General features: G+C 41.8%; 2 protein-coding genes across 3 annotated transcripts; both read right to left on the bottom strand.

The window, feature by feature from the left end:
* Window positions 1-48,135: 48,135 nt before the first annotated feature.
* On the bottom strand, window positions 48,136-52,621 carry gpr85 (G protein-coupled receptor 85). Of its 2 annotated transcripts, none has more exons than XM_050036705.1 (2): window positions 52,439-52,621; window positions 48,136-51,168 (listed from the first exon to the last, which is right to left on the bottom strand). In XM_050036705.1, the coding sequence occupies exon 2, from the start codon at window positions 51,015-51,017 to the stop codon at window positions 49,884-49,886; it is 1,134 nt and encodes a 377-aa protein (XP_049892662.1). In that variant the 5' UTR covers window positions 51,018-51,168; window positions 52,439-52,621; the 3' UTR covers window positions 48,136-49,883. The 2 variants fall into 2 exon arrangements, with proteins under 2 accessions (XP_049892662.1, XP_049892661.1); XM_050036704.1 differs by lacking the exon at window positions 52,439-52,621 and adding an exon at window positions 52,120-52,407.
* Window positions 52,622-56,588: 3,967 nt separating this feature from the next.
* On the bottom strand, window positions 56,589-57,369 carry LOC126384946 (small integral membrane protein 30-like). The gene has a single exon (XM_050036399.1). The coding sequence runs from the start codon at window positions 57,303-57,305 to the stop codon at window positions 57,117-57,119; it is 189 nt and encodes a 62-aa protein (XP_049892356.1). The 5' UTR covers window positions 57,306-57,369; the 3' UTR covers window positions 56,589-57,116.
* Window positions 57,370-72,089: the final 14,720 nt, after the last annotated feature.

Genomic DNA, 72,089 nt, shown 5'->3' with positions numbered 1-72,089 from the left:
CAAAAAATTGAGGGCTGGATTCAAAACCACATTGAAAATAAAACAAAACAAAAAAATTGAAATCACAGGCTGATCCAACTTGTGTGAATTTTATCATGGCAACTCATAATGTGACTCAGTAGTGTGTATGGTCCCCGCGTGCCTGTATTCACTCCTGACTACATCTTGGCATGCTCCTGATGAGTCGGTGGATGGTGTCCCTGGGGGACCTGGATCAGGGCATCAGTAAGCTCCTGGACAGTCTGTGGCGGTACTTGGCTGTGTCGGATGCGGTGATGCATGTTGTCCCATAGGAACTCAATTGGATTTAGGTCAGGGGAATGAGTGGGTTAGTCAATGGCATCAATGCCTTCATCATCCAGAAACTGCCTACACACTCTGGCCACATGAGGCCAGGCACTGTCCAGGAGCAACCCAGGGCCCACTGCACCGGTGTAAGGTCTGACAATCGCTTTGAGGATTTCATCCTGGCACCTAACAGCAGAGTACTGTTGGCTGTGACATGGAGGTCTGTACGACCCACCACCAAACCATGCTGGATGATGTTACAGGCAGCATAACGTTCACCACAGCGTCTCCAGACTCTTCCACGTCTGCCACACGTGCTCAGTGTGAATATGCTCTCATCTGTGAAGAGAACAGGGCGCCAGTGGTGGACCTGCTAATTCTGGTGTTCTCTGGTGAATGCCAATCGAGCTGCAAGGTGCTGGGCTGTGAGCACAGGTCCCACTAGAACGTCAGGCCCTCATGCCCTCATGGAGTCTGTTTCTGACAATTTGGTCAGAAACATGCACAGCAGCAGCCTGCTGGAGGCCATTTTGTGGGGCTCTGGCAGTGCTCCTCTTGTTCTTCCTCACACAAAGGAGCACATACCGGTCCTGCTGCTGGGTTAATGCCCTTCTACAGCCCTGTCCAGCTCTCTTTGTGTAACGGCTGGTCTCCTGGTATCTCCTCAATGCTCTTGAGACTGTGCTGGGAGACACAGCAAACCTTGTTGTGACTGCACGTATGGATGTGCCATCCTGGAGGATCTGGACTACCTATGCAACCTGATTGGGCTGCAGGTACAGCCTCATGCTACCAGTAGTGACAAGGACAATAGCAGAACATAAAGCAGAGAAGAATCAGTCAGGAAGGATAAGGAGAGAGCTACTGTCTGTGGCCACACATGTAAAACCATTCCCTTTTTTGGAGGTTGTCTTGCCTCTCCATTGCACCTGTCTTCACTTTTATTTGCACCAAAGCAGGTGAAACTGATTCACAATCACTTGTGCTTCCTAAATAAACAGATTGATATCCCTGAAGTTTAACTGACTTGCTAGTGTATATTTTTGCACTTTCTTAACATTCAGAATCTTGTTTTAATATTCACAGAAAAAGTGCAAAAGGTTACTGGATACTGACTGATAGCTAGATGTCAAGCATTTCAGCAATCTAATAAAAGTCAGTCCTAAAAACACCACATTTTATGTCGGGTAGAATCACTCCTGGTAAATGTATTGCTTTATGTACTGAATGTCAGCCGTACTGACAGCAGAGGCTGACAACCAAATATGCACCTCACTTGCTCACTCGGCTACAACACACTGGCAGGAAACTAATATCAAGATATATCAAGCAATTTGAAAAAAAAAAGAAACAGCAAATAATAGTCATTTGCTCAAAAGCTATGTGGGATTAATATGTTCCATCAGCTTTTCCATCAACGTTCCTCTGATCCTAAAGTGCTACAGAAAATGAGCTTTTTATTGGCTCTGAAATTCAGACATGTGCTTTGCTTGAACCTTGTAGCTGACATGCCAGCAAGCAGTTACTTTTAAAAACAAGATTAATGTTAGTTGACTTATATCAAGGGAGTTCAGGCCCCTTTGCTGAGTCTAAATATTCCAACACGTGCGTATAGTGCATAATTTTCCACTTTTTGTGGAAACTCATTATAAACATCAAGACCAAAATGCTTACTGCTCTATGTAGGCTGCCCTTACATCATGAAGATTCAGAGGGAATGCTAAATAAGATAATTAGGCTTGGCAACGGGCTAGAGAGTGTAATTATTTCATAAGAGGACTCACATTTTAAAGTCGTCAAATTACTAGATGTGAGCCGTCTGACACAGTATGGAGCTATCATTTGCGGATAGACAATGCCAGGTTGTAAACAAACGCAAGATATTTTTATGCTCTTTCACTTCCCTACGCCTTTTTAGGACTGAATCATTGCCACGTAAATTTAAAAAGCGCCCTTTCATTGAGCCATCAGTGTCACTGTCATCATCATTTTAGCTTAAAGTAATATTTGTCGATTGTATGCATTCATGCAGGTACTGTATGCATAATTTAAGGGCCTACACGGGACCGTTGTGCGACCTCCTTTTCTCTGAGTCAACAGCACATCATAAAATGCTCAGATGTGCTGTCAGAGCCATTTGCAGTGACACATGAAATTGTCCTGAGTCATTCTCTTTTCCAAGCTTCGAGTGGCATTAGAAAAGGAACGCCAATCATCGCAGAGAGACAGAGAGAGAGAGAGAGCAAGTGACATGTCGAGCCGTCGCCACGGCAACCTTCTATCACGAAAAAAAAAAAGCCTTCCTGAAACAGCTGTTGTGATCTTGTTTGATTAAGCATGTGTTTTAGTCATCGTGAGCTCTCAGCCTAATAACAAGAGGTGGATCAGGGAATAAAAAAAGCTGGAGGAGGAGGAGAGAAGGGTGAGGAGGAGGATGGAGAGAAAAGAAGAAACGTTTTTTTGTGTCAACCTGAGAGATCACTTCTTTTAGACTAGATTAGGAGAACACTTGAAAGAGAGCAGGGATTTTGCCAGAGTGTGAGAGAAAGAGAGGGATGGGGGCGTCTGGAAGAAATGAAAAGCAAAGAAATGAAAGAAAAATATATGACAAGCCCCGAAGCTATATGAGGATTTATTACAAAGTCCAACCCCAGTGAGCAAATAAGAAACTGCAGTTAAAATAGAACGCTTGGTGTATTACCTCACGTACTGAAGGTACTTTGAATATTACATTCTACTCTATTGCTGAGTCGGAGCATTCAGAAAAAAAGCACAAACCAAATATGTGTCTGCACAGAAATTGCTTGGGAGGGCTTCGAGAGAGAGGGAGAGGTGGCATTAACAGCCCATTGTGAAAAGTCTTTTCTGGAGGGGTTAGAGGGTGAAACACAGTAAAATCAAGCCTTGCTATTATTCAGTACTGTTTTGTTTCCCTTTTCTCTCTGTATCTCCATTTCCCGGCAGAACTATCACTGGCACGGTTCATCTGCTGCAGAGTTTCAGTCGTAAAACAGCACAGTGTTTATTCAGACCCTGGCTTTCTCCCTTTTTATGAGGAGCTTCCATTCTGTATAATGAACCAGTAACGGCGAGATTCACAAGTTTGCCCCATGAAAAAAGGAACATAAGCATTATACTGTGCTGCTTCATTGGCAAATTGTTGACTAATGAATTAGGAGCAAGTGTATGAACAAAACATCATTTAATTTTTTTTAATTGGAAACAAATGGCCAAGGACCCTGCAGCTGCCTCAAGGTGTTGGGTTTCAACCGTCAACATGTTTTTGCGCACCGACTAAAATGGGCATATCAAAAACTGTAAAAGTTCAGAAAAAAATTTGGTCTTGGGGCCATTTCACATCTCACTCATTTGGTCTGGACCTTTGGACGTTTTAGTTTGAGCCAAATCAATATTCCAGGTGAAACCTCACGCAGACCACAATCTGAACCAAACAGCTAAACCTTGGTCCAGTGAAGAGGTGGACTTGGCCTGGATCCAACTGAATCATGTTTTGGTTCATTTCTGGGGTGAGAACATTTTTGGATGGTTTGGACTTTCTGACCTATTACAGGAAGTTTTGGGAGGCTATCGTCAAGTGATAAGAGTAGTGCGTAGTGTGTGGTCTAACGACAGAGAGAATGATTGTGGCTACACTCAGAGCAGACAGCAATTGGAGCAGTATAGTTATTAAGTGGTAGTAAATGTAGGCTACTGTACAGGTTTCAGTTTGTCCATGAACAACGCAACATAACAAAGTGGAGTCAGTTAAAAAAAAACTCACAAAAACTCTGACACTTGTCAATTAATTTCAGAAAGGATGAGAGAGAGAGAGAGAGAGAGAGAGAGAGAGAGAGAATATGAGAGGATGGGGTAATCCATCTACAAACCAGTCAATGTTGAGTATAGAGATGCAAGGTGATAAGGACAGGACCTATATCATGTATAGTTCTTTAGTGCGCTCACATAACTGCAATGTGAAACCAAAGCTAACTGGATAAACTGTACACAATGTAACTGCAAGGCACACTAAGCACTGTTGGGCGTCACTTCTGTTTACGTTCAACAATGTTATAAAACACAACGGAGCTAGCTCGCGCCCCCCCCCCTCCTCTGTGACTCTATCATGAACGAGTGATAGGTGCTAGTTACCCTGGATTTACACACCTGTTCAAGGGATAGTGCACCCAGCATGAAAATTCACCCATTATCTACTCACCCTCATGCCGATGGAGGATAAGGTGAAGTTTTAGAGTCCTCACAACACTTAAAGGGGAGAGGGGGTAGCGACACAACTCCACCTAATGGAGGCTTACGGCGCCCCAGATTCAAACGTCCAAAAACACATAACTGAAATCACAAAATATCTCCATACTGCTCGTCTGTAGTGATCCAAGTGTCCTGAAGCCCCGACATAAAAAGTTGTTTGGAAAAACGTCATTGTAGCCTGTAGCTCTAACTGCCTCTCTGGGCACCGCGTTCACGTGTGCGCGCTTGCGCGAGACCGTGAGACATGGGCACTGCATTCATGTGTGTGTGCTTGCTTTTCGCTGCGGAGACCGGACTTTTTCACAGCATATTCAGAGGACCTGTAGCTAGCGGATCGTGAGGAGATGTTAGCTGTATGTGACAAAAACTTCTCAAGCTTATGAAGACTTAGAGAGCCTTGATATGCAAACCTTGGTTCAGACTTTCAGGTGTGAAAATGTTCTTGTTTACTTAATGTTTTTTGACTTAATTAAGCTGTTGTGTGTTGTGACAAAACTAAATACTAAACTATTTTCTAGTTGGGCATTACTTTGCAACCTTTCATGTGACAATGGTGTCATTCATTGGCGTAAGGGGATTACAGTATAAAATACAGTGGTTACATTACAGTTTCTACTCCTATGATGCTTCATTACTTTGACATTTGGGGGTTTTCTACCAAGAGTTTGACGAAGAGTTCATATCTCCATGCAGTAAGTGCAGGAACTTGTACGGTATGCGTTAGCTTGCTGATGTTTAGCATCAAAAGAGGAAAAATGCACCTCCCTGTTGCTCCAAAAGGTCTAACTGACATGTTGTGTCTTTTAACCGGCTTTCTATTGTTAGAGTTTGAGAGTGTATGAACCATGCAGCTTCTATGACAACAGGACTTCTGGACGTGCTGCATGCAGTCACCGTGGCTAAGCTAACGCAAGTTTTTAAAACTGTGGGCTAACTGCTTGTTTAAGTGCAATGTGTCGTTTTATTATTACTGCATGTGTAAAATACAGAATTTAAGGCTTAGGGCTCATTTATGCTCAATGCTTGATACAAAGACAAAGACAGACGTAGCCCTCTGTTCATGCTCTACTTACCTTTTGTCCGTATTTTCTGAAAGCTTACAGATATGGACAAAAGCAGTACCACTGGAGATAGTGGAGGCAGTGTAGTTCAAGTGGAATACAACTGTAGGAGACAACAAAGAAATTTAAATAACAGTTGAACGGAACAAATCAGTGAGATAGTAAAAAGAATCCTCTTACCATTTGTCGGGATGCATGTAAATAATGGCCCCACAGACCACCGCTGAGCACCGCTACAACACTGCCTCCATTAAAAGGTAAAATATTCCGACCTCCCACACCATCACCTACTGTAGTTTATTGTTGTCAGAACCTTTTGACTTTGCCCTCTAGTGTCAAGTATAGTATCTATGCCATTATAAAGAACCAATGGAAGTATGAGGACAGTGACGTTTACAGTGTTTGAAATAGACATCTATTTTGTATGCAAAGGGAGCAAAATAAAGCTTTAGGAGTAGGCCGGTTTCACTGAATACATTTTGACATGGCAAGGCAGGGAAAAGCACAATTGTAAATTATTAAATTAATGATGGCTCAGTTCCATTTAAGTATTGCTTTGGTTTCAGGGGCTACTTTAATCAAACTGAGTCATCATTAATGTTATTAGTAACACCTGTGCTTTTGCTACGAAGGCAAGTAAAAATGTCCTCTGTGGAAAAGGCATGGGCATTGGGTCCTTTGATAGAGCTGTGCTGAGTTAAAAAATTAATGTGATAAGTCATGTTGTGTTAACTAATTACCTTTGCTGCTGAGTTATAATTAATTGCTTTTCCAATTAGTAATTTATAATGAGTAGGGCAATCATATTTTTCAAGGAATGTTTTGAATACTTGCTTTGTTAAAAAAAAAAAAAAAAAAAAAAAAAACATTTCAGAAAAGCTATTGAGAAAAGTTATTTAGTATTAGCACAGATATAAAAAAAAATTCTAACGATACCTTGTTGCCAACATTCGGGTCCTGATACCAAACTCTGGCAACTTTATATCTTTCTACCGAGACTCATCTTTTCCTTTTTCCCCTCTGTGCTTTCTCATCTATCCCACTGCCCTCTTCTCCTCCGTCATCCTTCATCCCAGTTTCTACTCTCCATCCCTGGCACCCATCCGTCCATCCCTCTCTTCTTCACAGCCAGAAGGCCAGTGTTTGATAATGACATATCAATCTGTAATGTACTCTGGTCATGACTCACCCACAGATGGCTGGGAGAAATGCACTTTTTCTCCCCCTGCAGTGCCCCAGTTACCAATAAAGAACTGTCCGAGACTGTCAAGCTGTGCTCTTTCTTGTGGTGGGATATTGAAATTAGGTGATTTAGTTGCTGTGGAGCGAGGGGGCCAGGGCGCTGGCACTCTCACTCATAATTTGGAATGTGGGGCTTCTGATAAGTCATGATTATATGCAGTGCCCAGGAAAAACACACAGAGACATGGAGGGAGCCGGATGTTTTGCTGGTGTGCTTTTGCAACTGGCATACGTGAGAACAAAAAAGACCTTCCATGTGTTGCTAGGACCTTAAGAATGAATTTTTCTTAAAGTATGTTTTGAGTCTACCATACAGGTATTTGGGAAAATATCTGAAGGAGTAAACAGCTCAAAAATGTGTGCCCTTTATGCAGGTATCCAAGAGGCTCTTAGGCTGTGTAATGTACTGTTTGTATATTTTCCCACAAAAAGTAATGCACCAAAATTTGTACATAACCTACGCAATCATGAGCCGGTGATTGGTGTGTAATCCATGTATTTGGGAAGGCTGTGATTACATGACCAATGCGCTGATGGGAGTAAGGATGGAAGCGGTCCTTATAAAAAGTCAGGTTGGGGTAGTAGATGGGTCACAAATCAAAGGACTTTCCCCAAGACACCGGAGTTAGGAACTGTGTAAACTTTGAATGAACTCTTGAGTTATTTTAAGGTACATTGTCACTATGTTTCTATTCCTAAACCTAACCTACGTAAGTTTACATTAAGTACATTAAGTAATTCATGGGCATTAATTAATAGGATACCATTCGAACCGCTGAGTGTGCATTTTCAGAGGATATCATATTAACGATTGTATGAGGATACATTTAGGGTCTTGGATGAAGTAACAAATTACCCCAACATCAACAGAGACCATGGCTATATTCTAAACAGCCTACTATACTGGCAGTAGGAGTGGTTTTGGCAAAATGTAGCATGTAGTATGCAGTACGGAACCAAAAGCAAAATCTGCAGTATGCCAAAAATACCCACATGCCATACTGATTCGACCACTCTACCTTGCCTACTGTGTCCCACAATACAAAATGCTGGAATGATCGCAACAGCTAACATTTTATTCTTACTTAATTTTGTGTAAGGAGAACAGTTCACAACTGTGACGAAGCTACAGCCTGTCTGTAACAAACGTATAACTGCTTTGTCCTACTACATATAACAAAGCTGTAATTTTTAAGCTATTTTGATATCCCAAAGACAGCAATGTTAACCTGGGCAAGCTGTAAATAAAAAAACAGCATGACGTACATAATTCAAATCTAACATAATGTTATTAGGGCCAGAGCAGCACACAAAAGCCCTTATCCATTAGTGAACCACCACTATACAGTAGCAGTGGTTTGCTATTAGCCATGCAATTTTTTTCCACAGCCTGGCCTAGCATGCTGCAAAATAAATTGATTTTACAGTTTCATACTGCATACCACTCATAATGCGTTTATCAGAAGTATAAAGTAGGCGTTTTCTAATACAGCCAATGACTTCGACAGTGGATTACTTAGATGCAGAGGAGTGTGTGTAGGGGCTATCAAGAGGGAAATGAAGCGTGATGGGAGGTGACAAAGGACTGAAGAGGAGATATAGCAGGGAAGCAGTAAAGCCCAGCTCTGACAGCGATAAAGATGAGACTAAGATGAAGAGGAGGCTGAGAGGAAAAAACATGGATTACTACCAGTTCAGCACATTTGACTACTGGTATGGCCATTTTAAACAAAAACAGTTACAGTTACACAATTTTTTTGGTTATTGCATAAACAGTGACTACTTCAAAGCTGCTGTTCTCTTTTTCATTTATAAGGTGCTAGAGAAGCAGGACGAAAATGAGGACAGGATGCCACATGGCACTGTTGAGACATTGTTCTGATCTCCACTGCATTAGAACTGACAACTGCTAATGGTCATCTGCTCTCTGTCACTTCTGATGTAGCTGCTGCACAGATTCACACCAGATTGTTATGGTACTAATAGTATTATAATTACCTCAAAATGCCCGAAGATTGTTTACTCGCCTGTGGGTGGGCTGACACTGTGGGACTTTGACAAAATACAGCAAAAAATTTATGCCATCCCCTGGAACCCCCCGAGCCAACCGACTATCACCGCTACCCTGCTGCTGCTGCTGCTGCTGCTGCTGCTGCCACCACCACCACATTCAACAGTTTTATATAGTTTCTGCATGTTTTTCCACAATAAATTTGCAGTCTCTTACTTTATGTCTACACACTTTATTATGATTAACCACTTCCTTTCTGTTGTGTGAATTCAGATTGTGATAAATAGACCAACTGTCCCAGTGCAGATATACCAGCTGGTAGTCATAAACAACTCAAACTACTACTGTATGTAAGGCAATGCTGCAAGTCAGCTACAATGCAGGTTTATGTTCAGGAGTCATCAATCAACATGTTGGAGGCTATTATAAAAACCTCAGCATGGTTAGATGTGTACATTCAGTGTACATGTTCCAGTCCAAAACAGGAAAATCTGAAAAGATAAAGTCACATTTGCTTTTAGAAACTGATAGAAAGCATCAAAATAATTCAAATTATCTAATTTTTTGCATAATGTTGCAAAATTAACTGCTCTTTTTTTAGCAGTTCATCTCCAAAACATTTGCTTTCCTTTCCAGATTGTGGGAAGACAGCACTGTGGCATGCCTGATAAGTGTGTTAGAGGAAAGCAGTCAGATAAGGGTTTGAACCTGCGTTTCACTTCCATATGTCATGATACATCTTCATTTAGGGGGAGGACAGGAAGTCTTGACTTGTTCATTAGGTGGCACGCCAAGACTTTGTTAATGATGACAACGCACAGTGAGCCATACATTTAACAAATGTATGGAAATCAGCATAAGCTCATTAATCATATTTGCAGAGAGAGATACGGGCCTCACTTGACACCCAGCTTTACTCTTTCTGTCTGTACATGCAGGAAAAGTTGGATAAATCCCCTTCTTGTGCATTCCCAGGTTCTTGGATTTACACAACTCAGTTTGTGGATGATTTACATTAAATCTTTATAACTCTAAAAGCTGTGTGTGTGTGCAATGGACTGAGAGAGGCAGAAGGGAGGAAAGGATGATGCTAGAGAGGATGTACTGCATGCTTCAGACTGCAGAAGGCTGCATTAAGTTGGTCTCGGGGCAAGCACTCTGCAGTGATGTAGCCGGACCAGACTGTAGCAGGCAAACTAACAAACAACTACCCGAGTGCGCAAGCCAGACTGCTTAGCTCTGACTGCCTGAAAGCCTCCCATCATGGCTGCGAAGCTCTCGTTTAGCTTCAGTAACGACGTGGGCCGTACCATTGGAAGCTTTCCCAGGCTATGTTATAACGCTGATGTTCTGAACTGGGGCATTTGCAGTGGATGTGGCTCCAGTATGGCAGCCCTTTCTTGTCTCGTCGTTAAAGCAGATATATCTTCCAGCAAACAGAAAGGTTCACAGAGGGTGCGGGATGACAGCACTAATTGGTGGATACCCGTTTGTTTGTTCTGGAAGCATCCGTGATAATAGAAGAGAATTCAAAAGGGGGGCGTAGGGGGGATTGGAAGGAAAGAGAGGTGGGAGTGGTGGACGTGGGTTGAGACAAAAGCATGTGTCACAGTCTTTTCTGTCTGTTGACTGCGATAAGCATGTTTAGGTCGTAGACCTTAGAGCCAGCTGAAGGCAGCCCGGACATAAAGGATGCGGCAGTTTTGCTCTCTGTGTTTTTTCCCCTCTGCCATAATGTTGTCATGCCAAATCTTGCTTCCCATAGTTGCAGTGAAAAAGAAAACATCATTTGTTTTTACACTATGTACAAAATCCACCACCACACCACAATGAGCAACAAACCCAAAGGTGAGACCTTGGTTGTAAATCAAGGACTGTTTTCAAAGGCTTGTGACCCAGTTTAAGTAGCTGTATTGTATTCAAAGTATAAATTAGCATTTTGGGAAATTCCTGAGAATTAGACCCAAGCAGTAACCAACAGAGCTGAAAAATGAAGCCAATGCCAAAGTGCTAAAAACTGCAGTTCCTTAAATGGCCACTTCAAGGCTAGCTCCAAACGCGAGTCAGTAACCATAGACACCCTATTAAAATGCTCAGTGTTACAGCAGAAATGGGCATGTTTACAGCCTGGTACAAAAAAACAAAATGGTTTTGGTCTCTATAGGTAATTTACCAATTAATGACAACTGTACAGGGGGTAAATATTTATATATAAGGCTTAAAGTTTCACATAATTATGTGCATGGACGCTTTGAGTGACAGGTGGGTGCCATCTGTTGACAAGTCGCTACCACTGTGAGAATATAGGTCAGCTAATTTAACCATGGTGTAACCCCAGATTCACAGACTATAGGCGTTGTCATAGCTGTCACTATTTCAGTGTGTTTTCAGTTCATAAAGTTGTTTGTTATATTTTGGTAGCCTAAAAGTGTTTGTTTGTGGCAAAAGTACCCTTAAGGAGTCAGATGTTCAGTTTTTCCGGCAAGTACATTTAGTTTGATGGTTTAAAGCCTGTTTTTGCTAGTAAAAATTAGCATTAGTATTGTCACAGCTAACGAATGCTGTAAATGTACTGTGCTAACCCATGGATGTATTAAGATACCTGGATACAGCATTGGTGGCGGGGCTCCATTCATTCCCATGAGTTGCTCAGTGGCGCATGAAGCCAAAATGGTTCAGTTGCTGCATACAAAATTACCCGGATGATCCAGGAATGATCGGCACTACTTTCGCACTGTGTGGCCCATAGATTAGGCGTACTAGAGACTTACAGGTACCGAGAATGACTGGGTGTGGCCGAGCATGTTACTTCCGCCGCCCAAACAGCTAACTTTCAGTTTAATGCTCTGCTTAATTCAGTGGGGATAAAATGATTTCTAGACTTCTGAAATGCTATCGGACCGAATGAGTCAAATCCTGATAGTGATACGAGTCATTTTGCGGGGGGTTGTGATGTTAAAAAAAATGTGTCCACTCATTTGCAGATATCTCTTTCACCATCAAAGTCAATGGGAAAAAGTATTTTTGGGCCACAGGGCACAGACCCTAGAAACTACAGTACCACTGTTTGACCACTACGAAAATTGGCTTCAAAGTCTGGTGCACTTCCTGGAGGGGCTGTGCTAACCAAGCTAGCAGCTAGTGATTGAGTTATTTCCACCCTCTTGTCAAAATATGGTCAATTCTGGCTCCGCAAATTCAGGATGACGATGGCCAAAATGGCAAACTCAAGGCTTCAGAGCAGGCATCCACAAAATAATGGGTGATGTCACATTGGCTACGTCCATTATTTCATACCGTCTATAGTTAGACCCCATTTACATGTAGTCACTTTATGCATCGTGATAGCTGCTTCCAGTTTTTATGCTAAGCTAAGCTAACCAGCTGGCTTTAGCCTGATATTTTAAGTATAGACATGAGAGTGGTATTGATCATCTCATTTTAGTCTCTGCAAGAAAACAATGACACATATTACTCAAAATGTAGAACTATCCCTTTAAATGAAAGTGATCAGTGAGGTGAAAATGTATATGGTAGTGTATGACTGTTTAGATGTTAAACAAGGAAGGAGAGTTGCCGATAATTATAAAAGATTAGGGACATTCATTGCTTCTACAATGGTCTCAAGGTAAGAAAAATGAATTTTAACCTGTGTGTGTATTCATCTTCTGCCACGCCTGCAGTGCTCTGCCATCTCAGTCACATCTAGTTTTCGACTTTCTATTTGCTTTAGTGCCGGCCAGTGCCCCGGGGTTGAGAGAGAGGAAATAACTCAGCACGCCCAGGCAGAGTTCAGCAGAACAAAAAACATTTGGGTTAAAGTGACACTGTGAAATTCTGTTGGCTCTGCAGCATTATACCACCACCAAACTACAAAGCTTGCAGCTCGTAGGTCGAGGCCAGCCCCTTTTTTCTCTGAAAAGAAACCAAAAGAGGAAGAGAGAGGAAGGAGAGGGAGGGAGGAATTTCCTTAAAAGCTTTGATTTTTTTTTTTTTTTCATCCCTCGGCAATGTAGTTCATAGATGGTTCATTTCCAGAAAATCTGAATAATGGTTTTGGACAGCATCTATTGAGAGCACACTGGAGGCCATGAGTCCACCAAACTCAATTACCAACTGTTCAGAAAATGTTCAGTAATAGTGATAGTAGGGAACAGGATGGAAATGGTGACAAATCTTTTTGCTGGCTCCCTTTCCAACGATTTTGTGTGACTAACATGTGGGACTGACACTGTGTTATGTGTGCTGTTAAAAAACACACAAGATCCTGCCAGAGATTGGAAGTGAAATCAAATTCTCATCACTCAGTTTAACAAAAAGAATATTCAGTTTGTGTGTGGACAGCAAATAGTCTGACGTGCTTGCTACAGAGAAATGTGTCCATTTCTCCCACAGTACCTTTCTCCTGACGACTGTTTTATTTGTTCACCAAGCAGCAGCATCATTGACTCTCCCACTGAGGGGACTGCATCTGATGTGATTTGACCGATTCCAGACCAGTCACTGTTTTGCTGATGTGTGTGTTGCATGTTTGAGCATGTGTGGGTGCCTTTATGTCCATGTAATTTGGGCATTATCAACCTTGTGTGCTCAAACAGTGTCTTGCTGTTGCAAACATTTATTCCCAATTGTGCTTGGGTGTCATTAGGGAACAGCGGTGGCAGATTGCTCTGATGAGCCCGAGGATACAGTGCTGTCTGCTGATGTGCAGCATCGAATGCAAATTAGGTTCCAATGCAAGGAGCTGCATGTCCTTTTTGAGAAAATATTTATGAAGAGTCATCATTTGACATTTCTGGAATGTGAAGGATCCTGTTTGACAGGGCTTTAACATTAACCCCAGTGTGGGTTCAGGATGAGAGAGCCATAATGCATCTACTGTATATGACCTTGTCACACACTTTGGCACTCACAAGACAGTCCAGGTATGTTCTGCTGTCAAGTATAATTACACGTCACATGACTGGAAATACTTAGCTGAAAATATTTTAGATGACCTTTTTCGGTAGTGTATGTTGATTACTATAGGTAGGCAAAGGGTGCGGGGTTCATCATAGACACACCTGCACTTGATGCAGGATCATGCTCAACTGTTTTTCATTGCTGTGACTTGAAATGTTGCTGTTTGGGGCGACCGCTAGCTAACCTGGTAGAATGTGCGCCTAGGCTGTGTTGTTTGCACCAGGTTTGATTCCGACCTTCCAAAATGTAACTGTTCAGCTGAGCTACATTACGTCAGCTTTTCTAGCTTTTTCCGAATTTCTTGAGGGGGATGTGTACTATTTGCATCTCAAGGCAGTATAGCCAGCAGCAAATAATCAGAGTCAAAATACCCATGCTAAGTCCATAGAGTTTATATAAAGATGGATGACATGACTGCTCCCCAAAAGGGAAGCAAAGACATCTTGATTGCCCCCTGGTGCAGAATAAAGGTCATAAACCCCTCCCAGTCCATGTGAACAGATAGGACATTGGCTAATCTAAAAAAAAATCAAAGTACATGCCATAAGTTTGGTTATAATTTGTTGAAAAAAAGGGATGTGACATCATGATTGAAAGCTGGGATTAACTTGCAGTTAAGTCAGGCGGATGTATGGTCAAGATCCCCATAGCACAGCTCCATTCCCACAACTGTGCAGAATCTGGCTCCAAATGACATCACCAGCACGAGATGGCGGTGCCCGTTTGGGGCAGCTGTTGCTCAGGAGGTAGAGCCCAGCATCCACCAATTGGAAGATCAGCAGTTGGATCCCTGGCTGCTCTAGTCTGCAAGGTGGCACCTTAAGTGGTAGCTTTGGCCACCAGTGTGTTAATGGGTGAATATGACTCACGATGTAAAATTGCTTTGAGTAGTTTGGAGTAGAAGACTAGAAAGGCACCATACAAGTGCAAGTCCATTAGCTGTATCCGGGTTTTATGTTTATACAGTGGGAGAAAGTGGAGACATGTCATCCATCTTTTATATGGTCCATGATTAAAAGAGTTCTATGTGACATATCTATGATTCAGAGTCTGGGGTGCGGGTATGCGGGTATAGCCTGCACATGGAGTTGGCTGAGCTGGTGGCTAGCAGCTAACAATACCTACTCAATGAACAGCACTTAAGTGTCCGCCCTATGTAGGCTAAGTCCTTTGTTCGATTCCAACCTGTGGCCCCTTGCTGCGTGCCGTCCCAATTCTCTCTGCCCCTTTCCTGTCACTCTTCAGCTGTTCTAAAGGTGATAAAAGCCCCCCAAAAAACTTAAGTAACAAATGAAAAAACAGCGCTAACACTGGCAACATTGTTGTCAAGCTAACATTGTTAACCTGGGGCAAAACTGAAGAGTAGCTGGGATTAGCTGGCCAGTGGGCACACACATATAGCATGGCTGAAACATCTACCACAACAAATAACAGAGAAGTTAGGATTACAACAGACACAGAGGTAGCATGGCTTCATTCTCTGCTCAGGATGCTATTACTCCAACTCTATGTTTACATAGCAGATGGTGGTTTGCCTTTAGATTAATGCTCTGAATGTCGCACACAGCTCCTTAAAGTCCTACACATTGGCATGCAGCGACGTCTTGTAACCTGTTTACTCTTCAGAAAGCAGTGGTTTCGTCACATTTGCTCTTCGGATCAGCAAGTCTTGGCTTCAGGTCATCAGACCGATGGATGATGAGTTCCAAGATTAGGTCTACTCCTATTCCTATAGTGCTAAAATTCCAAACGTGAACATCTACTTTCTGTTTCAAAGTCTTTAAAGTAGTTAGGTTGAAGTACAGTGATTTCATGCTATGCTTTTTAAATCTGTACTGTAGAATGTAAACTCTTCCAGTCCACCAAAGTCTACCAAAATACAGATGATCTCAGGAGAGGAGATGACCTCAGTGCCCTCAGTGGTAGTCAGAGATCTGCCCCATACCATATCAACAAGGTCTTAAATACACTAAAATGTTCAAAGTAGCCAAGCTAAGCAACTGAAAGTTATTTTTGCTGGATAGATACCTGCAACTCATGGCTACTATGAAAACGATGTCAAATTGAAAGAGTGTAGTGAAATTAAATAGCAATTTAGTCCTATTATCAGAATTAGGCCTACTATCCTCTAATTCAACAATGGCTACTGTGGGATCATTATTTTGTACTTCAACTACTTTATGAAACAAGATGTCACTGCCTTTAGATGTCAGAAATCTGATGATGTGCACTTCGGTGTATTTTAGATTTACCATGACATATTTTTTAGCTGCATCCAGTTTGTTTAGGATGAGTAATGTGGAACACTGCAGTGAAAACAGTTCCCTAAAAGCTTAAGTAGGCTACATCTCTAAGTTGAAAAAGAAAATAAAAAATGTAATGGTCAAATAAATCCAATATAGTATCATTTCATGCCTCCACTGTTCATATTTACCTCTCCTGGTTTGGGGAATTCTGCTGGATGAAAAGAGCAATGTGTTTTGAAAAAAACAAACATTGCCTTGAGGTATTCCAACGAATCTTTGAGGTTATGAAGTTGAACATTTGAAGTTACTTCCGACCTACTTTGATGTTTCTTTACCTGGCTTTTGGTGTGACTGTTTGTAGATTGCACCTAGATCTCGCGGTGAATCACAAGGGTTACAGTAATTGGGGCTGACATTGTTCAAAACCGTTGCTCTGAATGTAATTATGTTGATGATTTATCCGTCAGACAAATCCCCACACACATATGAATATCACACAGACTCATACACATACAAACATATACGTATACATGATACAGTACCTGGGGGAGATGTTCGTAGGCACAAAGAATCACTTTGCGACAATTTATCCATGAATCAAGTTACAGTCGGCTCCACCTGTCACAGCATAGAAACAGCACGGTGTTACCTCCCACCAGGCTCTGGGGAGAAGGACTTACAGCAGATGGATGGGCTGATACAGGAGGGATCTGGTTCATAGGATGGGTTTCTATATGCGGGCTGAGAATATAGGTCAGTAACACATTTACACTCTTTTATAATGTTGAGCTTTTATACCAAGCGCTCCAAATTACGACACCCACTCTCCCATCACGATCACTTTGTTGCCAAGGTGATGAATCAGAAAAACATTTAAAAAAAAACAAACAAAAAAAAAAAACGGGGAAAACAAGAACAGCAAAACATTTTCAGCTCAGCAGAAAAAGAAAACTGGTTTTGATTGCCTTCTGTATTGAAGCTTTTCGAGACACGGGCAAGTGTGGAATAGACACATCATGTAGATTATTGATTGTAGAACCAAAACAACAACCCTGTTTAGTTTCTGCCACTTCCCTGTCTCTGAGTGCTCCCGCAAAGGAGAGAAGACAATCCTTCATTTTTAATTTTTTTTGTCTCCAAACAGCGTCACGATAAATCTCAACCCCCCTCCTCCTGTGTGCTGCAGGGGGAGGCTGTTTTGCCGGCTACTCGCTGTGGACTTGTTTATGCCGTACGCTGAGCTGTGCTTACTACAGAAAAAGGAGGATAAGAGAGGAAAGAAAAGGGATGGAGAGAAGGAGTCAGAAACCAGAGGAAGGGGGGGGTTGACAGAGAGAGCAAAATGGAAGAGAGGCATGGAGGGACAGCAAGAGTGATGGAGGCAGAGGGGGCCGTGCTGCAGTGTTCTGGCTGCTTTCCAAGGGCAGTGTTGCTTCTAGTGAACAAACAAAATACTGGTCTCAGCTAAATATAACATTTCCCTTCGTGCGCGAGCCTTCAGAGAGGTGGTGGAGGCAGGAGAGGGAGGCTGTCGTGTCGCTGCGCAAAGCCCCCCTGACCTGCGAGAGGCCACCTGAAGCAGAGTGTGGCGTTAATAACACGGAGGTCAGGATCTGCTCCCCTGTTTAACCACCTCTTGGGTCTTCCTCCAGCATCACACCTCGCTCCTCTTCCTTTCTGTGTCACTCTGCCCCCTCTTCTGCTCCTATCTCTGTATTATGCTGAAATGAGCAGAAGTTCCCCCCCTCCTGTCCCCTGTGTTAGTTTATCATGCATGACAAACGGCACAGATGACTCCCCCCTTTCCCCTAATCTCAAATCTCTTTCATTTTCTCCCCACACTCCCTTTACATCGGCTTCCTCTTCCCCACTCTCTCCCTCCTTATACTTTCTTATCTCAGTTTGTTTCTTTTTTTTTCATCGACACAAATACAGAGCTTTGAAAACGAACTACCGCTGCCGCCGATGGACATTAATAATTTACAGGGCAGCCAATGCGGCAGGAGAATGGAAATTAAACATAGGTTTTAGCCTGTGCATGAGAGGCGGGAAGCCAGCCATGCATGGCCTGTGTGTAAGTGTGTGTGTATGCAGTGTGGGATGGTGGAAAAATTAACACAGCAGCTACACACACACACACACACACACACACTCTATAATGTTTTATCATTACAGCAAAAGATATTGCAATTTAACTCCCCACAGGTATTTGTTAGAGACCAGGAGCAATGCTGGCAGTGGCTGCTTTCTCAATTGGTGATTATCTTCAATGGAGTTACTGTGGTCTGTACACAAATGCTCACAGAATATTTTCATTTCAACTTCGCCTGGAAAGCAAACCGCTGCCAATTTACTCAGCCCATGTGCATCTGTGTGTATACTGTGTGCTTTATGAGCCCATTCCTTACGGTCCTGCCTACGCATGTTTGCATGTTTCCTCTGAGCTGTTTTTCCTGTGAAGCGAAGACTTCGAAGTTTTTCAAAAGGCACAACATGAGAAGGGAGGAAGCCTGAAGTTGGTGGCGAGAAGGCTTGGAGGCGGGGGGTTGCACAACACAGGCGGAGGCAGATAACAGTACACTAGAGGCTTTGCCCAGTGAAGACTCAGCCCCACTCCTCATCGCACAACTCCAATCCAGCCTGACTTTCGTGGTGAGGAAACCCTCAGGTGAGGAGCCGGTGAGCAGCACCATCAGCGACACAAATCAAAATACAAATCCCTCCAGGAGATGGATCTAGGAACGACAAACTTATTTAGCATCGCTGTCTGTCCGGTTGTACTTTACCGTGAGCTCAGTGGCAAGTCAGGTCGATACCCCCCCCACTTACACAATAAAAAACACACCAAAGGTAAATAAACACGCTGGTTTCGAGGCATTATCAAGCACAACACGGGGGTAATTTGTCAGAATCGAATCACCAGATGGCATTCACTGTGAACGTGTTGATCAGAGTTAAATTGAGCCCAGGAAATGTTCATGGCAGGCAGCCGCCACAGGAAGGGCTGAATTAATCACGGGTAGGAAATTCACACCTCCTGAGTATGTCAACCACTTCCTGTCTTTAGACAAATACGCAGGGAGACAGACAGACGTCCCGCCACCCTCCGGCTGGCCATGACAAGCTATGCAAATTGACATTCCTGCGTGTATAATAGACTTAATGATGAAATGCTAATGGTATTTTGAGCTGCCGTCTCGCGTTTTGATGTGCTCTGAGTAGACAATGCAGAACCTGTGACCTCCAGGTGTGAACGATGATATTTAGAGGAACAACGCTAACCTTCCTCAGAGTCTGACATCCTTATACCCTGGATGGAACAAATGTCTCGAGAAAATAAAATCCTCCTGAACACTTGGGACATACCTCAGGCACTATCAGGCATGCCTGTCATGAAGTGACAAAGGACGTAGACGGTGCATTTTAAAGATAAAATCCATCAGTGTATTCCAGTTTCACTTAGATTGTTGTCATGTGGTGACACGTAGACTCACTGGATCATCATTCTTCATCTCAACGTCATATTTATTTGATGTAAACTGATCCTGAGGTCATCTCTAAATGATTTTGATAATAGAAGCGGGCTGGTCTCTGCTTGGTAGTAATGACTAATCATGTTTGAGTTGTTTAGTTGCCTGCAGGTTAACAGTCCATGTGGAGAGCAAAAGAGCTGAAATGCATTCGACGAAATGCAATCTTGGAACCCATCAGCTATTGTCTGACACTGATTACCCTTTTTATTAGCTTTTCAAGTTGATACACAAACTATAAACAACGAGTGGCGCACGAACAAGGAAGATGTGGCCCAGATATCCACTGGCAACACCACTTCTCTTGAAGTATTGGCCTTTGACACCGAGGTTATGTCATTGTGAGATGATAGCCGATGGGTTCCGAGATTGACCCCAAGGTCCCAAACCCAGCAAGGGTTTTACATCCCATACTGTTGTCACATACTGTGTTCATCCTCATCCACATAAGCACAGACATTCTCCTGATGATGCATCTTAACATCCTTACCATGTAAAGGGAAATCTATCCATGCCCACATCCTCAGGGATCCATTTTTTGGGCTTTGGATCACCTTTCTATGACAAGCAACACTGAAAAATGGCCTATATACGTCTCAAATGTTATATTCCTTTTCATTTTGTAATATGTTTCAAAACTTCAAAAATGAGCTGTGATTGACCAATCATATCTTGCAAAAGCAAATGTTGCTAAGTGCAGCTCTTTTGTCAAACTTTGGATTTCTCAACATGTCAAAGCGGCGTGCATGTGTTACTCATAAGGGCAATACTGAGTCACTCAAGAGATTGGAGGATGGAGCAGACTTGTAAGGAATGTTTTACTCATTCATTTTATTTCAATCACCTGGAAACTTTTTAGCCAATTCACCGAATTAGCTAGCTAGCTACAGCTCATGCTCAGCGTCCTCTGAGGGGGATTTATATGTGAATAAATGTGTATATGGTTCGTGTGTATGTTTACATGGATGACACGCAGCAAAGCAGGTTGCAGGTTGGAATCGTTACCGAGTTGCTGCAAAGGACTTAGCCTATATGGCGTACACTCTACCAGTTGACCCCAAGTGGTTTTAAACACAAGGCTAATGTTGTGAAATGGTCACGGTTTGGTTAGATTTAGGCAACAAAACTTGGTTAGGTTAAGGGAAAAAAATGGTTTAGACTTAAATAAGTATGTTAGTTACAAAACTAAAGTCACGTACATAACATTATGTTACCTGATGTCATGTACGTAATATGCTATAACTGACATCACAAATGTAACGTTACATACAGTGATGCTATATCAGTTAATGTAACTTGAAATAACTCATCATGACTTTTTCGTTTTATGTGGGACACAAACAGTGCTCTCCTGGGTTAAAGTCCTGTGTTTCTCTTATCCATCTATCCCCTCAACCTCCTCCCTACACAGACTTTGTCACTCGTTATACGTCACCTGACTTACTGCTTTGCTCCTGTCACAATACCTACAGCCACTAGAGGTCACCAACTAACGATAAACATAGACATGGGTAGTAATAAGCTACTTGTGCAAACAACCTATTGTGTCGTGTTTTAGGGGAAGGCTAGTCTCGTATGTATACTCATACAGATTTGTGCTTGTCCATGTGTATTTGAGCCAGCCTTGCATCAAACAGACACTACAGTATTTGTGTTCATAAACCATGTGCTGTTTGTCACTGAGGGTTAAAGAAAATATTTTAATTAAATTGTGTGTTGATTGTCCATAGGTGAAGGAAGCCACGGATGTTCACTCAGCATTAGTGTTCCCTTACTGTATATGGAAGGCAAAGGCATACAGTTGAAAATACTGTACTGTATGTCTACTGTACCATCAAGTGTGGGTTTCTTAAAGAGCTTTAACATATGCAGCATATTAAATAAATTAGATAATTTTCCTTGCAAATTAGCCTATTTTCCAGCCTCATTATATTCAATCATATAGAGAAATAAATAGTTAATAAGTGGGATTATCTCGCCACATTTGCAGAGTATTTTCCAGATCCTAAGACTGAACATGAGACCAATTGCTTTCTGCATGAAGTGGCATCTTGGAGACTGACACAACAGTTGGGTGGCGTGTGTGACATCGCTGGGCGCAGGTTAGTGCATGGGTGCAGTCGACAGCTGCCCACACACTGCAGTAAAAGCCAAATGCTCTCTCCTTCTCTCTCTCTCTCTCTCTCTCTCTCTCTCTCTCTCTCTCTCTCTCACTCTCTCTCTCTCTTCCTCTCTGTCCTGTTTATTTCAGGAGCTGTGGTTCAATTTTACATTAGGAGCTGCAGCCTGACAAGGTGAGGCATCTGTACACATTAGCGAGGCCGGAAATTTATATATTAGATTAGAACGGCAACATAAATAGAAGGGTGCAGGTATAAATAGATAATGCCAAATAAATGCAGTGGCGTGAAACAAGAAAGGATGAGTAGTCAGTCTGATAGAGCACATTTGCAGTTGTTTAGATGTTTTTCCACCACAAGGAAATTAGTTTGGAAAATCCACTGATGCTGATTCATTGATCGTGCTGTGCTGGAAGCTGGTTGTTGTGGAAAATTTAACGTGGTACAAAGCACATATGACTCATGCTATATTGAAACAACAGCTCCATCTTCAATATAATGTTTATTCCATGAGTTGTCTAAACGTAAGTGCCTGTAAACAATGAATATTTCATAAGACTTGAATGATCTCTCAAGCTATTTTAATTGAGTTGCATCAGCCACAAAGAGAGGCACGCAATGCAAAAGTCTATTAGAATTCCATTCCCCATTATGAGAGAGTCTCTTAAAGTAAACAAGGACTCATAACCTTCATGCTTTCTTACTGTGGATATCTTCTTGTTTAGCGCTCTCCGTAATGCCAGCCTCATTCTGTCTCTCCTCAGGTCTTTGGCCTTGTCAGTTGTGTGGAGAATAACACGCGCTTGGCTTCGTTTCATAATTCATTTTGGGAAAAACAGGTGTCTGGCCTCGTGTTCAACCCCCACAATGGGGTGGCTGCTGCCTCCAGGCAGAGTCACCGCGCTTCCATCATCTCCCTCTCTCTCTCTCACACATACACACACACACACACCGTACACACACACACACACACACTCCCGCACATGCACACAACTTGGGATCACTGCCAGCATGCACACTCATATGCAAATATGTAAACATGCACGCATATCTACACAAGTACTCACAAACATATTTCTCAGTCTGGCACTAGGCCATATTTTTCTGGCAACAAAGGTTATTCCAACAGATAAACACATTTTAATTACCTGGGCTCCTGTCGCATAGGAAACAGACCTATGAAGCAAGAGATATATTAGGCTGTAATCGTGTTTTATTAATGTTCAGATGTGACGAGAAATATTCCTGCAGAACATATCATCTCAGTTTATGTATTTTATGGCTTGGGAATAATCCATAACTGTATATCACGGCATTATAATGCCACACATGTCACGCAGCTAATTCCACTAGCCATGATGGGAAGGATATTTCTGTGGAACTGTAAATAACATCCCTGATAGAGAGACAGGCCAAGTACATGCATTTCATCTCCATCCATAATTCATTACCAGATGTTGGTTTATATTGGTTTCCAGGTATCTGCAAGGACTCTGTGGAGATTGCAACATCCCTGTGGTTTTTGGAGTCATTTACTCTGCTCCTCAGTGGCAGCACACAACCGCTTGGAGCACAATATCAATGAGCTGCCAGAATCACCACTGAGAACATTCTTGTTTGGACAATTTATGATTTTCAGCATTAGTACTGTAGCTGACACTGGCGTCAGTTCCACAATCCTCTTCATCTGCTTCTTTGTCCCTTTGTGAAAAACAGAGATCAGAGTGAGAAGTGGAGCAGTGTGTTTGTGCAACATTGCTAGGATTAAGGAGTGCTAAGGAGAGGCGTCCTGACAGTATCAAAACGTCCCTTAACCAGCCAGGCAGCGATATGTTGGAACACCGCTGTCTTGTTTTAAAGAGTTTTTGTCTTTGGAGGGAGGGATGGGGTGGGGTGCGTTGGGTGTGTGTGTGTGTGTGTGTGTGTGTGTAGGGGGGTGATCTGTGAAGACAAACCCCGCGGTGACAAAGTGTGTTATTCTAGGCGAGCTTCTCCGAATCCATTTGAACGCCCACTCAGACACCTACAGGCTGGCTCATCCATAGCCAGATCAGGTCCCGCGCTCAATCCATTACCTGCTGCTTGGAATGGATGGTGGCAGATTCCCGCGCTGAGGCCGCCATTATCAAAGAGAAATGGAGGGAGAGAGGGACAGGGAGAGATGGAGGGATAAACAAAAGAGCGGCTAGGGTATAAAGGATGACAGCAAGTGAGAGCAACGGATGGAGAGCGGGATGATAGGGGGTGAGAAGGAGAGAAAGATGGATTAGTAGATACTGGAACACAGGAAAATTGGAATTAAAGAGGATGGCAAAGAGCAATATAAAACCCAAATCCTTTTTTTTGTCATTCTCTGTGGTTTTAAAGATGATAATGACGTTTTCATTTGCTCGTTTGATCTACCTAAGTGTTGTTGTTATTGTAAAGCTAGCATCTGGGTGAATTATAATTGATATATGTAACAAATTCAACATGTCAGCTGTATTGTATGACAGCTGGGTTGTATGGATATATTGGAAAGGATTAAAAATGATACTGTATGTGCTTATCCTGACCTCAAACTATGGCTGCATCATCAACACTTTGCTGTCTGAACACACTGAACCACTTTCCCAGACGTGATAAACCAAACTCCCACGCAGCCGCTCTGACAGAGAGAAGCTCCAGTATTAGCTGTGTTCCCTTGCGGTGTTCCCCTTTAATCTGTGTTTGGCCAACTGTCTCTGCAAGTTCAGGTAGTGGCTTGCCACTGAACAAAGTGGATCAAATGAAGGGAATGAATTGAATTAATTTTGAGAAGTAATGGGGACGGGGTCCCCTGCCCATCTTTTCAGGGGCCTCTTAAAGGGGGACATAAGTGGGAGCATTAGCCTGATTCCATACACACACAAACACACACACATACACGTGTCTTTCTGCAAGGCATGGACAGGGGTAGTCTCTCTTTCCTTTTCTGTCTGTCCCTCTCTCCCTCTCACTCAGAGTTGCCATCCTCTGTCTTTTTCTCCAAGCCCTCCAATCCCTTCCCCTTGACTGCCCATGTCACATGGGATTATGGCCACATACACCACTGGATGTTTTTGTCGCAGAAAGACTCTCGCAGTGGCTGGAGAAAAATACTCAGCTCATACTTTCCCCCGGTTTGCATGTTGAGACAGCAGTTTTTGTTGTTCCCGTTTTAGAGCTGCGTGATGGAGCAATTATGTTGATGGAAGTTTTCACTTTGCAATTATAGCACCAAGAAACAGGCCATCTGATCCATATGTTTTGGGTTGAAGCAACTCTTGGATTGCTATTAGAAGTGCAGTGAAATGCTTGCACTGCTTTGATACACTAATTTGTGTCGAAGGGGACGAGGATATTAGATAAATACTGGAGAAACATACAAGAACGTACTCGGTAGCAACTTTTATTAATTCGTCTTTAGCAATGAAAGACTACTTTCAAGTACGACGCACACTAACTCTTAATAATATTTTTGTAAATTAAAGTTGCCTGCTATTTTCAAAGACTTAATTTGCTGGGGGGTCTAGCGTCCTGCCCCCCCTTACAGTTCCAACACAAAACAATGTATCCTCATACAACAGTTCATATGATATACTACGAATTAGTTCCCCACAGATTAGGTTACGCACTAAGCGCAAATTTAAGTAGGTTAGGTTTAGGAAAAGAAACATGTTGATTACGTACCTTAAAATGACTCAAAGTTTACACATTTCCGAATACCTGTCTCCTCCACTATCCTTACCTGCCTTCTTATGTGACGTAATGGGTTATACACATATTACTATTTCATGATTTCGTACTTTTTGTAGGAACATGCAAACCTTCATGTCACCTTCTCATGCATGTCTTGAGTGAGTGCTCCAGAGAAGGCATTTTTCTTCAGCTCAGTGTGGAAGTTAGCATTGCTCTGGTTCCCTCATCAAAAAGCCTATGGGATTTTTCCATTGGATTTTGGATCATTGCAGAAAATAAGCTAATGTTGGGCTATAAACAAAACAGGCCATGGTTGTATGTCTTAAAGTTGCCCCACAGAACAGCTGTAAAGCCATGTCGGAGCGATGATCCCATTTTGCGACTTGTTAGCAACTGCCTTTTCGAAGACTAATAGAAGCTTCAGAATGAATGAGCGGGGTATTTACTGACGTCTTTTATATCATAGAACAAAACATTTAAGTCTCTTAAACTTGTGTAAACCACAGATCTAATTTCAGGCATCTAACAAAAAACCCATTGACTTCAAGACGAGGGAACAGGGAGTGCTGAAATGGTAACATATGTTTATGTTTTAGGACTCTTGGAGCACTCTATATGCTAGCTAGCTAATATTCTGATAGGAATTTAGCATATCATTGGAAGAACACCATTCATAAAATTTGAATGTAGCCTACGTAACACAATAGAGTTTTGACCTTGATTGTTCTTACCCAAAGCTGTCCAACAACAGCTTGTGCTGCAGAACTGCAGTACAATATAATACTAGAACTGGTAGTTGGTACAATAATGGTAGTTTCATTCATTCATTTTCCATAACAGCTAATCCTGTTAGAGGTCGCAAGGGGGCTGGAGCCTATCCTGACATTGGATGAGAGTCAGGGTACACCCTGGACAGGTCACCAGACTATCACAGGGCTGACACATAGAGATAGACAACCATTCACACTCACATTCACACCTACAGCCAATTTAGAGTCACCAATTAACCTGCATGTCTTTGGACTGAGGGAGGAAGCTGGAGTACCTGGAGAAAACCCATGCTGACACAGGGAGAACATGCAAACTCTTAGGACCAGGAACCCTCTTGCTGTGAGGCGACAATGCTAACCACTACATTGCAATAATAAAGTAGTTTGTTTGCAATTATCATGTAGTTTGTTAAGTTTATTTATGACTTTGATTGCATTTGCTATGAATATTGGAGGTATGTGCCCCCCCCCCCAGCATTTAAATAAGTTTTATACATTATAATTACTGCTTTGACTCTGAGGAATCTAAGGAAACTAAAGAAGGAAATGGGCTGAAATATAATGTTGTAATGCAGCTTGCATGCTAGACAATGAGAGGCCCATCAGTAATGGTTCACTAACAACCTGAATACTTCATCATGCTTTCTCCTAACGAAACATTTGCTTGTTTTCCATCTGAGCTCGCATCAACCCTACCTCAGTGCAGCTTACAAGTACACAAGGCTTAATGTAGTAAGTGGGGAAAAAAAATAAACATTGCATGTGCTTCTGACTGAAGGCTTGACAGAAAGTCTGTGAGGGGAAAGATGATGAGAAATGTTCTTCAAAGACTTATGTTTGCTTGCCTGAAGCTTTAATGGAGTTGCTCATTGTAAAGCTGTAGAGGCCTGTATTTGGGGTATTTGGTGTAAGTGTAAATCTACTTAGCTGCGTTACAAGCTCTGAAAAGCAGGATAAATACATGCAGGGACTGAATTAAAACCACTTGATGCAGATATACCTTAATGCAGCAGTACAGGTTATAAAAAAATGGCGTTTGATTGTAGGACAATATAAGGGCTTCAAGCCTGTGCTCGTCCTGTATTTCGGTAATTATGTAAATTTAAGTACTTCAGTAGAGTAACCACAGTAATGGATAAAAAAAAAAGATAAATGGCATTTTTGGTCTGCCAGCAACAGATACAGAAGTTATGGAATAATGAGGCTGGAGGGGGGGCGGCAGACAGGGGTATATTAATGGTGTCCTAATTAGCCTCTATGCTTTGAATGCTTAATATTAGTGTATAATAAGTATGTGAACCGAGAGGACCTAAAACTCTTCATCAGCAAGAAAAAAAATCTTGATGTGCAAGTTTTCTATAAGAGGGAGTGCTTCTTTCCCCCACTCTCCCTCTTTCTTTCCGTCTACAGCGCTCTTTCTGTACTGACACTTGGCATTGTCATTGATTGGCTCGAAGCAGATAATTAGCTTGCATCTTATCATTGCGACACCAACTTATTTAACCTCATATAACAAGAGAAGACAGACATGTCTTATTAAGTGTGGCAGCCCAGAGAGTTTGAAGTCTGTTATTTATTTGTAATATAATTTAAAGGTCCAGTGAGTCGGATTTAGCGGCATCGAGCAGTGACGTTGCAGATTGCAACCAAATGAAACTGCTTCTGTGTGCCAAGAACTACAGTGGCTGAAGCGAATACATGAAAAGTTGAATGGCCCTTTATAGGGCCAGGGTTTGGTTTGCCCTTTCTGGGCTACTGTAGAACAACATGGCGGACTTTGTAGAAGAGGACCCACTCTGTAGATATTAACAACTCATTCAAAGGTAACGAAAATGCAACCATTCTTATTTTTGACTGATTATACACCGATGAAAACATATGTATGGATATTATATTCCATTTCTGCCAATGTGCCTCCCTAAATTCTACATATTGGACTTTTTACACAAAAGGGGTCCATGTATGAATAAAGGGGTTTTGGGAGTAGGGTTCTAAAAAGGTTGATTTTTCTTGCAGCATTGTATTCAGGCCCCTCCCCATGAAAATTTTTGTTGTGAGACATTGAGAAGACAGTGCAGGCTTCTGACAAGAATCTATAGGGTACCTGTGGTTCCATTTGTATGGGTCTTGCCCACTACACTATTTCCAGACACATAAAAATACTCATACATTGGCCCTTGGCTGGTGTATAAAGTTATCAGACCTGAATATATGCTGTCAAAGGCGAAAAAGCGAAGGCCAAGCCCTGAGATTGTACAGGCCAATTCAATTACTCTGGGCCGTTGTCTAATGGAGAATGAACTAACCAGGCAAGGGGTTACTTTAGGATGGCTCTGCTGACTACTGCCTCTTGTCTACATGATCTAATTTACTAAGACACACAGCTATTGATTGGCTTCTGCATGCCAACGGAGGAAAACCTTTTTAGATGCACTTTTGCAGTTTGCCATCTGGCAGAGGCTGAATAATAAGCTATAGGGGAGCGAGCGTAACCATTAAAAGACATGCACACATATGAGCACGAGCACATGCACACACAGAGGTGTGCACACGGTGCAAGGTAATTTTCTTATCGCTGTAAGCCATGATGACCAAATTGGCTGGGGCTTCAACTACATGGGTCAATAAGCACAATCAATGACCTCAACTGTGAGAAAAAAGAGAGGAAAAACAGATTTGTGCATTTCTATAACCATGACCTCGCTTATCAGTGGTCCAATAAGAGGGTCAAAGGGCAGGGAACAAAACCTACCATGCATTCACAGCAACAGTATTCTGCTTACTGTCTCTCTCCTGCACTCCATCCCTTTCCTCCCCTCCCCTCCCCTTTTCTAGCTCAAAGCTGTGGACACAACAGTCTTATCTAGCACTGCCTTGCTGTCAGCGAGAGTGGTCTATTTTGGGCTTTATCTTGAACAGAGGCCGGGCCGGAGCTCGTGGGTCTGAAGTCGAGCCGGTGCACCAGGAGATAAGGCAGACAGGACACTGTAACCTGCATGTCTGTGGTCAGGGTGGGAATGGATGGAGCCCGCTCCACAATCAAACAGCTTCCTCTTCGCGCTCGATGGATCGGATCGGAATCACACAGCTGTGGAGGCAGGCTTACAAGTCTCTTTAAAGGCACAGTTTGTTTGAAAAGGCCAGGGGAAGGGTTTTTTTTTGGAGCCTGCAGGTATAATCTTCCAGAATAGTGTTATATTATGGTGAAGAGTTTAATACCATCACAGATCTGGATGTGGGGTTGACTCCTTCTGAAATCTGGAAGCAGAGTATTAGCTGAAATACTACATCAAGCTGTGCCTACATTTTCTGAAAACATACTTCAGTCTTGGAGTTTGACATTTATTCAGCAGGGTCTGTTTAAATCTACATAGCAGTTAGCACTATTGCCTCACAGCGAGAGGGTTTTGGGTTTGAACCCACCAGTTTGCATTTTCTCCCGGTGTCAGCGTGAGTTTTCTGATGGTTTTCCGGCTTCCTCCCACAGTCCAAAGACATGCAGGTTTGGGTTAACAGGGGACTCTAAATTGCTCATAGGTGTGAATGTGAGTGTGAATGGTTGTCTGTCCCTATCTGTCAGCCCTGTGATAGTCTGGCGACCTGTCCAGAGCCTCCTGCTCAGTGTCAGTTGGGATAGGCTCCAGCAGTAATAGATTACACACAATGAATGAATGCTTAAATCTATATAAATTCAAAAAGCCTAAAGAAATATTTAAACTTCCATTGACAAGCCTCCCTTTCAGAATTGTAGGGCCGACACCTTGTTCGTTGGTCAGTGCTGTGGTCCTTTTGGTATTTGTGCAGCCAATCCTCCACTGTGATTCAGTGGCAGGGTAAAAAGTGACAGTGATGAGCCCAGTTCTGAACATTGAATGTTTTTCAACTCTTGGCGACCACAAAAAAAATGCCAAAAACAGCAGTTCCTTGAATGGCCACTTGAGGCTGGCTCCAGAAGCCAGTCAGTCCCCATAGACACCAATGTTAAAATGCCCAACTTTGATTAACAGGATTGTTTCAACTACAGGTTTCATTGATTTATTTCAATGTGAAACATACACCCACAAGGTTGCTCTGCTGCATCACATTGACCCTGGTACAATACGGTATTATTTTTAATCACTTTTAAACAAATCATACTCATTTTTTCATGCAGTTCCATGTAGTCTTCACTTGTTGGAGGGCCACACAGCCACGCACAGAACTAAAAGACTAGCCTTGTGAGCATCAGCCTTGTTTCAGGATAATACATATGTAGCCATCAAGTGCGTGTTTCTGACCCTTTTACTCTGTTTTATTTTTTTAAACAAGGCAGCCAAAGACATCATTATCAACCAAGACAGTTGAGAGGTGTAGCAATAGTTATTAAGGGGATGAGGTTCAGCAAAGGATCGCTTGTGGAGCCAAATAACTAACCACTAAAAGACCAAATGAACAGTATAGGCAATCCCATTGATATGAGACCAGCAACATATACCAGTATGCCAGCCCAGTCGCCAGAAGAAAATGTAGGCGTGATGTAGGTACATTTCCAACCACAGATGCATTACATTTGTACATTTCATATGTATCATATCAACTTTCCTAAAGTAACGTACTGTATGAACTGACTTTGTCATCTGGAGGTGGCTTGGATGGTGCATGTATGGCGTATCATCTAAGGGAGATGCCTGCCAAGCTGCAGACCACCGTTCAAGACCAACAAACAAGTGATTCATCACCATGTTTACAGCAGCTTTTTAACGAACAAATGTGGCTGTTTTTTTAGCGACCCATGGCTTTATTTTCACCAGTTAAAGTTCTATGAAAGGCAATTGTTTTTTTACAGACACATCGCTGCATTTTCAGCCAGGATATATGTTGGCATTGTACGTTTCTGCAAACCACGTGGTTTGCAGACACAATGTCAGCATTTATTCTGGGAATTGGATTGACAAAGCAGCATGATCAGAAGAAGCTAGACTTGCATGTATTACACAACATTAACAGAGCATGGAGGTCTGTGGAATGTTTTGTGCTAATAAAGTACAGGCCCGCCTCTGGACCTGGCCTGGCATCGAAACAAGAAAGCAAGAAAAGAGAAATAGAGGCCAAGTCAAAAGAAAAAAGTCCATGGAGACACTCAGGCAGCCTCAGCTTATAGCTTGCACAACACAATGCAGTAAGACTGCAGATGAGAATATGTCTGTCTGAGGAGGGGGGTGGAGTGGGGTAGGGTAGGGTGGCAGAGACAAAGATGGAGAGGGAGAGAAACCAGATGAGACTAGTCAGAAATACTCAAGCTCTCTCCCACTGATCGACACACTACCTCAGCCTGACAGTTTCATTTTCAAAGCCATTGTGTGCCAATGTGCCAATGCGCATTATCAGCCACCGACTGTTTGGGCATCAACCCTGCTCTCCTAATGAAAACCCGAGCCGCAAAGTAATAGAATACCATCCCGGAGGCTTTTGAGATTCACATATTTATTTAACACTTAACACATTTTTCCTTGCTTTAATTACCTTCTCCTGTGACTGAATTGTCACAAACATAATTCAGTTCTGCTCTGCACCGTGTTTTCAAAGCCAGAGTTATCACTTTGTGAGCCAACATGACATCTCCCTTTGTCCACGCTCTGTGATCGCATTCACAGTACCTTGGAGGATTTTTTTTTCTCCACCGAATTGGTAGTTGTTATTTCAGTCCAGATGACTCAATTATGCATGGGCTTTATTTTCAGTGTTTGCTCAGTGGGTTCGAGTAAGGACAGACGGCTTGCAATCAGAAAGCATACACTGAACTGACAGCGCTGACGCCTCATTGAACCACTTCAGTGTTCCCAGAGAAGCACCAAACAGACGCAAGCAAGTGTAAACGACCCGGAGAAGAATTTCCCCCCATTTAGCCCAGGGCTCATTATCTATGCTATCAGTCTACAGTATACTGTACAGTAAACCACAAAGCTGTGCAGTTATGTCTCTAAGTTCTTTAAGCTTCATTTGTAAGACAATGAGCCTGTTTACACCTGGTATTAACACGCATCTCGGCTGATTCTATCACGAGTGGATAGCACTTAATATAAATGTTAACAAGCAATGAGGCACATCATGATCCGAACTCTTAAACCACTTTCCAAGGTGGTCTGGGACCAATTTGATCACATGTTTTTTCAGGTGAGTAGATACTAATGCGTTGTGATGCACCCTTGACAAGGACTTCGTCATCAGTGTTGGACGTGGTGGTTGTTTTGGATGAAGTGTTGCATGATCACCCCTCGTTTTGCCCTATGGAAAGAGACATGTCGAATTCTCCTGACAGCGATATCTCCAGCTTTACTGACACTACTGCTAACATGACTAGCGAGCAGCTAGCGAGAGCATGAGGTAATAGCTGTGTCCAGTGCCCTTTGACCTTCTAGCATGAGTGACATGACGAAATCTGAACACAAATGGTCAGCTGGAGATGCATGATAGACACAGATGTGGAAGACAATGTGTCTCGGCTGTCCACTTGTGTTCAGATTACCGAAATGCATGCTAATACCAGGTAAAAACAGGTTCTGCTATGCACTTTTTTACTCTTACATTATAGAAACACTATACTGGGACATGTAGCTTTCTAATGTAAGTGAGAACAAAAAGGTCCAGTTTAAACTAGAGCTGATATTGAAACAGAATTATAAGAGTTACCACCCCAAATCACCATTATAATGATCCATTACAGTGCAGCACTTTCATTAAACTAGAATGCCTTATGCTATATATGTTACCATTTTCTTCACTTGACTGTCTAGATGAAGCAATGCAGCTACAGGTTTTAGGACCTGCTGTCTGAAACTTTTCCCGAAAGGTTTCAGTTCAGTGACAACATTGTCAAACGAATGCAATTTTGCTGTGAAAAACCTGTCACTGTTGCTGCCTCTTTTACCAGTGAGTGTGACAGGTAGGTTGCTTTTGGGTATTTTCTTGTGGGCTTTAACTCCTTTCAGGAATGTGCAGCTGCTCAGGTCGATCAGATTTAGGTCAGGGTTTATAATTTTCCTCATTAAAAATACAGAAATGTTTGCAAATTTGGGCTGTTACACAAGCACAGAGAAGCGACACCGTTTTGGTTTCTTCACCAGTGTGTGTTCCTTTCCCTTTTGTTTAGGCTGATTTACCAAGGACATGCTTAATTTCAGCAATGCCATGCTAATGCATATTTATATCTGGAAGCTTCCCAATTGAGCTGCGGTTGTCTCTTATTAGCCACTGTGCAACACCGCTAGGATGATTAGCTTACACATCAGTGAGGACTCCGTCTTTACCACGCTGACCTCTTTATCTCATGTTTGCCATAGAAAGGACGTGCTGTTGTGCATTTCCAACAGTGCGGGGTGCTTTGAGGATAACAATATTTCAAATTTTAGCAAAAAGATGCCAGACTTCATACTGGTTTTCAATTGTTGCTAAGCAACACCAAGAGCCAAGACCAGCACTACCCCTGCCTGGTGCTGTTAGCTTAAAAACAGGTCCTTTGTGAGAATATAAATCTTGGTGTGTTGTTCGCGTGAATGTTAGTTGTTATGGGTGTAAACACTCTAGCTTATTCACGTCATCCAACCAGTTGTTACCAAGGATCCGGAACTGGCAACTTCTCTTTCATAAACTTGTTAGAAATCCCTCTCTTGGTATGTCCAGTAAAACCCAGAATCAGATGTTTTTCTCCTCTACAACTGATCTCTGATGCACCATGTTTTCACTGTAATCACCGAAGCTTTATCTGCAGGACACTCCTACATTATTATGCAGGTATTATCCAGTCACCTCCATGTCAGGGAACAATGAGATCAGAGCTCTGGATGAGTAGGTAATCATATCAGTGACACACCATAGCCCTCAGCTGCCGAGCAAGCTGCTGATGGAACTGATTATATTAACACGACAATCCCCCCAGTATTTTGTGTAATGTTTCCCAACTAATCTCATATATACGGGTTTCATTGTCTGTTGCCTTTACTCTGGCAAATTTTACCTCAACATCACATATTGCTGTTATGTTCGGCACAAACACACAGCTGGAATACAATACCTTTGTGTTTCGTTGGGGATAAACTAGACTGATGGTATTAGGTGTTGCTAGCAACCCTTAAGGGCTGCTATGTTCATTACAACCCACTATACGAAAAAATTTGCCTGGGTCCAGACCTTTCAATCCAGCCACTCCATCAAGTTCCAGTTCACTGATTTGGCTGGCATCATGACATGAACAGTGGTCTCTAAGTTAAAAAAAATAAAATAAAAAAATCAATGAGCACCATGGGGAGACTTGATTAGCCAATCAGCACCATGGGCAAGACTTACACTGTTGTCAAGATGTTGTCAAGCTCTCAAGTGAGGCTGTTCTAAATTGACAGGTCTTCTCAAAATCACAACACATAGTAGTTGTTTTGCTTTGCTCTGTTCCACTCTTAAAACCCCAGTGAAAAGGTATGTTGGCATGGCTACGCATCAGTATGGACTTAGAACATTAGATTCAGGCGCATGCGTGGGTCCCTAGTGATTGGTAAGAGAAAATCAAATCCCTCTCCCCCATGGAAAACAGTTAGAGTGGACACAACATCAGACTGAAGATGGAAACAGAGTGTAACGAGTTGACAGGTCTGTCTGATATCAGGCAATGCAAGAATTAGAGAGACTGAACAAAATAGTCACAGTTTAGCTAATTTCAAAGATAGGCAAATTTGTGCAACAAAGTCTTTTTTTGCTGACACTCTGTCATGCAGCATTGCTATTGCTATAACAAACAAAAGCCAAGCCCATTTCAATTTTGCCTTGCCCCTTAGTGTTATAGTCTTGGATAGACAGATAAACCAACTGGCTAACATTGCTATTAATAGGTTCTTCAAAATGACCCTGACAGCACCAAACCGAATTGCAGTCAGGCCCCTGGGAAATGCGCCAGGCTTTGAAGCCAATTTTCATAGTAGCCAAACAGTGGAGTTACAACTTCAAGGTCCGTCACGTGATACCACTGGGCCCAAAAAGACTTTTTCCCATAGACTTGCATTGTTAAAGAGACATCCGTACATCAATGGATGATTTTTTCTTGTCACAACCCTGGCCAAAGAAATTATTTCAAAATTGGAATTTACATCATTGAGTCCGATAACATTTCAAAAGTCGAGAACAACCACACGATCAAATCATTTCATCTCCATTCATGTTGGTAGAGGGCTAAACTGGAAGCTAGGCACTTGGCTCGCAAAAGTCTCAGTCCCTTGATATGGAAGTTGCCAGTAATTTTACACCCAAGATGTAAATCTTTTTTGGCTTCATGAACCACTGAGCAATTGCCATTGGAATGAAAGTGTCCCTGCCTCCAATGCTGTATCCAATTCTCTTTATAGATCCATGATGTGAGTTAGTCTGACACTGCTTTAATTAGTTAATTTTCAAATTTCCATGGGGTGTTATGAGTGGTCATAGACCAAAGTGCCTCTGGGTGCATCTGGATAGACCTACAACCAGTCAAAGCAATGAAATATGTGACCTAGCACTGAGTGACGGACAAATGTAAATGGAGTACAGCATGCAGAGATAAACCGTGATGGTGTGGCATCAATATACCTGTGAATGAGTGTTGCCATTCGATGCGATAGTGGCTTCAAGTGAAAGTTCCTCATCAGCTGCAGCCATCTTGATTGTTTTCACTAAATGTTTCTTTCTTTTCCTTCCTTTACTGACAAGGTTTATGCTCACCATAGTGTTCATGGCAATCTGAAGCCAGCTAGAAATCTGTCTGACTAGGAGGGGGACCAGATGCATCTGCCAGACCAGTCTCATTCCCAGGCTACTTCCACATAGCTGCACAGAACAGGACATGTCACAAAAGAGTCTCAGATTGTAGATGGAACGTGATCTTAAAAAAAACAAAAACAAGACAGCATCACTATGCTCTTTTATCCCTCCATACAAAGATCAATCTTCATCTCTCCACTGCGCTCTTTTAGTTTCAACAAAGCGCATTGGCTTTCTGCTGGCTGCTAGCGCTAATGTTACCCGCTGTCCATTGAAATAATTGGAGTGAGTGATCAGAATTTCGTATCTAATTTAGCCAGAGTGAGAGAGCTCTTGACTGTATAGATGCCAATGAAAGTGTCTATCAGAAGATACATAGCTGCTCTTGGTTTGAAATAATCCAGCAGTTCTTTTAACCATTGTAAGCTTTAAATTCAAAAAGAGGAATGTTATTTGATGTAGTTTAAAACACAGGGATATAAACCAAAAACTATTACCAGGCTCACAGCAATATAAGAGCACAAATAAAGAGAGAACACACCAAGAACAGACTTGATGGAAAATGTGCTGAGTTGCATTAATGAGTGCTTGAACAGTTTCCCCAGACATCAGAACAGTCAGGAGTCTCAGCTGCCTTACATAGACAACATGTCCTGTGATCCATAATGCAAAATGTATGGACCAGAATTGTTGATGCATCATTTTAAAGTAAGCAGTATCTAGAGAGGTTGACAGTTATTAGGCTGACAGCATGTTCTGGATAAAATCTGGCACGTTTTCACTGGTAAAATGGCAGGTTGGCAACCAGAAAACCGGATGTTTTCATTGCATTGATTGGCACTAATTTTAGCATACGTCGTACTTGTTTTGAGTAGCATGCAAGTGCTGCCTGCTCTTGTAATGACTTCCAAATACTTTGTCCATGCCAGTTAATGAACATACTGTAGTGGCATAGAGCAATGTTTCCCAACTGGTCCAGCCACAGGGTCCAGATTTCTCCTTAGTCATTAGTTCAAGGTCCACACATTTAATTATATTCAGTGTCATACTTGTGTTTGGCCATGTCATCAAGCTAGTTTGCTGTCTCTGTCAAGCAGCTGTCCTTTAGTCACTCACTCTACAGAAGGGAACGACACTTCAAAATGAAAGCTCTGTGTTCGAAATTGACGGTACTTCAAAATAAAGTGTGTTTTTGAAAAAGTCACTTGTGGTCCATTCAGAATGGACCCAAAACCCACTTTTGGACCGCAACCCACCAGTTGGGAACCACTAGCATAGAGTATACTGGTATTAGTTAACACTATAACAAAAGCGGCTGATGGTATAGAGATACAAAGTGTTCAAAATTCAGTCAATAATGAGATGTTGTGAAATAAATAATCATAACACTAAAAAATAATGAAATAAATTGTTATTAGGTTACATTATTCTTTTTATAACTTCCTCTGTATGTTCTATATTTATCTGTGTTAGTGTTTAATGCAATTTAATTCTGAACACCTTGGGTGTCAAGTTTGATTCACTAACGCGCTTCCATTTTCGAACAGCATTTTAAAACAGAAACAATCCCTATACACATCAGCATCACAGCACTGTTTCAGAAATAATCTCTGCCTATACTAACATGCCTGAAAATAAGTATGCAAGTGCCAATGTAAACAGGAAGCAAATTATCTATCCTGTGGTTGGATGCCTAATCGCAGAAAATACTATAAAGATTCTTTGCTTGGACCCACGACAAGGTGAACCTGTTAGTAAGAGTAACACTTGAGTATAAGACCATCAAAGTGACGGGAAACAGATTGAGAGCTGTTGCAAGGCAAATATGGCGACATTTTAGAGCAGTACTGGGAGCATCTATTTTCTATAAAAATCTATTATTTTAGGTCAGGAGGCTGCAGTCCGGCCTGACGTGCTGTTTCAAGTACTGTACAATGAGCAGAATAATGTGCTTCTGTTTATGCCCAACCCGGCCATGCATGCGTGGCTCTGTAACAAGGGTTATATAATGCGTAATTACAGAGCAGCAATCTGATGGTTTAAAGATGCATTCCCATTCTGTTAAGTGGTTGCTATGCTAACTCATGTGGTAACCAGGAAGCTGTGAGCGATGACTTGTTTATGTGGTAAGCAGGGAAGAAAATCCTGGCAAGAAAACCCTTTCAGGAGTTATTTCTAAAACATCACTCGGAGTTCATGAAAGTCACACACACAAGACTGTGGAGCAAGGCTGCCTGGCTGCAGAAGAATTAGCTCCAGTTGAACATTTGCTGTTTTCAGCTGCTTCTCTCCTGAGCTCGGGGCAAACTGTAACATCTTCTAAGAACTAATCTTAGACTAAAGAAGCAATGGAGAAGAGATGGTGAGGAGGTTCTTTTGTCAGCTGGTCTCGCAGAATCTTTGTAGCTCTGTGTCTTCGTGCAAAATAAAGATTTCTTATTTAAAAAAACAGCAATGTGAGGTTTATCCTCTTACATCAAAGTCCCAAAATTGACCTCTTTCCTGTGTTTCTAGCCGGGATGTGGATGGGGAAAGGCTCAGCAGGGAGCCAAACACAATTTAAACTCAAGTGGATGATAGATTTAGTATAAAACAAATCATCAGGGAGGTGACTTACAGTTCACTGTACTTAAACCTTAACAATCATGTTGATAAATGGACGTTCATCCTGGGGCAGCACAGGTCAAGAGAGATGACAGCTCAAACCTGCCCTCATAGTGTGGCTGGGATTTTAAAACTTCAGCATAGGTACTGTACTTAATATTTTTGGGCTGCATTTACAATATAATCCATTTATAGAATTAAAAAAAAAAACAGCAGTGTTCAGGAGAGTGGGGTCAATTGAGACATTTTCGTGTCGACATGAAATAACCTTCTATCACTCACAGATACAAGAACAGATACAAGTGTCTGCTAACAAGGTACCATGTTTTTTAGAGCCCAAGCCAAACGTGAAGGCACAGTTTTGTAAAAAGTACAAGGAGTTCTCTCCCAAAAATGGTTGGGACATCTTGTTCTGGACTGAAAAATATATTCAAATTGAAAAAACACCTTATATTTGAAATGTCACTTGTTCCCACATCTTTAAAAAAAAAAAAAAAAAAGGTAAATGGTAAATGGACTGCACTTACACTGTGCCTAAATAGTCTTCCAACCACTCAAAGTGCTTTTTACACTATGAGTCACATTCACCCATTCACACACTGGTGGCCGAGGCTACTGTACTAGGTGCCTCCTGCTACTCAGTAAGCATTCACACGCACTCACACACCAATGGAGCAGCCATCAAGAGTGATTTGGGGTCCAATATCTTGCTCAAGCCACAACCACAGAAAAACATTTCTAATATTACATTTTCATAAATTACTGATATATGGAATTTGTCGTCCCAAGTCTTTATTTCATCTGCACCTATCAGCCTAATGTGGTTGCCATAGGTTACATGTAGCTTAAAGGTTTATGTAGGCTGTTGAGTTTGTGTCATTTAAATAAAAAAGAAAAGAAAAAGATGTCAAATAAACAACTTGAGGGTTAAAAAATTAAACTCTGTACATTCAAAATATGCTCAGGGGTTGAAATGTAGGCCTGTGAGGTTCTTCATAGTGGCTCTTACTTAAATAAAGCCTTTGTCTTGTTTACACTGTCCCAACTGCCCCACCTCTCCTCTATAAGCAGAATAATAAGTAGAATAATCCACACATCACATACAAAAAGCAGAACTATTCATTATATATTCAATTTCCAGTGTGTTCAGCAAGTAGCGAACACAAGCTGAGTGTAATTCAATCAATACCAGCTGAACAGCATTACAACACATCATGCAAACTACCAAAGCAGATCCAATAGTGCCGTGATTTACTCGGGGTTGCAGGTTTTTCCGTTGCTTTATGTGAAGTGTCTGAAAGCATTTTGCCCACAGGGACGTGAGGCCGAGTGGCTGGAAGAATGGCTGCGGTGATTCAGAAGAAAACTTTCACAGCAATGCGCTTTGAGGGGCCATGTGCTGTTGTTGGTGACTAATGATGATGGCTCTGTGCTGCTTTGCTCAGGGCTCTCTTTTTTTCTCCCCCCCCCCCCCCCCCCTGTTTTCGCTGCTCTCCCAACACCATACATAAAGATGCAAAATGCATCAGGGACTGTTCGATGCACAGCAATTATCAATTAACATGTGGTGGTTGTTTACAGTGTAGATTTTGCATTCTAAGACACATCAGGGCATATGACATCAAAGGTAAACACACAATAAACCATGCTGCAGAGCATTGCCTCATACAGCTTGTACTGTGTGTGAACTGGAGTATGGTAAGCCTATAAATTGTGCAAATACCAACAGTGTAATCAGTCTCTGAGAAGCAAGCTATTATATCTATGCAGCAAATATAATTCTTCAAGAGGAAAATTGAATGCCTTGGACACAGAAGGTAGAAAATTACTTTTTCACTGTGACCATGTTTACAGTAGGAGAAAAAGATTTTTTTTCTTTGTAGGAAAGCTGCCGGGCCACTTTGTTCCAAAACATCACGTTAGAGGTTTGTGATTGCAATAAAAAAATAACAAAACTATTTCAGCTTATTTTTTACCACCCTAAAGGATGCAGCACAGCTGATAAATTTAGAGATGAAGCTGCTGATGTGCATCCATAGGGGAACGGATGCTCACCTAAACCGGTTCTCTTGATTAAAATGTTCTTCGCACAGGCACACAATAACACGAACACATTCAAAGAATGGTTTAACATTCAGCTCTTGCCTATAGCCAAATGAAATCCTCATCCAACACAACAAAAGCCCTTATTATTATTTGTGCACTGCAGAAAATGTTTGATTTGTTACAGCAGGTTATCTCTATAATTAGCACCTAAAAAAAAGATGAATCATCCCGTTCACACACACGCTGAAAGATAACAGAAACATCTCTGAGTCAAATATACTCTAAAGATGATATGAAACACAAAAAAGAGCAGATATGTCCATCTCAACGAGCCATTTAATCCAGTATTCAGAGCTCAAACTCAGCCAGTAGGATGATGTAAGTGTTTGTTGTATAATTTGGTGTTTCCAAGGCAACTTAATTCAGCAGATTTTTTCCTGGAAGTGATCTGCTTTATTAGCAAGAAAACTCTTCAAAGAAATGACACTGCATTGCAAACATGGTAATTAACTGCTCCCTCCGGAGCCGCCGCTGTTACAAAAAGGAGGAATATACACGTGTACATGCGGATAAAACAACAAATGGACGACAGAAGTGCAGGTGACACGGCTATCAGTCAAGTCAGGCATCATCAATCAACACTGCCATCAATGCTGCTTGACAAATTAAGATGGATGCCAAAAATGTGGTTGCATCATCACATTGATTTTGCTCCACAAATGGAGCATAAATGTAGTTTTAAATTCGCAAGCTCGGGGTAGAAACTGCCGCCTGTCACCTTCTCAAGGCCCCCTTTTCAGTTGGTTATTAAACCGGTGACCGCACACACATCCATCCATTACCTGTCAACTATGTAAATAAGGTGAATTAAGAATTCACAACGCATTAATTCTCCCCCTCTCCGTCTGAGAAAGAGAGATGAAGAGTTCTGTTTCCCTCCTGCTCGGGCTCTCTTCTGCTCTGATATCATAAACGGCAGAGACACGGGGCAGAGAGGAGGAGGAGGCAAGAGCTCACTAGACCGAGCCTTTGTGAGCATGACGGGCCTGACTCACGAGAATGAGATGTTTCCAAAAATAAAGGAGGGAGGGAGATAGCGGGAGAGAGAGTGTGCTGAACAGGCTGGAACACAAGAAAACGAGTGGATTAACTCCCTCCCCATCCCCATCCCCCACCCCCTCCTCCCCTTTCCAAAAGCCCTTGGATTCATCACAAAACATGCCGAATTAGTGGGAACAAATCGCCTGTATAAACACCCCTAAACACTTTCCCCAATTGCCATGACGCAAAAATTAGATAAATAAATAAAAAATGATGCCATCCTCAGAACATTAATAAATGCTGCATCCAAGCTTTAAACAAGATCTCCAAATGCATGTTCTCTTTAATATTTATTTTCCCTGCTCCTCTGGGGGCGGACAAACCCAACTGTGAGCAGATGTAAGCAGTCGGTTGCATGTTCTAAATAGGCGCCATAATGTACATGTTTGGCTTTTTATCACGACAGATTGCCCTCCGCAAACGCAGTGCTATGAGAATATGGTAGTCTCAGCCTCCTTGCTGCGAATCATAATACTCTGAAAGCCCCTATAAGCCAGATAGCAGCTTCTGAATATTTTAGTCTGTTAGGAAAATGTTTGCAGTGCCTGCTAGTTTTGTCAGTTTTATCCAACAAGCTTGGTCTAATTTGAGTACAATAAAAAGTGGAATAAAAGGGACTGGCCCTGCTCATTGGTGGAGAGGCGTTTTTCAGGCACCAGCTACCAAAATCACAACACCCTATTCAATTTTCATGTGACCCAAATATTTCCTTTCCTTCCCGCTGACTGCTGGAGGTACGTCATCTAGATCTCCTCATTTCAGACTGGCTGTATAGCGCCTGGTGAATAAGATGATTATCTTAACACAGACAGCGAAAGACCACTTGGCTCGCAATTGGTCAGCCTCCCCAGATCTGGAGTGTTGAAGAATGCCACAAAAAAGTCACCCAAATCATATTCATCATCAGGCAGACAACGATAAGAGACAAAGATGAGGACGCTGATAGTTTGTCATCCAGCACATTGATTCCCCATCAGGACTTGGACAGGCCGGCAGAGTATCATGGGACCCTTTAATCTGGCATGAAAGACACGGGTAATCCTTGTTGGAGGATTACTCCCGACCAGTACTCTCTCTTCACATATTCCAACTTTGGTCTACATGTGCTTAAGTACTAACCCACCAATCGTGCTCTATCCGCGGCTCCATCACTCATCCTAAGTCTTAGCAGCGAAGGAGACATGTTTACTCTTGACTCCCACTGCAGCCCAGAGGATTTAACAGTAAAGAAACAGAACCTATGCGAGCTTACATCCTGACCTGTACTCCAAACACACTGCAGCAGCCACTTTCCGCCGCTCAAACCATCCTTTCACAGCGTGATGACATTATGCTGCAACATTTACATTCGGATAAACAGCTCAATCCTGCATGGGATGTTCTGCACAACACAGTGTACCTACAGATATCAAAGCAAAAAAACACCATGGATTTTTCTGTGCAGCTGTGATAACCACACTGGCAGGAATAACCGCAAACATGTAAACCACTTGCAACCCTGCATGTGTCCTGCATTATCGCTGCAGCATTTCCACAACAGCTGCTTTTTCATGGTGGAACAACAGAGCAGAAACAGTGTGGCAGTCGTATAAGAAGCAGGGATCCATACTAAAGTTTTTGTTTAGCTTTTTAAGGAACAGTTCCACATTTTGGATATACATTAATTCACTTTCTTATAGAGGGTTAGCTGAAAAGATTGATCCCACTGTTATGTCCGTAGGGTAAACATGAGGCTGGAGCCAGCAGCCAGTTAGCTTAGCTTAGCATAAAGACTGGAAACAGCTAGCCTAGGTTTGTCGAAAGGTAACAAATTCAGCCTAGCAGCACCTCTAGAGCCCATTAATTAACATGTAATGATCTAGACTACTTCTTGACAGGGGCTACTTGCATTTGGACAGCGTCACGCTAGCTGTTTGCCCCTGTTTCCAGTCTTTGTGCTAAGCTAAGTTAGCTAGCTGCTGGCTGTAGCTTCGTATTTAGCATACAGACATGAGAGTGGTATCAACCTCCTCAACAAAAAAGCAAATAAGCGTATTTCTCAAACAGTGCAGAGCCAAAAATGTGCATTCTTATAATGCAAATACTCGGTTATGCCTAAAAATGATGAACAACTTCCACACTGCCTTAAATTTCTTTGAAAAATCTATCATCTAGTAGCCTTAAAGAGGAACTCTGCCCATTTTCAAAATTCATACATGTTACTCCTAAGGTCTAAAATAGTCCAAAAATATAATAATAAGCAATAATAAGCATTAGCAACTGTCTCCCAAATCCAAAAACTAGAGTGCTAAAACTCAAATTTGTGATGTCATAGGGTATAATGTCTGGAGCTGCTCCATAGACAATGAATGGTGAAAGATGTTCTAGATGACACTGAGAGCACCCAGGGGAATGTTCTGAGTATATGGGTACATTTTTAGTTTCAGAACTGAGAACACTACAACAGAATAAAGCTAATCTGGAAATAAAAAAAACAAACAAACAAACTGTGGGTTCTTAAAATCAGCCTCCCATTCATTGTCTATGAAGCAGCTCCAGACTTTATACCCTATGACATCACAAGTTTGAGACATACTACTCTGGTTTCTGGCTTCAATAGAGAGTAGCTCATCAAGCAACACAAATATTGATTGAACTTTCCTTTGCCATGGCAATAACATATTAGAATTCTTAATTTAGGTGGTTAGCAAACAAACAGCTGTAACATTAAATGTACAGAACACGTGAAAAAAACATCACTATAGCCCAGAGATACCTTCTGGTGCACACAGGTGTGATGCCAAAGATAGAACTAAGACTAAGTCGTCTTCCTTAAAAAAATTTGCTTCGAGCTAATTTCCAGAGAAATGATCCGACCACTGAATCTCACATTACAGGAGGGAGAGAGGAAAAAAAATACTGTTAAAATATGCAGGACGGAACCTTTGAAGCTCCATCCGCAATTTAATCAGTTAATATTTAAAGCAGGGATATTCTTTATATAAGGCATTTGCATGATGGGCTGCAGGAGCTGGGAGGGTGGGGGGGGGGGGGGGGGGGGTTGTTGGAAATGAAGACATAAAGAGTGGGATATTATGTGGAGAAATCTTTATCCACTTGCAAATTTTTATCAGGCATCACGTTGATCATTGGTATTCAGAGGCCGGCGCTGCCCATAATAGCTTGTCAGACAATAAATGCCGCAACTTTTTTTTTTCCCAGGGCTGTCCCCCCTCCAGGGAGCAGAAATCATCATTATGCTGTATTTTATTGGATCTTCTCTCCTCCTGCATCTTCATCTAACGACATCTTATTTGTCATTACATATGCAGTAGGAGGTTTACACACATTTAGATTTATCTATGTTTAAATCTTTCACATGTATTTTTTCAAATTAAAAATCCCCCTTTTTTACAGAACCAGCTTGTCCCAGATGTTTTAGTGTTGGACATGTCCTCTGGATATTATATCTAATAGCATTGGAAAATGACAGGCATTTATTTATAATAGCGACAATGGATTATGAATGGACAGAGCGCAGGACATAATTAAACTCGTACAGCAGCGGAAAAAACAGACAAAAATAGTGACATTTTAGTAACACCTACACATGTAGACAAACAGTCACACATTTTTTGATCCTCCCCATTATCATTCATTTGACCATTACCAATTTGCTGAAGCACATTAGCCATAAAGCTGTAAAGCCATTAGAGGGAAAAACTACTGCGGCTCTGCACTTTGATGACTGTTAACCATGTAGTCTAGAGCTGAAAAGAGGTCTGTTTGGCTTCAGAGCCTGTTCTGACACACTGATAGTGGATTGACCTGTGAGTGATGACAAACACACACACAGAAAAACATGAAACATGAGCCACATACACACACACACACAGACACACTGTCAAACACACACATATACACACAAAGAACAGAGTAAATCATTTGACCAAACATCCCACGGAAAACTCATTGTAAGTAAATGTCATTTTATGAAACAAAAATGAACGCCCTGGAGAAATTATGCAAAGCATATTGAACCATTATATTTCCAGCTCACACAATCAAACAAATATGCAGAGTAGGGTGATGCCAACACAGAAAGCAATTCTTCCTTTATCCTGAGTAGCTTGTCAGAAGATTGAGTCGTCCACTCCATTCCATTCAAGGCAGCTTTTCATATTTGAGTGCTTCTCGGCACGGACCCTTACTGCACTTTAATTAAGGTTTGGCATGCATTATACCAACAGAAAATGCTTAAGAATGCAGAAAGGCTCACATTAGATGAGCTTTTTTTCCCCCCTTTTAGAAAAAAAGCCAATGTTTCTCAGTCAACAGATGGTATTTACTCAAATTATAGACAGCAAATGAGGGCTAGGGTGAGATGCTTTTTTTCCGAGCCCATTGGCAGTCCATTAAAAAACTGAAATTGTGTGCACAAATCCACTGAGATACAAGGAGAGTGACATGGAATTAGGGATGGTCGTGTTATTCATTGGCAGCCAAAATCCAATAGCAAAGTCCTCTGATCATTAAATGAAAAGTATCTCCAGCAAAGCATTATAATTGCCTCACAAAAAAAAAAAAAAGATCCGTTTTTGCTTTCTTCCGTGATCTAAACGCAAGTGCAAAGAACCAATCCCAGTCAGATGGTACAGCGAGACTACAGCTTCCTAATTGCTTTGATTAGGAACAATATGCTTCTCGATGTTTCTCGGGAGACGCGTTACCTCGGAGGGAAAAAGAGTTCAATGTGAGAGCTTGTCTGCCGGAATGAACCGCTTTCAAGCCGACCACCTCTGCCTGTCATCTTCCCTCAGACGTGGAGGGAAACAGAATTACTGGGACACTCAAATGAACACGCGAGGAAATGGGCCAGCGCTCAAAAATGACACAGTTTGTGATTTGCATATGCTGAATGAGGCTAAAATATACATAAGTGAGATATTAATTCCTGCTCCAGTCTCAAGTAGCACAGTTTCAGCCCCAGTTTAAAGATCAAATCCCACATTTTCCTTTTTTGTTTCATCGTCAACCGCCCTGTTCATCCATCTCAAGAAGCATGGGACAGGGTTCATGACAGACAAAAGGCAAAGAGAAAGACATGATGTAAAACTAGACCAGAGCTCTCACAACATCTGATTCGGCCCTTCTGTGTCCAGATTGGACTGATGATCAGTGTCCAAGATACAGCAGTAATTGCCAACGCCTTGATGAAAATAGACCCCTAATAGATATTTGTCATCAGGGGAACCTGCATGCAATTACCTGGAGTGTTTACAAGCCATTTCAGCATCATATTATGTGTCTGAATCATACAGAACTGACAGTTACAAATGTCATATTATTCAGTTCACTCTCTATTCTTGCAGATGCACGTATTAGCATTTGAACATTGCCAACATACTGTAATCACAGTCTTCTTACAGAGGAATACCACTCAATTTAAGAATAAACATGCCTTGGTATTGTGATCTTTACTAGCCTCAGTTTCAAACTCTAAAGTAAAATAAAAAATATCATTCTTTAACCTTGAAGAAATGGATGAATCCTTGCATGAAAGTTATGAGGAATTTTTTGAAAAGCTGCCCTTATAATTTGGAACATTTATTTATTGCTGAGGCATTTGAGGTGGCAAATATGTTGCAAAATGAGAATTACATTTTCTATATCTTCCCAATTCATTTTCATAACAGCTGCACATCAATGTGACCTCAAAAATGAGGGAATGCGACAAACCAATATGTCATTCGTGGCTACAGGCCTCCGTGCAAGGGTATTAATCAATCCAGAGTGGCTTGCCATCATTCCATATGGGAGTTGCATAATATTATATCTGAAATTCAGTGGTATTCCCCTTTAACACGGAATGAAAAAACTGCGAGGGGTGAGTGTGCCCAGGGATATATTCATGGAGATTATTCCCATTAAATGTCAAACACACTTCACATTCAATGACAAGGTTTAGCATATATTCTGTCTTGACAAGCTGTCCCAAGGACTCAAATGACAGAAAAGATTGTGTTGCAGAGAAGACACATTTGAAAATGTTATCACTTTCTCAATGACACACAGAAATCTTGTAGAAATACCAACCAACATTAGTCATAAATACAAATTATAGACAATTTAACATTTCAGCAGTGGCTTTAAAGTATAAAGCAATCACAGGGTAATGATTTTTTGAGTGTTTTGTAATGAAGTCTCATGAATTCAGGTGAGAAAAGGACATTTCAGAGATAAAAATATAAATCTTTGTCTTGCAGAGATTGGTAAGTAATCTCTTTCCCAAGCACCATTTCAAAACACTACCACGACTGCACCAATTCCGAAGGGTTTGGCAGATGTTTCCCAGATGTTAGCATGGCCATACAGTTCAGATTTCCACCCAATGAGAGGGATAAAAAACAAATTTTGTAAAATGGAAACTTTTTATTTTCAAAAAAAGCAACAGATTACACAGTTAACTTTCAGCAAATGCAATCCTAACTGAAACTGTACTCACATTCGGGACTTCAAAATGAAAGACTCACATACTTACACACAATCTATCTATAATATACAAAAAAGAATACATAATAAATATTAAAATGGCCACAAGAGAAAAAAGTAAGTCATTGAAAACAATCAGTAGAGAGCAAATGTAGGGAAAGTAGAAACAAGACAGGTGTGCCTTAAATGTCTTCTCTTTTTTTTTTTTCGTTTTCTTTTACATTTTTTACAAATTGTGCAAGATTTCATACTAAGGCTCTGGTCTTGAAGTGACTGTTGTCTGATCCACGCAGCACGCTCTGAAACGCACACACGCACCCACCGACACGCACACGCACGCACGCACGCGCACACACACTCCCTGTGCTCTGAGCACTCTGTGGGGTGAAGCAAACCATTGCAGAATAAAAATGGGCTGCTCAGTGTATGGCCTGTGATGCTTATGGGAGTGGACCAGCTTTTAAAAAATGGACATGCACTTCACATTGATGTGAAAAAGAAACCAAAAAACATCCCCTTGCATCTTCAAAAAACGACTTCTTAGGAGTGAATGAAATAAAATGAAGTAAAAAATAATAATAACCCAACAACCAAGAAACATGACAATATCATAACCATTAAGGCAAGAACACCCGGAGTGGCATCAGCAATACTGTAACAATATGATAGTGTTTAGGTACATGGATATGATGAAACATTTAACTACTTCTTCAATGTCTTTTTTAAGCACAAGTTTGTTCTTAAAAGCAACTTTTTTTTTCAAAATCCAAACATCATTTCTTCGTTTTTTTTTATCTCTTTTTTTTGTAAAAGGTGATAAGAAAATAACAATGCCAGACACTAGGGACATATGGATCGTAAAACTACAAGAAATCATTTCTAGTTTTAAGTTGCAACTTCGAAAAAACCACACATTGTAAATCCCCGTCGTTAAGCCCCCGCCCGGTAAATGAAAAAGATATCACTTACATTAAAACCATTTTTATCCTCTTGTGATGGTGTATTCCAACAGTCACCAAGTTTTGCTTTACTTACAGCGATTGTGTAGTCTGTTGCAAATTAAAGCATTCATTGTTTAGTTTGGAAAAGAAGGAAACGAAAAAAAGTTGTCCTTGCAATGCAACTGGCAACTGTTGACCAAAAAAAGCATCTTTACATCTTCTTTTTAGTGCAACTCTTAAAATGTAAAACATTTCCAGTGATTCCTTGAGAGGTATCATTTCTTTGTTTTTTTGTTCTTTTTTTTTTTCTTTTCATATTTATGTATTTCACACCTCACAGAATAACGCGTCTTCAAAATATCCAAAGCAAGAGAGGGTTTGTTTTTATTGTTTTGTCATTTCTTTTTTTCTATTTTTTTTTTTCCAGCTTTTTGCTTCTCTGCATTGGCATGGCCTTCCAAAAATGTCTGTTTACTAGAACATAAACACAGGAGGGGATCCAGACCTCCTGCGTATTCCCATTCCCTTCAGCCTCCATGTTTGATACGTTTTATATTCAATCACCCCCGGCCGGAGCCTCGTGATTGGCGGTCCACCTTCTACCTCTGAAAACAAGGGTTAGGAGAAGGAGGAACAGGAGGAAAACTGGAGGATGAAGAGAAGAGAGATAGAAGAGACAGTGCGCTGTACAATGGGAACGAGCCCAGATCAAGATCAATCAGGGAAATAGAGACATAGATGTGAAAAAAACCCCACAGCAAAACCTTCATATAACGCAGTAGGGTTCCCTTGGTAACCTGGATTTTCTGCAGTAGAGGAGTGTGGTGCTGAAGCAGCGCCGAAGCTCCCTGTTGGAGAAGATGCAGATGAAAGGATTGACCCCAGCCTGGGCAAAGCTCATCCACACGGCTGCCGTCAGGTAGCCTCCAGGGACCACAGGGCCCCTTGCAAACACCCGCCAGTAGCAGGCGACCAGATATGGCCCCCACAGTGCCAGGAAGAAAAACGTCATGATGTAGAACATCCTACTAATCCTCTTCTCTGTTTTGAATTCATCCAATACCAGTAGACGCCTACGGCCTGCTGCGTTGCTGTTCTGCCGGATGCCTAGCAAGGTAGGCGGGGTGGGGCCTCGACCGAATCCAGCCAGCCAGTTGGCCGCCGCCTGCCCGCTGGCGCCTGGCCCGTGGAAGGTCCAGTTCTGGCTGACAGCAGGCACGAACTGGACAGGCTTCATCTTCCGACGATCGTGGACAAAGAAGATGAGCTTGAGGTAAACCAGCTGTGTGGCCAGGAGGATGAGCGCCAGCAGGAGCATGAAGCCCAGCGAATCATTCGCCCTGAAGGAACGGTGCTGGAACGTGCACTGGTCCTCCTCCCGGATAAAAGAATACGTCCCTACGTCTAGCACCGGTGGGAACGCCATAGCCACTGACAACGTCCACACCATGCAGATGACAGCTAAGCAGGTCCAGAAGGTCAGCCTCTTGGTGTAGAAACGATGGTGCGCGATGGCCAGGTAGCGCGTGACGCTGACGCAGAACAGCATAAACGCTGTGTGGAAACAGGAAAGCACACCCAGGAAGGCGATCACCTTACAGGTCAGCGTGCCATAGGTCCACGCAGATCCATTCTTGACCGAGGTGAAGACAAAGGGGAAGCAGATGGCGGAGCGCAGGATGTCAGAGGCGCAAAGGTCCAGCAGGAAATAGTAGGGCGCCCGGTGTAGGCTCTTGTCTTTGACCAGCAGGATGGAGATCAGGAGGTTTCCAACCACACCGACTCCGATGATAAAACCCAGAGAGGTCAGTTTGAGGAACGTGGCGAGAGGAGAGACATTCTGCAAGATGGTGTGGTCCCCTGCATGGCTATAGTTCGCCATAGATGGAGGAGGGATCATAAAGATAGCGGAATAGCTTCAGCCAAGTATCATGATCTAGAGGTGGCAGGGGGAGGCGTTAGATCCATTTGGCGGTGTGCTTTGAAGAGGTTTCCAGGCATATAGGCAACCTCTCCTCTAAGGCATCCTTTGTTCCTTTGTCTCATCACACCTAAAAAAAAAAAATAAAAAAAAAAACCCTGAAAAATATTATCCTCCCATCAGCATTCAGTCCCATACAACAGCTGCATTGTTTCCAACTGCACTTGCACAATCTAGAATGTGATAAGCAATCATTTTGCCTCCCTCCGCCTGCCATTTATATATTTATTTTACATTTTAACATTTAGAGTGGCACAGTGCAGAGCTCTGCCTCGGCTCCAATACAAGACAGATAGATTGACACACAGACAGACAGTGATGGAGCTTGATTAGACTAAAGCATTAATCTGTTACAGGATTACAATTATGTCTTGTGGCTTCGGAATTTCTCTGAACAAAAGGCAGGCACAAAGCACAGCCCAGCCTTCATTAGGAGACGACGCATTTTTGGTTTTACCTTTGAAATTATGGATATATTTTAAGAAAAGGCTCGGTTCGGATAGATTTTTTTAGGGGGGGACACGAAACATTAAGAGAAATGCATCCAAAATAAGCTCTTCTCGATCACACCCTCCACCCTGCAGAACAGAGGACGGCTCTTTGGAGCGGTGGGTGCCTCGAATAAACTCGCCCTGCCTTCGTGCATTGTGGAAAAATCGACGGAGGGTGCATTATACACAATAAAGCATCCGTGTTTTTGTCTGATTAAAGGTTAACTGGATTACAGCTCTCACGCTAATAAGCAGTACTCTCATTATAGGGCGTTATGGAGCCGCTCGACTTTCCCTATCATCCCCTATGTTCTAATATACTGTGTAACACACACACTGAAGCCGCATTTCGACATCATTTGGCTCGTTAATGCGCGGGAGTGATTATCAGTCAGGATGGAAGTGACAATAACAAGCCAGCCGGTGATAATATTATGGGATGTTCTGCTCGATCGCTGTTTGTTTTTATTGTTTGGAAAAAACAGCCACACAGCCACATCTGATTATGATGAATATTGGTGTCTACTTACGCGTTTAAATGCGTCCTCCCGATTGTCAGCCGAGTGTTTCGCTACGCGCGTTTCAATCCGACAGATTCGGGTGGAAAACCACAGCAGGTTAAAACCATCGTCCTCGCATCCCAACCGGCTGGATGAAGCATAACAGCGAAGCGGAGATCCGTACGTCCATTAGACTAGAATAATTTCCAAGTCCCCTGCTATGAATTGCCCAGAATTCGCAGCCACCACACAAGACAAGGCCAAAAAAAAAAAAAAAAAAAGGAAGGAAGGGAGCGAGAGAAAGAGAGAGAGAAGAGACAGCCGATCACAAGATCAATCAAAACCCTACCTGTTGATAATCCTATTTGGTTTCCCTCCGGCAGGTTAATTACATTGCACGAGTCGGGGTTTTTGCTGTTTTTGTAAAAAAAAAAAAAAAAGCCTGATTTGTTGCCTGCCCCCCTTTTTTTCCTCCACGGTGAATATCCTACAGTAAACGGAGCCCAGTGCGCATGCGCCCTGCATCCCTATTTGTGATCCAAGACGCGTCTTGTCTCTTGTTGCAGCAGCAGCGGCAGCAGCTCCCCCCCCCTCTCTCTCCCTCTCTCTCTCTCTCTCTCTCTCTCTCTCTCTCTCCCTCCCTCTCTCTCTCACGGTAACATCTGCTCAACGGGGCCGCTGCTGGCCGGTAACGCGTTACAGCAGGACTCATTAACCCCCAGTGTAACGGGAAATGGATTACTGGTTTAGTGACAGGTTTACACGCATCATTCTCCTGATTGTTTTAGATTGATTTAAATCACGTTTAAAATGAAATGATACCAAAAGCTTATACAGTCTAGACATGGGCGGATTATGAGACAATGGGGCCCTGGGCACAGAAGTGCAAAGGGCCCCACCACCTCTCACACATAGGAGCAAGACATCCATTTTTTTCTCGGTTTGTGTCTTTTTTAAAGAAGGGGACTTACTTGATTAATCCCCGAGGGGAAATTCATTCTTTTTAAAATCTGCTGTCACATTCACACAGGCCTGAATACACACACAAGCACAAACAGGACCTTTACATGCATTAAATGGAGAGATATCAGAGCGAGAGGGCTGCCTTGGATGGGCGCCCCGAGCAGTTGAGGGTTCAGTGCCTTGCTCAAGGACACTTTGGTGTCTTTTGGTGAACTGATACGGGGACATGAACCGGCAACCCTCTGGTTCCCAAGCCAAGTCCCTATGAGCTGAGCAACTGGTTGTTTTGTGTCTCTTTGGAGCCATTTTGTGTCTCCTAGTTGCTGTTTTATGTCTTTTTGTAGATGTTTGGGTCTCTGTGAACTAATTCTGTGTTTCTTTAAACACAAAACATTTAACATTTAAGGGTAAATGTGTCTATTTTGAGTCATTTTGTGTCTCTTTGTGGTTGATTTAGTCTTTTTGTAGTTTTCTGTGTCTCTTTGAGGACATGTGTCTTTTTGGGATCATTTTGTGTCTCTTTGTGCACATTTTGTGAGTAATTTAGGTAACTTTGTGTCTCTTTGAAGTCATTTTGTTTGTCTTTGTGGTTGATTTTGTCCTTTTGTAGTTGTTTGTGTCTCTTTTGGACATTTTTTGTCTTATTGAGATAATTTTGTGTCTCTTTGAAGTCATTTTGTGTCTCCCATGTGGTTGTTTGTTGTCTTTTTGTGTTGTTTGTGTCTCTTTGAACTAACTTTGTGTCTCTTTGAGATAATTTTGTGTCTGTTTTGGTCATTTTGTGTCTTTGTTGCCATTTTGTGTCTCTTTGGAATTATTTTGTGTCCGTCTGTGGTTGTTTGTTGTCTTTTTGTAGTTGTTTGTGTCTCTTTGATCTAATTTTGCGTCTTTCTGTAGTCATTTTGTGTCTGTGGTTGATTTTGTCTTTAAGTAGTTTTTTGTGTGCCTTTAAGGACATTTTGTGTCTTTTTGAAGTCGTTTTGTGTCTCTTATGTGGTTGTTGTTTTTTGATGTTGTTTGTGTCTATTTTAAGTAATTTAGTGTCTTTCTGTAGTCATTTTGTGTGTCTTTGTGGTTGATTCTGTCCTTTTGTAGTTGTTTGTGTCTCTTTGAGGATATTTTTGTCTTACTGAGGTAATTTTGTGTCTCTTTGGAGTCATTTTGTGTCTCCTTGTGGTTGTTTTGGGTCTGTTTGTAGATATTTTATGTCTCCCATGTGGTTGTTTGTTGTCTTTTTGTAGTTTTTGTGTCTCTTTGTGGTTGATTTTGCCTTTTGTAGTTTTTTGTATCTCTTTGGAGTCATTTTGTGTCTCCTTGTGGTTTTATTTATGTCTGTTTGCAGTTATTTTGTGTCTCATTCAGGTCAGTATGTGTTAATTTGAGTGACATTTTGCATGTGAAGTCCAGCGGGGCCCTTGACACTCAAGGCCCCTGAGCCTGTGTCTGCTAGTCAAGGCCTGTTTAGTAATCATGAATCTATGCTGATCTTTATTACAGTCTTTAATCCCCTGTTGGACATTTTACTTGCTGTCTCTATCAGATGCAATAAGCTATATAGCATACTGCTGCTTCCATTTTGCTCATACATGTTTCACTCTACAGAGATGTCGACCATTATGTACAAAGCGAAGGGTTAAATCAGGCAGCCTGGTTCACCTCAAGGTAGAATGACTTCCCCCTGTACTGTATATGCATAATTGACGAGCACTTTGCGCACTGTTGTTCATTCTGCCCGGGCAGCATGATAAATTCATGGGACTTGATTTCTCAACCATGTATGGAGAGCCGTGATGTCATGAGCAGCCATGAGCGGTGTAACAAGTGAACAATGATTCAATCAGCCACATGTACACAACAGCACACACACACACACACACACACACACACACACACACTGAAATATTTCTTTGTAGCTACCTGGGCCATAAAACATATTTTTTTTATGATCATGCATGTAGGAAATGTGACACTACTGTGTTACCACTTTAACACAGTCGGGTACAGTGTGCAGATTTCTATTTTTAATGATTAAAAAAGATTTCAACTGAGTGAGAGCCAAGTGAAGCCAGCTCCTTTTCAGTCACAGCTTACCAAACGTCATGGTGACCTGCTCACTGATAATTAATGCAAACAGTCACAGAGGTTGACACCGCACTATTAGCGGATACAGTAGTAGTGAGTGGTTATTTTTATTCCAAAAGAAACTCTTTCTGCCACCCAGACAAAGGTAAATTAAAATGATTAAAGCAAAGGGAGATTGTGCACGTCCTCATACTATCTAATGAACAATCACTCATTATGGCACAGACCTCGTAAACACTTTGATGTATCATCCCAAGGTTAAATAATAACTCTAAATCATCCGGTAGTCAAGGTAATAAAGTTGATCACTTATTGTGTTTCCTATTCATATGAGAATTTCAAGCTTATTATATTTGCTCAGTACATTTACTCAAGTACTGTAGCCTACTTAATTACAAGTTTAAATTACTTGTGCTTTACTTGAGTGATAACATTTCATACAACTATTAAGATTCCGATTTTACATAATTAAAATATTGTTAAAGATAAAACCAGTGGATCCCAATGGTTTTGGCTTGTGACCCCTTCTACAAAGCACTTGGTCAAAGTCTACTTGGACCGCTGGTCATGTTCCAGATGTCTCAGCAGTTATTCCAAAAAGACAATTTCTCTCTAAACTTTTTATGTAAATATCTATCCGAGGCTCAAATAGTTAAATTTTTCTCCAAAATTTCACACAAAATGCAGAGATTAGTAAACCGATAATCATCCCACAAGTCCTCAGGTTCACCTTGCGACCCTTAAGAGGGGCCTGACCCCTACGTTAGTAACCAATTGACTAATCTACCTACTTGTACTGTCAATGAAGTTCTCAAAATCATCTCCATCTCAGTAAAATACTGCTCACACATTTTGACAATTTTCTGCATAACCAGTTTTCCTTTTGATACTTCAAGTATCCCAGGGTTTTGTTTTGTTAATTTATGTCAAAAAAAATCAAACAGAAGGCCAATGGCGGAGTCAAGTGTGATGTGGAGAGCATCACAGTGAGACAAGAGAAAATGAAAAGGCAAAAGCCACATGGGGCACAGTAGGAAACAAGACAGATACAAAACTGGCTAATTGGCAAACGAATTGTGATAGTTTCTTAGCGAAGTTGTTTATTTATGTTGATTTGTCAGTAGCTATCGCTCTTGTCAATAAAGTGTAGATAATAATAATGATATTTTGGGGTGGGGGTGAGGGTGGGTGGGTGTTGCCCAGGGCTCCGAATGTCTTAGGTCCGGCACTGCTGGGTACTTCTTTCAACATTAAGTCGCTCAAGATTTTAAATTTCTGTCACATATTTTAGACAACTCTGACAGTATGCAACAGATGAATTAATGTAATCTTAATTTAGCTGAGAGTTTAGCAATATATAAGTGTGGCTATCCCCATCTCCCTTATAGATCCTCCACATCCAACCCCTATAACACACTTTCTAAATGATAATTCAAATATCATACAAACCAGAGTTATGACAAGCAGATGAATCAATTTATTCTCAGAGCTACTGTCACACATTTTAACAACAGAAATTGCAACAACAGCTCCACTCTTTTCATGTAACCACACTTGTGATATTGTGCTTTAAAACAATGGCAACGTCATGTTGCACATTGGAGACATCAACACATCAGGAAATCACAGTGATCGCTCCAAGCGTGGGAAAAATATGCGCAATGTGCAATGCAAGCATCCTTGGGATAATATTCAGCAGCTGCAGCAGTCTTTTCACACAGAAGGCAACAGTGTTTGGTCTTTAATCTCAGCAGTGCAACAGAGAACAGCTCCTCCGACTTCCTGGATCATTCCCCCACCTCCCCTCCGGCTTCTGCACGTGGTTCCCCGTTGCGCCTGACGCACTCATTCCAATAAGGCACGTTTCATATAAGTCATTTCGACACAAACCTTGTGCCAGATCCACATTAGATCACACAGAGAGGTATTAATGCAGTGGATGATAACAGGACAAGGCAGGCGCAGGATTCAGAGAGTCTCTGTCACTGCGGTCCGTCCCGCCTCCGTGCGTACCAGCCGAGGAACGCGCAGAAGCCCACCACGGTCAGGATGGTGCACAGGAGCAGGGCTAACGCGTCGCCCGCATCGTAAGCCTCCACAGGGGGGATCAGGGAGAGGAAGATCATCCAGATGATAGCCGCAGCGTTTGGAAGTTCAAGTTTGGGAGCCATGTTTCCGCTGTTGACTTTCAGGAAGCGCCTGCGTCAGAGTCAGATGACAGCAACAGCGGTTGGACTTCCTGGTGCGCTCAGCCAATGACAGAGCTGCATTATTCTAACCTGCGCCTTCTGGATGCTTTTTTTCCCCACTCTCTTAAAGAAGCTTCACTTTCTTTTTGAGCTTGCATTTGCCCTGTGGCACAGAAATAATTGCATAATTCTGCTGTTGTTTGGATTTCTCTTTCACGGATCAAATAAAAACACAAACTGGTTGTGGGATTCAGAGTGTAATTATTCCACAGCGAGTGGATTTGTGACATTGCCCCTCTTATTAGTGACGATTAGGGTGACAGGCTGTCAGTGCTTCGTGTCCCTGCCCCTCAGGCCCTGCTATAAACAAAGGAGACTATTTTACATCAGTCAGGCTCATCAGCAGCTCGTGTCTGAAGCTTGATATGCCCTCTGACGACAAACACGTGTTGACATGCATAGGCTATTACTGTATGTTGCATGAGACACTTGGTGGTCAAGGTCAGATCGGATGCCAAACGCAGCCTCAAGGTTAGCGAACTTTCCTGCTCCGTTTCAATTTCGACAGGAAAGAGATTTTCACACTGAAAGAACTGTTATCTCAGATTCCACCCTGGCTGCCGTGCCGTGCCTCAGTACACCCCTGATCTCCTGAACATGTTAAATTTGCTCCAAATCGGCCGTGTTGCGATGACTAAACACGTCAACATCTCAGCTCATGCTACAAATTGTTTGGCTTGCAGAGCTGTTGGGGGGGGGGGGGGGGGTTGCAGGGTCTATATCTCTCTGTGTGCTCTCCTGGGGCACTTTGCCTGTAATTTAATTAGCGAGCACAAGCCAAAGTAAAATATTGACCTTGTAAGGCTGCCATACCTCTGTACCTGCCTGCTCCCAGCGAGGAGATGAATAGGCACACATTCCCTCTGCTCACTCTTCACGCTTTCTCATCATACACACTCTCTCTCTTGGTCCTGCTGTCTGTTTGGCAACGAGTCTCACACACACATACATTCAAGTTTTCGCGAGCCCCGTCTGATCTCTGCGGTTGCATTTGGCTCACACGGCCAGTACAAGCCCCCTCAAAGAGCTTCTTATTTAGGACATAAATCATGAAACAGCAGGATCTGTTTGCGTATTCCTGAAAGTTATATTAATTCCCTAAACTAAGGCAAGTTTTAGCTCTTAATAACAACATAAAACCCAACTTGAGAGATGTTTTTAATGTGCTAAGCCATCAGAGGTGTCCTCCAGATTCACACTCATATGCTGGCAGATACACACAGCATTAGCAGCAGCACTTACCCTGGATCTCAGCAGTGTTGGTAATTGATCAGTGGGAGGATGAGAGAGAATATCCAGAGATGAGAGTGTTTGTCAAACAGGCCAGGACAGTGACATTAATCTTCCCTACTTATGTGTCCTGCATCTTAATGTGCCGCTCAGTACCTGAAGGCCCTGTCCCGAAATTTGTAGCCAACACTGAGCAGTGCTCAGACATTGTTAGGAACTTCCATAGTTCCATGGCTACCGACTGCAGCACATTATAGCCGTGTATAGACCTGTAAAGCAAGCTCAGATAGTGGTGGTCATGTAGCTGCTGTCAGCAATTGAAGACATCTATTCTCTTTAAAACTTTAAACATTTGAAATGACCAATAGTAAGTTTGGATTTCACACAAAAAAATGAAGCTAGCAGGCTAGGCTGAACAGCTTATTTTGAAAGGTTGTTGCTAATTAGCCTACCTTGCTACCGTTAGCATTGATTTCAACGCTGCTTTCAATCACTGACAGTTTCTTCTCCTCATCCCTTATTTATTCTCTTGCTTGTCTGTTTTTTGTTTTGCCCCTGAATTTGTAAAGTGTCTTTGAGTGCCTTAAAAAGCGCTATATAAGTATAATGTATTATTATTATTATCACCATTATTATTATTTCCACTGAATGTTAGTTTTCATTTATGTTATTTCATACACTTCATATCACAACATGGTATATTATCAGCAAGTCCTCCAACCTTTACGCCTCCTTTCCACTTATGTATGCGTACGGAGACGAGACTACGGTGGCCAACAAGGACAATCGCGTTGCAAATAGAGATACGCACTGCAAATTGAGAAACGCACTGCATATGAGAAAACAAATGCAACGGGAAAACGCACTGCATATACAGAAACGTGCTGCATATACAGAAATGTGCTGCATATACAGAAACGCGCTGCAAATAAGAAAACAAATGCAAAAAGAAAACGCTGCATACACTCACACAACGGAAGTGCTCCAGGCCTCTAGGGGCAGTGCTGAGCTTCCACCCAAGAGACGGACAACGGACGTATCAACATATGGACCTGATGAGTGAGCGAGAAGAAGAAAGTTATGTTTGGAGGAAAGTTGGAGCCGGGACAGGCAACACAGAAAGGTACGTATATTTTTTTTATTTTTCTTTCTTTCGTGTTTTCTTGTGGCCCTCATCTTTTACTGTATAATGAAAGTGAAGCTGATTTACACAGCTGACGTTAGCGTGCTAGAGACTTTGAGTTCTACACGAGTAGTGTATCCGTAGTAGTAATGTTAGCTAACAGTACTGTAACTAACGTTACTTTCCGGGACACCCCAGGGATTTGATTGCATTTAACGTTAGTTTATTTTCGACCTCGTCTCCACATATGATTGGATACTTTATTGATCAGTGACGGGCTTTTGAATAAGAGGAAGGTGGAGTGAGGTGAAAGGGAGAGAAGGTGTGTAAAAAGAAATGTAGGTGCAGAGGGCATAAAGAAGTTAAGCTGTGAAGAGATGACAACTTGATTGCAGGTAAATAACGGTGAGAGCACAGGGAGATGAAGGTAATCAGATAATAATAGTGTTTAAATATTTAGGAAAACTAACTATCCACTGTCTCTCACATAACCTCGCTGACCTTGCAAACTTTCCTCTTTTTTTCCCCCACAGATGTAACGTTACTGTCCGTTCTGTGGATCTACCGTGACAGCTTCCCCAGGCTTTTGTTGTGTGTGCGGGAAAAACATTAAATTTCTAAAAGATGTGGCAAACAACCCACCAGAGGAGATGCCCACCACCAGTGCACATCCTAATGCACAGCCAAGCACTTGTGCAGGTACATAGATCTGTTGTAGTGCAGAAAAAATAAGCAGTTAGAAGACTGTTTAAGAGTTCAAATTGTGTTCTTGTACTCAAATGGATCTTGGTACTATCTTGCTTGCCTAATTCAGTTACAAGCATGTTAAATGTGTTTCAAAATGACTTGCAAGATCAATGATGAGACCTTTAGTGAGCTTAAAGGGGATCTGCTCATTTTCCAGTGTTATCCTCAGACTCCACGAGAGCTTTGCATGAATCTTAGTCTTAAAAAAAAAACGTTTTTGTCTTGTACTGTACCTTTATGCAGCCCCTCAGTTCAGCCTTTTTCTGAAACTGTTTAAGCTTATGCAGCCCCTCAGTTCAGCCTTTTTCTGAAACTGTTTAAGCCGCAGCCAGTATTTTAACATTATATACATACATGTATATTATATATATGTGATGAGGAAAAATGCATGCCTGCAATGCAATGCAGTGTATGATAAGTCCCCTTTAAAAAGAGTTAATAAAGGAGTAATGAATAAATAAGAGTAATTAATGTCTCATTCCTGTCTTTTCTTATTTTCACTGTAGCAGCAAGGTCTGGTGTAGAGTCCTTTCTTAAATTTAGGGAAATAAAAGAGGGGGAGAGAAAGACATTCTTTTCAAAGACACATCTTAAGTATAAGAAGGAACAGAAAACAGTGAAGGTATGCTCACACACCAGTGACCATGTAGACTCATACAAAGTCAAATGACAGATTATATAGATGTGTTACATTTTATTGATTTCCATTTTCTTCTCTTTCTTTAGATGGAAGTACTTCTGAATCAGATCCTCTTCTGTGGGGCTGCCCGATGCTGACCCTGACAAACAAAGGGAGAAAAAGATAAAGAGACAACATTTTTCAGCAAGAACAGGCTGCAGCACATTATCCAGTCTGCAGAGAAGACCTTCAGCTGCAATCTGCCGTCTCTTGTGGACCTGTACACATTGGGCCTCATTCTGCAAACAAATTTAGATCTTCCTCAGACCATGCGTATGCACAAATTATGACAGCCTGGCTGCCTTACAAAATATTGAAACTTGCCTTTTAACTAAATGTAAAGCATATCAAAACCACATTCATTAAAAAAAACTTTAATAGAAGTCTTGGAAGTGTTTTTATGGTGGATTTATTTGATTTGATTTTCCTTGTTTTTAGGATTTTAATATAAATGTCACGATAATCTGTTTCCTATGTTAGGCTCTTTTGTTTCATTTTTATGAATGTATTGTGTTAGATTATTTATCATTATCATTGTTATTATTTATTATTATCGTCATAATCATTGTTGGGTGAAAGTCCTTGCTGGATGTTATCGCTTTCACCTTCATTTTTTTTTATCATTTATGCCTCTGATCTTGGATTACTGCAGCCCATGGAGTTTTTATTATGAGTAGCAAAAGTGTCTTTTCTGTCCTCCTCCTCGGACTCGGGCAGTGCAGCGTTGTGTCCACGGTACAGAATGAATGGGAGGAGGTGGCGCTCATTACTGATAGACAGCAGGCAAATCAGAGAAAACATTATTTCATGATTGTTTCACAGCAGTTCAGCTCTAAACACTAATAGATAATACTTAATTTTATATCCCAAAAACTGCTATCAAATTATTTATGATATGAGCTGTTAAAAGTCTGTAATGAATAAGTCTATAATATAATCATGACCTCTGTATTATACATTAAAAAATGTTCAGAAAAGTAGGTCTCCGAACTGAAACCTGGGGTGTCCCGGAAAGTAACGTTACAGTAGGTCTCCGAACTGAAACCTGGGGTGTCCCGGAAAGTAACGTTACAGCAACATTAGCTAACATTACTACTACTAGGGATACGCTATTCGTGTAGAACTCAAAGTCTCTAGCACGCTAACGTCAGCTGTGTAAATCAGCTTCACTTTCATTATACAGTAAAAGATGAGGGCCACATGTGAAAAACACGAAAGAAAGAAAAATAAAAAAGAATACGTACCTTTCTGTGTTGCCTGTCCCGGCTCCAACTTTCCTCCAAGCAAAACTTTATTCTTCTCGCTCACTCATCAGGTCCATATGTTGATACGTCCGTTGTCCGTCTCTCGGGTGGAAGCTCAGCACTGCCCCTAGAGGCCTGGAGCACTTCCGTTGTATGAGTGTATATGCAGCGTTTTCTTTTTGCATTTGTTTTCTTATTTGCAGCGCGTTTCAGTAAATGCAGCACGTTTCTGTATTTGCGGCATTTTCCCTTTGCATTTGTTTTTTTATATGCAGTGGGTTTCTCTATTTGCAGTGCGTCTCTCTATTTGCATCGCATTTGTCCTTGTTGGCCACCGTACAAGACAACCAGAAGTCCATTCAGTCCTATGGCAATCTGCGTGATATCCGATGTGCTTGCAAAACTCCTCCCCTCTGTAATATTTCAGCCCCAAATTTGCTTCGAGAACGTTAAAAAAAATGGAACTTTCGCGGTGGATTAAGAAGAGACTGTATAACAGTGTGCTAGCTTAGCTAACAGGCTGCAAACTTGCTAACAGGTTATTTCCGTCAATTCAGTTGCCTGTGTTGGTTGTTAATTGAGTTTGTATGATTAAAAATAACTTGTTTAAATACAGTTAGATTGTCATTATGACTCCTTTGCCGTTAATATGTCTTTTTAATTGAATATTTCACAAAACATGCCATGTACCTGGCAGGTCCTGTTTTTGTCCAGGTAATGTTCCAAGCCCATATTCCAAACCAGTGGATGGCTAAAAAATGATAAAATTAGCCTCTCCCCCATGGCTACAGGTAGTTTCTATTAGGTTTCTATCCATTCATAAAGAAATGCACTTCCTTGCGTACACTAGAGGTGTCGTGTATGTTTACGGATCTACAGACGGCAGTCACATACGTAAGTGGAAATGAGGCATTACAGTCACATAGGTTTTATTTTCCTATCCTCTCAAGGCCTGAACATACTCGGGCGGAACGTACGCGGAACGGACTCCGCGGAGGTCCGCGTGGACTCAAAGCGGACGTCCGCAAGCCCTGTGCGCGCAAAGCTCAGATTTTACGACCGCGCGGACTTCGCTCCGCGCACCAGTGACTGCTCGGCATGTATTTTTCACATCGCGGGGATTTTTCACGGACATTTTTACAGGAAACTACAACGCGGAAGTGCGCTCGATTATGGAAGCCCGAATGACTGCGGACATTCCTCGCGGAGTCTGTTCCGCGTACGTTCCGCCCGAGTATGTTCGGGCCTTTATATGACCCACAGGAGTATTTCCTAGATTAGCATGCCCCTACCGGTGAACGACAGAATAGATTGTATGTGATTGTTCATGAGTGAGTTTTAAAAACGTGGTTGACATTGTGAAACAACCAGCCTGACTTTGGTAGGACTTAGCGCTGCTGCATGTGTGTGACAGAGTGATGCAGAGACGTGCAATGCATGCAATGTTTCTGTCAGTTATTCATAACTCAGAATGCCGCAGGTCGAGCCCCATCATTGGATGCAAAGCAGATGCTTCACTACAGTTGCCAGCCGAGATAATCTTTCACAGTTTGTCTTACCTGTTCCTTTTTTTGGTCAGACTGCCAATTTAATTGGTTTAAGCGGGGGTCAATGACTGCACTGAGGACGCTGGCCTCATCTGTGTGTGACACTTGCCACCTCTTTTTAATTTCCTCCAACAGTTAACTGGTGAAAAACAAAACCAAAAAACAAAGTATTCAGATACTGATTTGGACATTGATTACCATGGCAACTATTCAAGTTTCAAGGCTTTGAGCTTTTAACGTGACTTGACATATCTCACATGACATACATACAGCCCTGACTTTTGGTTTTACATGGGACATGAACACCAGCCTCCTGGATGAAAGTCCTGTGTCCGTTTGACCCATCCCCTTTCCACCTCTACACTCTTTATACTGTGTCGCCTAAATTCCTTTTTTGCTCCCGTCATAATTACAACTGTCACCAGAGGTCACCTCCTAACAATAAACCTAAATATGCGTCATAATTCCTGCTTGTAAAAAATAACCTGTGTGGGCGGATTTTAGGTGTCATTCTCTATATTACTGTACACGTACATATGACTGACATGCACGGAGTCCTCAGATCAAATGATACAACGTAACAACCACTGCTGGTTCACTGCCCGTGTTGCTATGCTGTGCTGAATTCAAGGGATAATGAGCAATTTTCAGTGCTCACTCGCCCACACAGATATTGCACCGATCAAATTACCATTACCAACACTGTCACTCTGAACCAAAAATTCACACCCTCTGGAGAGCACAATTTTAACACATAAATAGGAACATTATTTCTCTTTTGAAAATCGAAAACAAAAGCAATGATATACATCTGGATTCTGAGCAGAATGTAGTACTTTAGTTTCAAGTTTCTGTCTGTGTGCATTGCAGTGACTCCACTTTTTATTTATCCTTCCCTTTTGACTTTAAGAGACATTTCTTCCCCTCACTCGAGTTTAAGTGCCACTGGCTGCCAGGAAGTCAGTGGCATACCTGGCAAGGAAGGTGCTCCATAAAAATGTCAGTCTCAGCTGGTGTTTTAATCCAGTATAGAGATGTAAAATCTTGCATATGTGTGTGGGTTGGCATAAAGTTTTTGTTGATAGTGTTTGTCTCGCAAAAAAGAACATTCACAGACCTTTATATATCATGTCAAGTGTGAACTTCTGCTGAATGTTTTAATATTCATCAAGACTCCAGTTTAAATCTTCATGTCTGTGTTGCCTGAGTTATGTTTTGTATCTTATTTACTCTGCCAAGGATACGGCGCCTAGGTTATCTGTCCTCAGATGTGTTAGAGGTACGATGGACTGAAAAGGCCAGTTCTCAGAGTCCTCGCTTTTGTAAGCATCATCCGTTCTCAATTACTTTCCACAACAGCGAAGACAGAGTTCCACCTTTACCAAACAGCACAAAACATCTCTCCCTGAAGATTAATTATGTTCTGAAATTGGTTTTTCAGAAAACACTGAAAAGCTGACCCTTTAAAGGAATTGCTGCTTTTGTAGTGGTTCAGTGCCCCATCCATAATGAATTGTACCGTGAGGGACATGACAAATGGATTTTCCTGTCTCTTTTGTGGCACAGTTCGAGACGTTAAAATACTTAGGAGGGTCTGAATCAACACCAGAAAAAGAAAGAAAGGGCAGCTCGGCTCCGTGTTGGACTACACTGACTCACGCGCTGTTAGGGACGTGGGATGAGCTGAAACACACCACAAAACCTGCAAAAAGATGAATGACGCAGTGTAATTATCTATTCACATTGGAAGCTGAGAGGGAGTCTGAGGGTGGATGCTCGACAATCACGCATCTTAGTGTTACGCTGACAGTTGTATAATGCTTTAAAGGGTAATCAATTCATTCTTGCATATTTGCTTTGTCTTTGCGGAGACTTGAAATTTGCTTGAGATAATTTGTGAATATTAACTCTTCTTTTATGCCAGTGCTACATTATCATCACGTAGTATGCAGTCATAACCTCACTACTCAGTGCTTTCAAGTGATATTTGGGAGCTTATTTATCCTTTTTTATTTTCTGAGTGCAGTTGAGTGCCAAATCTTAGATGTCAGTTACCCAGAAGCGCTTGAATTGAGCAAGAAACAGAAAACACTACCTGCAACCATGGAAAGATAAAATGACATGACAAAATAAAAATGAGACATTTGCTGTGATTGATTTCCTACCTCGAGAAAGTCTCTGCAAGTTCATTTACTGAGCTGAATAGAAACTAATGGCCGCCTGGAAGGTAAGAAATCAATCTACAGTATTGTAGAAAGATCACTGCTCACCAAATTTGTTGTTGGAGGTGCATGAGGATATGTACATTCCATTCTGTGTGATATTAATTGAGGCAAGCTTTTGATCAGCCTTCTCTGTTTCAAGCCTGGAGTTTCTTGTTTCAAGAGGAAATCAGTTTTAAAATATGTGGCATTCTTTTGAAAATAGTCCGCAGTAATGTTTCTGTGGCTCTGTAGTTAATAGGATAACCAAGCAAGTCAGTATGGCTCTGTTAAAAAGTGTGAAAAAACTTTCACACTTAAAAAATTAATTAAGGAGTTAAAGAATTAAGAATTTTACTATTTATAAGAAACATATTTATAAACTCTGATTTTTTTAGGAGCAATAAGCTGTCAACACACAACACAATAGCTGTATACTGGCAATATCAGGCCCCCAGGAACTGCGCCGGACTTTAAAGTTAATCACGTGATGCCCTGTGGTCCACAAAGACGTTTTCCCATAGACTTAAATGGTGAGTGAATAGTCAGTAAATCAGTGGATACATTTTCTGAGTGTCACAACCTCCACCAAATGATTCATTTTACTATCTGCATTTGATGCATTCAGTCCAGCATTTGTCGGCTCGGCCGGCAGAAGTCTCTCTGACACCTGCTCTATGGGCCTCACACTGTGGAAGTAGTACTGATCATCTGGACAATTTTTTATGCGGCATTTGAATTTTTTTTGGCTTCATGAACCACTGAGCTGACCACTAACCCTTTAATAGGAATCAAATGGGCCCCACCTCCAGCCCTGTGTCCAGTTTTGTTTATACATCCATGGTTGATATGGGGAATGTGTTTGCTAAGAATAGCCTAGTCAAACCAAGCCCCTGGTGCGCTTACATCAATGACCCTTGATTTATTTATACCTTGAGGTCAAACTTTATCCAATGCTTTATCCAGTTCTCTTTAAATAGCCATGATTTAAACATCCAGCAGACACGGAGCAGCTTTGGCTTTCTTTTGGAGCTGATGGAAAAATGTCTGACTCTTCAGCTGCTCTGTGTTCACCAGCTAATTGCTAATATTGTCTGTCCATTATAAAGTGCTGGGTGGATAGCGTACAGTGTTTTGTTGTGTTTTGTTTTATTGCTGGTAACAGCTGCAGCTGCGAGGTCAATAAAACAGTAAAGTTGGAAGCTGTAAAACTTAAATATCTGACGCACAGCTGTAAAACATTGTATCACTTGGTTAATGTTGTGAAACGGTCACAGTTAGGTTACAGCAAAATAACCTACTTGGTAAGGTTAAAAAAATGTCATGCTCGGGGTAAAAATAAGTATGTTTGTATGTTTGTAGCAGTGGTATTTACTGTAACAACCTGGTAATAAGAAGGGGCTTAGGTGAACAATGCAGAATCGGGTCATAATTTGCAGCGGGTTTGTTATTATGACCAACTTATTTTACATTACAAAATGGTTTTCTTGATATAAAAATATCAATTAGTGCAGCTTTAAGTACTTACTCTTAACATTAAAATGGAACAACCTCTGTAAAACACATTCTTCGACGCATGGTTTATTTAGTGTGCTGTTTTAGTAAAATGCAATCAAATAAAGCTCATAGCATCATATTACAGCAAAGTGGCTGTATCTCCCTGTGATTTTTCCCATGGTGTTTCTTATGGAATGAGTGGAAGCAGAGAGAGTCCTGTCAGAGTGTAGCAGACAGCAGGAGTGACTTTAGCTCAACAGAGATATGATAAATTCATTTCAAAAATAAAATATCCCCCAAAAATGACCATTACCCTATCAAAGTGATTTATTACACAACATTTAAAGCAAAGCATTGAAAACACAAATCACCTTGAGAGGAAACCTCACTTCTAGTTTACAAAATGATAATTCTTTAAACAGGCTGGGCGCTTTCCGTGATGTATCTCCAGTGACGTATTTACCTTTTTATTCCTATAATGGATTTATAGTGTATTTGGAGAGCTGTGCAAACAGTTTCATTTCATTAGCATCTGTTTTGCTGATAAGCCTCTCCAAAACAAAATAGATGGATGCCTTTAGAATAGATGGAAAATGGTACAGTGCTGATTCACTCAAGGTGATCAAGTTTTCTCCAGCTGCACACTAATGCGTATCCTGCGTCAAATACGGTCGACAGCCGAGTACATCACAGTTATTCATAGCATGTGTGAGTGTGTGCACATGTATATGCATGGGAGATTGATAGCCCATCACATTTCCTGTCATGGTGTAAATATCACCTCTGTAGCTCGCAATGATGAACGCAATGATGTGGTTGGTTCATCATCTGCTGTGTTCATTTCTATGGAAATGTTTGTCCAAGCACGTATACACACATGCACACACACACACACACACAAAGGAAAAAAAGTCACAGGTTAAAAGACAGAGAGGTCTAGAATCACAAGGTGTTTCTCTTTAATGGGATGCTTGATGCTTTTCTGGATATAATCACTGTATGCTTGGTTGATGTTAAAGGAATAGTTCGACATTTTGGAAAATGTTCTTTCTTGCCTTTTTTTTTCGCAGGGAGCTACATGAGAACATTGATGGCACTCTCAAATAAATATTAGGTGGAAGACAATGGGAGTTTGCATGTTCTCCCCATGTCAGCGTGGGTTTTCTCCGGGTACTCCGGCTTCCCCCCACAGTCCAAAGACATGCAGATTGGGAACAGGTTAACTGGTGACTCTAAATTGTCCGTAGGTGTGAATGTGAGTGTGAATGGTTGTCTGTCTTTATGTGTCAGCCCTGCGATAGTCTCGAGACCTGTCCGTGTACCCCGCCTCTCGCCCAATGTCAGCTGGGATAGGCTCCAGTCCCCCCGCGACCCTCAAGAGGATAAGCGGTTAGAAAATGGATGGATGGATGGGTGGATGGAAGACAATGACTTCTGAGAGGGTTTTTTAAAAGTTGGGACCTCAGGCTTGGTGTTTCCCCGTGTTTCCTGACTGATGCTAAGCTACGTTAACTGCCTGCGTTGTGTCATAACCAAGAAGCGTTGTTAAGTTAATTTAATCAGTTTGTCTTGTGTCTATGTTGTCTCGTGATTTCCTGTTTTATTTTGAAAGTTTACTCTCCTCTCGTTTCAGGCAACTTGCTCCTTCCCCTGTGTGTTTCCCGCTGGTCTGATTGTCTGCCCCGCCCCTGATTGTTTCCACCTGTGCCCTAACCCTGTGTGTATATATTGTCTGTGTCTCCCTTTGTCCTGTGCCAGTTCGTCTTGTCCTTCGTGTCAGAGAACCAGCGTCGTATCCATGCCATTTTTGTCATTGCCATTGTCAGGTCTTGTTATTTTGATACTTTGTTCATGTTTGTTTTCTGTTTGTTTTTTCATAGTGATAGTTCAGCCTCAGTAGAGTGATTTTCTGTTTGTTTCTTAGTCTAACGTCGAGTCGTGCTTTTGGGTTCAGGTCCTTGCTCGGTCATGACAGAACAAACTGGCCAGCATGAACCCAGCCGACTCAGACCACCTGACGGCAGCCATTCGCTCCCAAGGCGCTCGCCTTAATCAGCAGGAAGATCAGTTGTCCACCCTGCAACGCGGAGTGAAAGAGCTGGCTAATTGTCAAGAGGATTTCAAGTCCGCCATGACAGCCCAGGTGAATCTTCTGTCTAATCAGATTCATCAGATGCTCACTCACCTGACCAAAGACTCCTCAGCCACGCCTGCTCTGGCAGCTGCCGAAGCACCACCGGTTCTGGTTCCGGTTCCCCACGCCCCGGCTCCTCGCCTTGCTTCACCTGAAAAATTCTCCAGTGAGTCTGGGGAATGCCGCTCATTCATAGTGAACTGTGAAATGCATTATGAACAATTGCCATCAGCTGTCATAACCAAGAAGTGACACATTGCTCTAGTGTCATAATTAACACACAAATATGAGTGGTTTTAATCTTCTCGTCTAACTCTCAGCAAGAGAGTGACTCTTCCTATAGTGATAGCCAAAGAAGATCTCCACAATCAGCACAGTTTCAAGGTGGATACTCAAGATCAGAGTCACCAAATTTGTCTTGCATCCACAAGCTCCGAACAATCCTCAGAAAGACAGAGAGGTGAATAAAACACATAAAAAAACATCTGTAACATTGCCTTTAAGCAGTCATCAAAAAGACAATGGACCATAAGCAACCATATGTCCCTCTGACCAACACTGTTATGTGATAAACACATCTACATAATGTACCTCCTACATTCAAAAACCCACACCCAGTCATAGTATGTGTGTGAAGTTTGATTCAAATCTGTTTTATGTTCTTGATTGCAAGTGTGTGTGTGTGTGTGTGTGTGTGTGTGTGTGTGTGTGTGTGTGTGTGTGTCACAGTCATAATTTTATCCTGTTAGACATTTCTGTAAAATTTGTCATAATAAGTAAATGTATTCTTGAATTCTGGCTAAAAACACGTTTTGTGAAGTCACACTGACCTTGACCTTTGACCTTCAACCTCCAAATTCGAATTAGTTCATTGCTGAGTCCAATTAGACATTTGAGACAAATTTGAGAAAATTCCCTGAAGGGGTTCTTGAAATATCGCATTCACGAGAATGAGACGGACAAGGTCAGATTGACCTTGACCTTTGACCTTCAGCTACCAAATTCAAATCAGTTCATCATTGAGTGCAATGATCATTTGTGCCAAATTCCTACAAGGTGTTCTTGAGGTATTGTGTTCACTAGAATGAGACAGACAAGGTCACAGTGGCCTTTACCTTTGACCTTTGACCACCAAAATCTAATTGGTTCGTCCTTGAGTCCAAGTGGACAGTTGTCCCAATTTCTTGAGATATCGTGTTCACAAGAATGGATTAGGGTGACAGCTATCGTCTATCATAAAGTTGTCGTATTTAAGACATTTATTGTCATAGTTGACTCCATTTAGTAAAACCCATGAGCAATAACATTGGAATTCCCATTAATTACTAGGGATGTCCCCGACTAAGAATTTTCATAGTCGAATCTGATTTGACAGATTTTTCCTTTAGCCGACTAATCGTCGAATCATGTTGTTTTCCCCCTCATTGATTAATGAGCTCATTTGCGTCAGTTTCCGCTCCAGAGAAAAGAGCTAAAACACCCAAATAAACAAATTTAATTCTTCAGTTGGCATAATAAGATAATAATAATAAAAGTAAAAGGGTTATCATTTTGTTTTTATCTTTATACCTTCACTTCATCAAGGTATGATGCTCTAGATGAGCGCAGACGCACTGCCCAGCCGGGGACAGCCCTCCATTCCGAAACAACGCCATTCCGAACAACCCCCACTCCGAAACCCCCCCACTCTGAAACTGATTTTCAAGTCCATATCGAGTTTCCTGCATCAAACACTGCCACCCGCTCTCCAGCCGCACTCGCACAATTCTGAAATTCGTTGTACTACAAAAGCTTGAAATGAACGTTCATCTCATTGTTTTTCATTGAAAATATGTCACTGTCTTCATTTATTATGTATAATTTCGCTAGCAGCAAACACATTTGAAAGGAGACGCTTGTCAAGTCTTTTTACGCGCGCTGTCCGTGGTGCTGAAATCCCCACTCCCGGCCGCACTCCTGGCCGCACTCGCACAACACGTATCCCCCCCCCCCCTCTGGTCAGACAGACTAGTGATAATAAATAAATTAAAAATCAGAGACTATCAAGAAAACAATCAGCGGTGAAATTCGTTTCAAGACACTTCAGGTAAACGAATAATCCTTCAAAAGAGCACATACCTCTTCCAAAGTGTTTGTTTATGCGTTCCGCCACCGTAAATCACCGTAGGCCTCGATGCTGCTCTGATGGTCCTGCAGCGCACTCACTCACCTCAGCTTATTTGGATCGAGCAACTGGGTGATTTATTCATGCTTAGTAATGATTATGCCTACTGATTAAACGCACACGTCATTTTCAATTTTTTA

This window comes from Epinephelus moara, chromosome 23 (assembly GCF_006386435.1).
Source record: "Epinephelus moara isolate mb chromosome 23, YSFRI_EMoa_1.0, whole genome shotgun sequence".
NCBI classification, from domain to species: Eukaryota; Metazoa; Chordata; class Actinopteri; order Perciformes; family Serranidae; genus Epinephelus; species Epinephelus moara.
This window is presented reverse-complemented; position numbering and strand designations above follow the sequence as displayed.

Coding starts and splice junctions, on each gene's coding strand:
- gpr85 (XM_050036705.1), bottom strand. CDS start 51,017: ATGATCCCTCCTCCATCTATGGCGAACTATAGCCATGCAGGGGACCAC.
- LOC126384946 (XM_050036399.1), bottom strand. CDS start 57,305: ATGGCTCCCAAACTTGAACTTCCAAACGCTGCGGCTATCATCTGGATG.